At 40.8% G+C, this 72,089-nt stretch overlaps 1 protein-coding gene and 1 long non-coding RNA gene across 4 annotated transcripts in view; both read left to right on the top strand.

Moving 5' to 3' along the window:
* The first annotated feature begins 16,709 nt into the window (after nt 1-16,709).
* Slc25a46 (solute carrier family 25 member 46) lies at nt 16,710-50,639 on the top strand. 3 transcript variants are annotated; one of them, XM_036205011.1, is made up of 8 exons: nt 16,710-17,103; nt 19,363-19,405; nt 21,168-21,225; nt 23,786-23,863; nt 26,848-26,948; nt 30,326-30,382; nt 32,589-32,646; nt 48,493-50,639. In XM_036205011.1, the coding sequence occupies exons 1-8, from the start codon at nt 16,821-16,823 to the stop codon at nt 49,069-49,071; spliced, it is 1,257 nt and encodes a 418-aa protein (XP_036060904.1). In that variant the 5' UTR covers nt 16,710-16,820; the 3' UTR covers nt 49,072-50,639. The 3 variants fall into 3 exon arrangements, with proteins under 3 accessions (XP_036060904.1, XP_036060905.1, XP_036060906.1); XM_036205012.1 differs by having other exon boundaries at nt 16,963-17,103; nt 19,368-19,405; XM_036205013.1 differs by lacking the exon at nt 16,710-17,103 and adding an exon at nt 18,442-18,457.
* An 18,476-nt stretch (nt 50,640-69,115) lies between these two features.
* The window catches only part of LOC118594417, a 14,571-nt gene continuing 11,597 nt past the window's right edge, over nt 69,116-72,089 (top strand). Inside the window, exon 1 of the long non-coding RNA XR_004946381.1 lies at nt 69,116-69,208. This is a non-coding gene — a long non-coding RNA (uncharacterized LOC118594417). The remainder of the gene's footprint in view (nt 69,209-72,089) is intronic.

Raw genomic sequence — 72,089 nt, 5'->3', positions numbered from 1 at the left:
GCATGTTGTCTGTCATAAAGCAGCAAACATGTATGTCTGAGTATAGCCTTACATGTATGTATTATTATTGAAGTGTAAACGAATGTAATAATACAGCAGGACTCATGGATATATGATACCAGCACTCATGGAAACATTAGAAAGGAGCATACAGAAACATACCAATACATGATTACATTTGAATGTACTAGTTAGTAAGCAGCTCACAGGTATCTATTACAAAAGCACCACACAATGGTACCTTTGCAAATTCTGATGTACTTCAATTGCAGCATAAATGATGTGCATTTACACCAAAGCATATAAATGTATAGCTTTCCACATGTCTAAACCAGAGCAGCAAAGCACACCGTTTGAGGAGTAAAGGTGTGCACTGACGTGGACAAGTGCACAGGGCAATGGAAGTAAAGGCACAGCAGCAAGAATGCTTGTGCTACTATGGTAACACACACAGATGTGCTGGAACAGCAGTCATCACAGGTTCACTAGAAGTTGGCACACATGATGATATTATTATAGCAGTGCACCTAGATATTGAAGTACTAGTGCAAAAGAGGCACACTGTGTACTGTGTGTACACCCTTAGTGTTTTCATATAGATACTAGTATATCACAACACATGGATGATCATGAACAGTAGTTTACACAAGTGTATACACACATGGAAATACCAGTTAAAGACTTTCACCTGGACTCAATATTACAGGAGTAATGAGGGGAAGGAGGAAGGGGAAGAGAAGGAGTCCAGGAGGGAGAGAGAGATAGGGGGAGAGGGCAGAGAAATAAAGAGTGGGGGGGGAGAGATGGGGGAAGAAGACAAAGAAGATGACAACGACAAGGAAGACGGGGACAGAGATAAGGAGAGAGGGGGGAGGGGGAGGAGGAAGAGTCAAAGAGTGTGGGGAGCCGGAGAGGAGAAAGACAGACGAGAGACAGAGAGAGAAGAGGAAGAGAGAGGAGAAAGAGGGTAAATGGAGAGGAATGAGAGTGTGGTATAAGATACAGACAGGAGAGCTAGAGGGGAGAGAAAGAGATGGGAGAATGAGATAGGAGAGAGGGTGGACAGAGAGACAGAGAGAGGGGGATAGGGGGAGAGAGAAAAGGAAGATGAGTAGATGAGTAGAGAGTGAGAGAGAAAGTAGAGAGATAGAGAGACCACGACAAGAGGTTGATGATAGTCACAAGAACAAGATAAGAAAGGAGAGAGGAGAGAGATGGATCAGAGGACAGAGAAGTGAGAGGAAGATGGAGGAGAGAGGAAATAGAGTGGAGAGAGGGGAGAAAGAGGTAGGAGAGAGAGAGAGAGAGAGAGAGAGAGAGAGAGAGAGAGAGAGAGAGACAGACAGACAGACAGACACGGGGGAGATGGGAGAAAAGACAGCAAGAAAACAGACCAGGGTGAGAGAAGAGAGGAGAGAGGGAGAGAGAAACAGAGAGAAGGGTCAGGAAAGAGAGGAGAAGATAACAGGGAAGAAAGAGGGAGAAGACAGTAGGAAGAGGTACTAAGAGAGCCAGGAGAGAAAAAGACAGAGGAGATAGGGACAGGTAAGAGAGAGGAGAGAAGGGGATGAGAGGGAGAGAGAGAGAGAGAGAGAGAGAGAGAGAGAGAGAGAGAGAGAGAGAGAGAGAGAAATGCAGAAATGCAGAAATGCAGAAATGCAGTGGTGTCTGTGACCACCATGGCCAGCAAAATAATGACCCGCAGAGGCAAGAAGGCAATTCGATTCAACTCGATTAAGTAGCCAGTGTTGGTTCAAACTTCAGGAGTCTGACCCAGAGTGGTTTATTTGAGGCATACTTAAGCACAACACAATTTGGTAAAAATGTTTCTGGTGATAATTAATTCAATTTTGCATGCACAACAAAGCATACATTAATCTCCTTGAGGAACAAAGTAAGCTAAACAAATCAGAGAGACTGCCTCAAAACTGTTTGTAAAGTCCATGGACTGGTTCTATGGATTAGCTGAGACAAAATGCTTATGACAAGGGTATGGGGGAAGATCCAATGTGGTCTCCAGCCCCATAGATAACACAAATGACCAGGCTATTAACCAGGTCTGCTCCCTGCCTTCTGGGTCTATAACTGGTTATAATCTCTCTTCGGAGGGAGATGGGGAGAGACGGAGGATAGAGACAAAAGAGAAGGGGAGGTAAGATCGATGCCAGAGAGAGAATAGGGGAGAGAACAGAGATACAGGAAAGGGGGAAGGGAAAAATAGAGAGGGGAGGAAATAGGAGATAGAGGAGTGAGGGGGGAAGGGAGAGGAGCAAGATGGGAGATAGAGGAGGGGGAGAGAGTTGGGGGGGGAGACTGAGCAGTGAGAAAGGAGCGAGGAGAAAGAGGAGGGAGAGGGTGAGTGAGGAAGAGGAGGGGGAGGAGAGAAAGGAGAGATAAGGACAAACAATAGAGATTGGGAGTCAATGGAGCCAGCTCTCCAGGGAGATAGTTTAAATGTTAGAGCTCCATTTACTTCAGAAAGAAAGGGAGATATCAAGGCTGGGGACAGTGGCTGGGGCATCACCTAATTTGTATTAAACAGCAGGCTCCTATCATAAAGCTCCTAGAACAGGTCATAGTTACCATACGGGCAGCAGGAGAAGAGTTCTAGCAGGGAACTATGCCAAGGGTCACACTAGAAATAAATCAGGCGCCCAGGCTTAGGGACAGCTTTCAGACAAGGTCAGGCCTCTGGGCCTAGAGACCTTCTCCAAATAAGGGCAGGTAGATAGTCTCGCTGCAGAGCTTGGAGAAAGCTGCCAGGCCATGGTAGACCGACTGCAACCTCTGATCAGCAAGCCTCCCAACACTTATGGGGGCCAATTACATGCAAACTAACACACTCACAAAGTGATCTCTTCATCTCTGCCTGCCAGGCTAACTATGCTTCAGAAGGACACTAACATAAGGGGACCTAGTATCAAAGTGCCAGACTTAGAAAATGTGAGTCAGGAGGCTGAGAGGCAGGAGGCATTATGAGATGAGCTGAAGGCAACTCTGAGACACATACCCTTCTAGGCCCCACAATTCTCTGGAGTAGTGAAATTAAAGAAAATTGGAAATCAGATTGGGAAACCACAAAGAAAAGCTGAGCTACCCAGAGCTGGAAGTCTTCCTAACCAACGGAGCTGAGAATGTTTCTTTTAAGCATGACCAATGAAAATATGACTTCCCCAACACAGAGCAAAACCTTTTCTCAGGGTAAGGGACTCTCAGAGGTTGTACCTAGCTTCTGAAGACTCAGGTTCCATGGAGACATACTGGTTCCAAACTAGAGACGCAGATGACTTACAGACACCCTGAAGTGTTCACCAAACATGAAGTAGGCAGACGGCAGGAGGATCGCATGTCTGAAGGCTTTTCATGGCTGTCCTCCAGGAAACATGTCTGCCACAGAGGAGTCAGGAGGACCTCTGGCTGCTCAGATGATTCTCAAGGGAGACTGGCATAGAAGAGGACTTAGTTCACTCAAATCTCAATTTTGTAACTGCTTCCTATTACACAGATAACACACCACAGAAGTTATAGACTCTACATGCCATCTGCCTATCACTTGAGCAACTTGACACCCACATCCCACAATCACACAAAGTTTGAAGGAGCACCCACCTACCTAAGATACAGACATCTCTCAATCTATCTGAATAAAGAAGAGTCTAAACTTAACACAGAAGCGAACTCCTTGGCTTTAAAAAGCTCAGAATGAGCAGGGTTAATGTCCTGATGGACCAATAACAATTCACATAGACAGTCCAATACATGTCAACTCATTGTGCCTGAATGTTTTCCACAAAACATCTGGTCACATATATTTCACATGCGAATGCATGTACACACACACACACACACACACACACACACACACACGCACACAAAACTCTCAGTAAATATTAAGATATCCTACAGGGAAGAGAGGTGAGGTTTGATTTTTACATTATATAAAATGCCAGTGCCAGGCAGTGGTGGCGCACACCTGTAATCCCAGCACTCGGGAGGCAAAGGCAGGCGGATCTCTGTGAGTTTGAGGCCAGCCTAGGCTACCCAGTGAGTTCCAGGAAAGGTGCAAAGCTACACAGAGAAACCCTGTCTCGAAAAACCAAAAAAAAAAAAAAAAAAAAGCCATCAGGACCAATGTCAACCTACCAATCTGATGCAACTGGGAAGAGATGAGCATTATCTACTACCAAAAGCCAGCTCCTGCAAACCTACATCCTTCTATATAACTATGGTACACAATCTACCTGCTCCCCATGTGTGGTAGTTTGAAAGAAAATGGCCCCCCAAAATGGGAGTGGCACTATTAGGAGGTATGACTTCGCTGGAATTGGTGTGGCCTTGTTGGAGGAAGTACATCACTGTGGAGGTGGGCTTTGAGGTCTCCTATACTCAAGCTACTCCCAATGTCATAGACCACTTCCTGTTGCCTGCATATCAAGATGTAGCCAGCACCATGTCTGCCTGCACACTGCTATGCTCTTGCCATGATGATGAAGATGATAATGATGATGATGATGATGATGGATTTGAGCCTCTGAAACTGTAAACCACCCCAATTAAATGTTTTTCTTTATAAGAGTTGCTGTGGTCATGGCGTCTCTTCACAACCATAGAAACCCTAAGACATCATGTAAAAGTCTCTACTCCAAACCCCAAACCATAGCACATATTTTCAGAACATACGTCCATCATAGTTTGTGAATACATATGTATAAGTGCTACATGGACGTGAATACACATTCATAACACCTGCTACTAGCTAACTGTCACAGAGAGAAAAAAAAACCTACTTAGCTTGACTATTCACCTGTCACTGCTACAAGTATGCACACACAAGTCACATGTGTCTGCTACCAACATTTATAACATGATAGGCACAGGCTATAAAACCACCAGGTACCCTAAAACTCTCTCATGTACCACCTTGAACAAAACCTGGGCAAAAATTATTCAGCAGCAGCAGCCGCCCCTGCTGCCGCCGCCGCTGCCCCTGCCGCCCCTGTTGCTGCCCCTACGTCAAAGCCAAGCCTGGTGTTATGCTCAGTGAAGCTTTCTGGGTTATTAACCACTATCCCCATTTTACAGATGACAAAAAGCTGGTGCAAAGAAATTAAATAACTTGCCTAATCAGACAATAAATGTTTGAGGTGGCATTGCATTAATATGCCCATCTGCTGCCAGAATCCGTGCTACTCTCAATTACAACACTCAGCTTTTCTTACAGAGTGTGAATCTCTACAAAGAGCAGCAGTATACACATGTGGCAGGCAGCCTGCTCTCTCCACACTGCAGCAAGAAGAGGCAGACTTTCATTTGCCCAGTCACCCTGTTCCTACACTAAGGAGTCTGGCTCTGCCTGTGTATATGGTAAAGGGGGCCGCACCGCCACACTTCGACCACTTTGCATAGCCGGAGAAGCACAGATGGACAAGGCTCCTGCCTTTCTCCTTGGGCTCACCCTCTGTCTGTTGGAAGAACATAACACAGAAAGCTGCTCCCATTCTCCATACACAGGATCCCCAAATCAGACCTCAAAGTCCACAGTAAATACCAGCTCTGTGCCAGCACAGAAGCCAAAGGAGAGAGATGCTCTCATGTCCATGCTATGAAGTATAGCCACCACTCCAATCTACGATGCTCCACCAAAACTTTTTATCTATAAGTTTTCTTTTCTATGACATTCTGCTTTTCCAAAGAGCTCCTTGTTTTGTGTTTGCATAAGTGTCTAAGCCTCACTGTATGTCTGTGCACTGCATGCCTGGGTGTGCCCCTGAAGGCCAGAGCAGAGTCCCAGCCCCTTAATTCAAGTTAGAGGCAGTTGTGAGCCACCAGATGTGGGTGCTGGGGACCAAGCCTGGGTCCTGTACAAAAGCAGCAAGTGCTCTTAACAATAGGCGTATCTCTCCCACCCCCTAGAAGTGCCTTGGGGGCCACCAGCAATGTCCCTTGCAGTCATATCTATATCCTGTGTGACTTTTACAGCTGACTCAGGTCCCTCCAAGCCATTTCTAATGAATGAGTCTGGAGAGATGGCTCAGTATTTAAGAGCAGATACTGTTCTTTCACAGAACCCACATTTGATTTACAGCATCCACATTAGGTAGCTCACAACCCTCTGTCTTCTGCATCTACTTGCACTCATGTGCATATACCTACACACAAACACACAGTTAAATTATTTTATAAGACAATCATAAATGGGGAAACGTCAGGGTACTAGCAAGCAGAATAAAACACGTCCAGTGGCAATCGCCAGAGGAGAACAGAAAGTAGCAGAGAGGATATGTTATGTGAAGAAGTGCCTGAAAACTTGGAATTGTTAATAATATCTTTTATTAGTAGTATAGCTAATGAAAAACTCAAGGAATTCCAATGTAAACTCAGACCTATCCTGACACTCCTTAAAACCAAAATTTGAAAGCAGACAATAATGAAGAATCCCCTGTTGCGATCCTGGCTTAGGTTCCCCATTGTTTGAGAACAGGTTTGTGTCATCACAGCTAGGTCAAAAGTGAATCTTGAGCACAGCAGTGGAAGAGACGACAGCACAGGCAGAGATCAGCACTAAGATAATAAGGGTTTCTGCCACCAGTGCTTCCAGAGACCAGAAGATAGCGAGCTAATGGAGCCAAAGTGGTAAGCAGTTCCGGTGATTCCTGTCAACCATTTTTTGCTGTCATGCATCTGTTCAAAAGGGAACTGTGCTATTTGTTTGCACTCTGTTTATGTGGCTTCTGAAAAATGTGTGCTTTATATGGTTAGAGGAAATCACTCAAGCATGGTTTAACTCATGTTCTCTGCAGGCATTATTCCTGCATTATATTCTTTGGCATTTTTCCAAAATGGGCATTTATTTGACCTGTCTTAATACACTTCCTGGGGCTTCCAGGCATTCCCTCTTAACTGAAAAAAAGAAAGAAAATCCAAGTATACTGATCTTGGTAAACTGAACTTTACACTCAACAGTAATTTAAAGAATGCCCTAAAACAAAATCACTGTCACTAGATTCAAGGGAAATGGGACTAATGTTGCTAAACACATCCTGATCACCAGCCTCTAAAAGCTGGGTTTGACCTGTGACCCTCAGGCAGTGTATGCAGCACTGTTTATTAATAGCCAACTCCAATCTGTCAACTGCTTAACCCATTACAGAGAATTACAAAGGCAGCTACTTAGCCTCATATCTATATAAATAAAAGGATAAAACAGGGGTTGGGGTGTCAGGCGGTGGTGGCACACACCTTTAATCCCAGCACTTGGGAGGCAGAGGCAGGCGGATCTTTGTGAGTTTGCGGCCAGCTTGGTCTCCAAAGCGAGTTCCAGGAAAGGTGCAAAGCTACACAGAGAAACCCTGCCTCGAAAAACCAAAACCAAACCAAACCAAATCAAACCAAACCAAACCAAACAAAAACAACAACAACAACAACAAAAAACCAGGGGTTAGGGATTTAGCTCAGTGGTAGAGCGCTTGCCTAGCAAGCACAAGGCCCTGGGTTCTGGCCTCAGCCCTGGAAAAAAAAAAAGATAAAACATCACACTGCTACTATAACTCACACAAAATACAGAACATTGAATCACACATTGACACATACATGAACTTTAAATCCTGGATAGAGAGCACTAGGCAAATTCTTAATTCTGAAATCACATTCTCAACTTTTTTTTTTTTTTTTTACAGTAATTTCTGGTTTTATTGAAGAATCCAATAGGTTCCTCACTCACATCACAAAGCAATCAAGTCCCTCACATCATTTTGTCCTTTCCCATCAGCATGAAATATATCCAGACATCCTAGTTCCAGACAATTTGGAAGGAAAGGATGAACTGTCTTTCCAGAGACCCCTGCTGTAAAAAAGGCCTCAACACCGTAAAGCCTTTTCCTCTAATATTCCTTGACCACAGATCCACTTATCTTTCTGAAAATACAAATCTCAGCTCACACTCTATTAAGAGTGCAAAGTATAAACTAAAAATTCCTCTTATCCCTGATGGGCTGTTTCCACAATGTAGCATTGCTGCTGATTCCATCCAAATGTGAAGTTTAGCGGGCTGGAGAGATGGCTCACCAGTTAAGAGTACTGATTGCTCTTCCAGAGAACTGGGGTTCAGTTCCCAGCACCCACATGGAGGCTCACAATTGGCAGTAGCTCCAGTCCCAGGGTATGTGATGTTTTCTTCTGCCCCGCCCCCCAGTACTACAAGCAAGTGGTACACAGACCTACAAGCAATCCATACTTACATGAATTCAAAACATCCCTACACATAAAATAAATCAATTAGTAATTAAAAAAAACCATGATGCTTAGACCTGATGTATGTACCTCAGTGGCACACACAAAAACCAGCACATGAATTCAAATGGGTCTGGAGAAAAGGTGTACTGCTTCAGTTTATGTGGCTGCCCTGGCTTGTGGCTCAGCTTCAGGGTCCTAAACCCACCTTGTTAATGCAAGCCCCACCCTGTTCCAGTGAGCCTCACATCCCTGCAACACGGTACTTGAGGAGGAGCTGAGGAGGGCACAAAGCTACACAGAGAAACCCTGTCTCAAAGAAAAAAAAAGAGAGAGAGAGAGAAGGAGCTGAGGGTTCTACATCTTGATCTTTGGCAGTAGGAAGTGAACTGTGTGCCACACTGGATACAGCTTGAACATAGGAGACCTCAAGGCCCACCCCCACAGTGACACACTTCCTCCAACAAGGACACACCCACTCCAACAAAGCCTCACCTCCTAACAGTGCCACTCCCTATGGGGGGCATTTTCTTTCAAACCACCACAGATCATAAAAGACAGTGGTTTGTTGTTCCTATTCTTTGCCTGTTTTGAGCATTTGGCTTCGAAGAATGGGTGAGGAGGGATGCTGTCAGCTTCTGTGCCCTGAAATGACAGCAGGGAATTATGGGCAGGGGCTGAAGCACAGTGATAGCGCTCTCGACTTCCACGTGTGATGCCCTAGGGGCAATCCCTGACACTGCCCAAATGAAAAATGGGATTTAGTACAGTTTCTTCCCTAACTACCCAGAGGAATTTGCCATTGTTCCTGTACAGTACATCTGGCTGGGCATGGCAATACACACCTATAATCCCAGCACTCAGGAGGCATAGGCAGGTGGATGTCTGTGAGTTTTAGACCAGGCTATTCTACATGGAGAGTCTCAGGCAAGCCAGGGCTATTCAGTAAGGCCCTGGATAAAAACCAACCAACCAAACAAACAAACAAAAGGTGGGGCCAGATAATTGGCTCAGCATGTACAGGTGCTTGCTGCCCAGCATGATAATCTAAATTCAATCCCCTGGACCCACATGATGGAGGGAGAGAACTGACTTCCTTAAGTTATCTTCTGACCTCTACAGGCAAACAGTAGCACACACACTCTCATATATACATGCACACATATATATACATACATACATACATACATACATACATACATACATACACACATACACACACACACACACACACATCTAATTTTAATAATAAAAATGTCAAGGTGGTTGGCACCTGAAGAATGACACCCAAGGATGTCTTCTTACTTTCATAAGTACACACATGCACACAGACCTTCTCAAACATACTCCACTCCATTAGAGTCACTGCCCTGTGGTAGCATATACAGGTAGACATAAATGCAGAATGGTCATGAACCCCAATCCTCAAGAATATGCAGTGGGCACTCAGCTCTTAACCATCCCATCAGTCTTTAGCTTAGTGCTTAATTTATTTTGTTGTTTGTTTGGTTTTGATTTTATTACTTGCTTTGTTGGTGGATGTTTTCCCTGCATGTCTGTCTGTACATGCCTGGTACATGTAGGATCCTTAGAATTGGAGTTACAGATGACTGCCCTGTGGGTACTAGAACTTGAACTCATATCTCCAGGAAGGGAAGCTGAGCCAACTCTCCAGCTCCTTTATTTTCTAAATAATTTTTAATCTTTTTAAAGTTATAATTTCACTTTAATGACATCAATATAATATACTTACATCATTTCTCTCCCTTCCTTTTCCCCCACCAGCCCCTCCCGGATACCTTCCCCTTGCTGTCTCTCAATTCCTTGTTAGTTTGCTTTTGAGACAGAGTCACTCTCTAGACCAGGTAGACCTCCAACTCTCAGTCTGCCTCAACCACCTGGGAATACACGTGTGAGACATCACACTCGGCTTGTTGTTGTTTGTTTATTCTTTTGAGACAGGGTCTCCTCTGGCTGCACACACTAGCCTGTAATTCACAGTAACCCTCTTGTTTCAGTTTCCACATTACAGTTGTGTGTCCCCATGTGGGATGTGACTGGAAGTTTTAATGGGACAGTAAAGGCTCAAAAGATGGCTCTGAGGTTAAGATTGAGTTCTGAGTATCAGGTACAGAGGACGCAGTTCTGTTTTCTGTACCCAGGTCAAAATTACCTGTAATGCTCACTCCAAGAAACCAATGACTCAGGCCTCTCTGGGAACCTGCACTTACGAATACATATCCACACATATACACATACCCACAATTTAAAAATAACAAATATTTATTTAACAAATATTGCTGGTCCTGTGGCACAAGCCTTTAATCCCAGGACTTGGGAACCAGAGACAGGTGGATCTTTATGAGTTTGAGGCCAGCCTGGTCTATATAGAGTTCTAGGACAGCCAGGGCTACACAGAGAAACCCTGTCTCAAAATAAAACAAAAAGGCAAAACAAACAAAACAACAACAACAACAAAAATATTAAAAAGGAAAATAATGCCGGGTGGTGGTGGCGCACACCTTTAATCCCAGCACTCGGGAGGCAGAGACAAACACTTTTCAATAACAAGTTTACTATTAATAGTTTCAACCCCCAATCAAAAGACACTGGTTAGTTGAATGGATTGAGAAACAAAATCCACGTTTCTGTTGTTTCATCTTTAAGGATAGGCACCACCGAAAGGTGGAAGGATGGTAAAAAGTACTCCAAGCACATGGGATAGGGAAGTGAGCGGGCTTGCCATTTTAATAAATCTCAAAATGAAACTGATCAGAAGAGATAAAGTGAACATTTTATTCTAAGTAGGGAAACAATTACCCTAGAAGACACTACAATCACATATATGATTGTATTATATATATGTATATTTGTATTATATTACACATATGATTATATTATATATAATCATATTATATATTATTGTTTTATATATACAACCTGGTGGATCCAATTTCATAAAATGTACACTACTAAATTTTAAAATAGAGAGCCAGGACTACACAGAGAAATCCTGTCTTGAAAAACCAAATAAATAAATAAATAAAATTAAAAAGAAAGGAACATTATTTTGCCAGGCAGTGGTGGCAGTGGTGCCAGCACTTGGGAGGCAGAGGCAGGCAGAACTCTGTGAGTTCAAGGCCAGCCTGGGTTACAGAGTGAGTTCCAGGACAGGCTCCAAAGCTACACAGAGAAACCCTGGGGTTGGGGATTTAGCTCAGTGGTAGAGCGCTTGCCTAGCAAGCACAAGGCCCTGGGTTTGGCCCTCAGCTCCGACAAAAAACAAAAAATAAGAAAATAAAGATTAACATTGAAGAGGCCTAACTTAACATTAGTGCAGCCATAACAGGAGGCAGACTAACAGGCCTCACCCTTACAACAACCAGGAAAAACCACAAATTGTACCCTGCAGGGGACCGATCAGAATTGAGACAAACAAGTACTAAATGCTCCAGAACATTAAGGATAGCTTATGTAACTTGTATATAGATTGCCAATTTCCTGGCAGCAACACCAGTAGCAATCCCTGTTTGACAAGACTTCTGTGGCCCACTCCTGCCCAATTAGGAGTTCAGCCTCCATCTGAATCCAGAATTCCCCTACCTCCTCATTCTTTACTCCTTAAAAACTCTGCCATAAGTTCAGGGCTCTCCCTGACCCAACTGCTGTGTCAGAAGGAATGGGGAGCCCAAGCTCAAGCTTGCAATAAAGGCTCTTTGCTTGTGCATATGAACTCAGACTCCTGGTGGTCTCTGGGAGGCTCATGACATAAGTGTAACAACATCAACACATTAATAATTTGTGATTCCAATACCTCACATGCTCCAATAGACAGGTCATCTGTATAAAAATTTAGAGAAGCATCAGACATAAATGACATCACGCATCAAATGGAACTAACAGGTATCTACAGAACATTCAAATGGTAAAGAATATACCATCTACAAAGTCGCCCATTGAAGTTTCTCTTAAAAAACAATTCTGGGACACACATCTTAAAAGAAAATTTAAATAACTTCAGAAAAATTTAAATAACTCTGTGTATCCCATCTGACCATAATGGAATAAAACTTAAAATCAATAGCAAACCGAACTGTAGTGAGTACACAAACTCATGAAGATTAAATAACTCATTATGAAATGTTGACTGGGTCAAATAAGAAATCAAGAAAGAAATTTAAAAATTCCTGGAACTAAATGAAAATGAAACCATAACACAACAAAATTCTGGGACATATTAAAAGCAGTCCTAGGAGAAAAATTTGTAGGTTTAAGTGCTTACATTACAAAACCAGAAAAAGCACAATAAATACTTAATAATGTGATGATTTTTTTTTTTTTTTTTTTTGGTTTTTTGAGACAGAGTTTCTTCCTGTGTAGCTTTGCAGCTTTCCTGGAACTCACTTGGTAGCCCAGGCTGGCCTTGAACTCACAGAGATCCGCCTGCCTCTGCCTCCCGAGTGCTGGGATTAGAGGTGTGCCACGACCGCCCAGCTTAATAATGTGATTTTAAGAAATTAGAGACACAATAACAAACCAAACTAACACCAAGAAGACAGCAAGAGACAGTAAAAATCAGAACAGAAATTAATGAAATAAAACATATTGATGTTATATCTTCTTTGAAGGTCTGGTAGAATTCTAAACTGAATTCATCTAGCCCTGGGCTCTAGCTCCCACTTCATTTTTTTGTTTGTTTGTTTTGTTTTTTGAGACAGGGTTTCTCTATGTAGCTTTGGAGCCTCTCCTGGAACTCACTCTCTAGACCAGGCTGGCCTCGAACTCACAGAGATCTGCCTGGCTCCACCTCCTGAGTGCTGGGATTAAAGGTGTGCCTCACCACCGCCCGGCCCCACTTCATCTTGATTAACTTCTGTGGGTTAGATTTTCTAGATTGGCAGAATACAAATTTTTTAAAAATAATGATATGGAGACGTCTTATTAATTATGAATGCTTAGGTTTGTTTCTAATGCCTGTTAATGCCCATTTTAATATAATCTTTAAGCATGCTGAGTCTAGACTTTTCTTATATTGCCTTCATCACTGGAGATAAAGTTACGGGCATATTTTCACAGCAGCTTGGGCTGGCTTACTAAACTCAGGAAGCATTCACTTCTGCCCCATACAAACACTAGGTCCATCTTTTTAAAATAAGGCCACATCATTCCTCTACTCTCAAGAAAACCTCAGGGTAATCCAGCTTGCCTGTGAGACATGGCTCTACTCCCTTCAACTCTCATTTTTTTTTTTCCAATTAGTCTTTTACTTCTTAATGTATGTGTCAATACTTTAAAGAAATAAGGAAATAAAATGCCAACATACAATTACACATCTTCTGATTACTTTTAGAGCCGACCCTCATTTTTATCACTTTTAGCCTGCTCAGCTTGCTACCTAGCTTGTTGCCTGGACCACATTCTTACTTGGCCTGGAAATTTTTCTCCCAGGGAATGGGATGTGGCTCCCTCCTTTGCTTCATTCCATCCCCACTTCAAAGGCCTGTTCTTCAGAGGGCTATCTTCCAGGACAACTAATCTATAAAGGCTATGCTACCACTCAGTTTTTTCAAAGTATCATTTGACATTACCTTAGGCTTGCTCCATTATTTGACACTGTGTGTGGGCATGTGTACATCTGCTGTTTGTCTCCCTTAACTGTATGTCTGGCTTATTTAACATTGTATCCCTATTATTTAAATCAGCATGGGGGGCATGGAAGTAATGCCTCGGATAAAGCACTTGCTGGGTAAGTGTGAAGACAGGAGTTCAGATTGTCAGCAACCAAATAAAGGCCAAGTATATGTGGTGGCTGTCTGCAATCTCAATACTCAGAAGGTAGAGGCAGGCAGGATGGCTAGCTAGATTATCTGCAATTGGCAAGCTCCTGTTTAGTAAGAAGATATACTTCAATAAATAAAGTGGAGATCAATTGATTAAGATAGCAAATGTCCACTTTGGATCTCTACATGCATGTGCACTTATGTCCACACACATCAACATGCCCACGACATACACATGCAAAAAAAAAAAAAAATAACACACAAAAAAACCAAACAGTATCTATCCCAAGACAAATGATCTATATTTTAATTAATGATCTGTATTGATATTTCACTTAATTAGTAGGTTAGTGATTAAGTTATTAGTGATTAATAATTAATGATTAGTAAGTTAATAATGATTTGTTATTTAGAGCTCTGTAGTTTTTCTTGTTATTGGCAAGTATGTCATAAGCACATGCATATTACATAAGCTCTAAGCATGTGTAGGGAACAGATGTTATATTTACTTCCTAAAATTTAAGAGTTTAAAAGACAACAAATACCAAACTACTCTCCTCAAAAAAATTGTTATATTTTTATAATCACTTCTTATGTGAGATATACTTCTTTTCCCCTGGAACAACAATGTGCGTTTTTGTATAAAGACTGACATATATTGTCTTGTTTTGGTCTGAGATTGGGTTTCGACCTGCAGTCGAGGATGGCTGGGGACTCCGGGCATTCCTCCTGTTCAGCCTCCTGAGTGCCTGGCCAAGACTGCCATTTTATCTGATGAAAGGTGACTGTTCCTGTAAAATGATTCATTGCTGGAAGACATAATTTATGCAATTACTCACCTGTTTCATTTTTAAATAGCCTCTTCATATCCTTTGCTTATATTTATACTGATTCACTGTCATTCATTGGCAAAAGCTCTTTGTCTCAGCCATTCTAAAATGTCATTTTCCAGTTTGTCACTTATCTTTTATAAGTTAACTACAACTGTTTTTAATTTACCAAATTTAAAATTTACAGTAAAATTAATTATAATATTTCCCAATTATGTAAATGGTTTTTAGGTTTGCTGTAGGATTAGAAAGTCTTCCAATTTACTTCATAAAAATATCCACAGCCGGTCAGTGGTGCCGCACGCCTTTAATCCCAGCCCTTGGGAGGCAGAGGCAGGCAGATCTTTGTGAGTTCGAAGCCAGCCTGGTCTACAGAGAGAGAGAGAGATCCAGGAAAGGCACAAAGCTACACAGAGAAACCCTGTCTCGGAAAAACAAAACAAAAAACAAACAAACAAAAAAATCCACATATTTTCTTCCATTTTTTTTTAAACAAGGAAGATTATAGTGCGTTACAGCTGTTATTTGTGAGTAATGACTTTTATGTATTGGTGAAATTATAAAGGCCACTCCACGTAGTTAAAAGGGAGGTTTATTTTGTGGGGTAACTTACAAATGAAGGGATAGGTTGTAGGGTCTGGGAAAGGTATGGCACAGTCCCGGCGGTGTTCTCTGGAGAACTCTGCTCAGTCTACCTCCAGCGTCCAGGGTCCCAGAAACAAGAGAGACCTCTCCTCTCTATCCTGGGTCTTCAGCTTCCTCCCTCAGCCCCGCCTTGTGGGCGTGACCATTACCGAAGTCTCAATGGGGGTTCCAGGCCAATGCTGGGATGGCTACCCACTACATTTATGCTTTGTTTCCCCTCAGCTGGCTCCTGAGGTATAATTCATTCTCTCTCTACTTTCAAGGATGTGAAATTGTTATGTGCTACATTTCTGTATTAAAAACCACTCTCGTACGCCTTAAAACACACTATCAAACATACAGAAATCTCTAGGGCCTGAGAGCCAAGTTCTTCCCTTCAGCAAGTTGAGGAAAACAGATTCTTTTATTGTCATGTCTAATAGTTAGTTGATATTAGCACTCAAGGAATACTAGCTCAAGAGACTCACCACATTTTGCTAAGTCACAAGATAACCTATTTCAAGAAAAGCCAAATTGCCCAAAAAGTTGATTATCCCTTTAAACGAAGGTTCATGGCTTTTGAGGGCAATACGTCAGGGTTCTCTTCTGAACGCCCTCAGATTATTCTAGCGTTCAGTGGGGAAGAAGGCTCAGGAAGAAGCCATGCAAAACGCAATCAGATTTATTGAGAGCCACTCAGCCTCAAGACCCCAAGAGGCTAATGAAAACAGGTAGTGGGGGGAATCAACACAAGTCTTAATGGCGTGGTGGGGGAGTGTTCAGTGACATCGCTGTGATCTCAGTTCCCTAAGTTATTTAGATTCATCACAAGAAAGAAAACTGTTTACAGTTGCCTTGTGGCCTTAGAAAAGTTAAACACTTGATTCCTGTGCGTCGAGGGCAGTATGTATTCTTTCTTGACCTGTACTTTGCTAATGCCTGGTGGCCCATACAGCGGAAGACAAAGGGAGACTTAACGATACTCTTGCCCTCATGCGGGGTTCCCTTGGGAAGGGTGAGGCACCTGGGTGAGGGGAGACGGCATGTTGCAACAGGCCGAGGTCATCCGGGGCTGCGGCAGCGCGCGAAGCATCCCTCAAAGCAGAGGACGCCCATCGCATCTTCGGGGACCTGGCCCAGCATCCTTCTCCTTCCAGCCTAAGACCGCTGCCGCGTCTCCTTAGCAACCAAGTCGGGAAGCCGAGCGTAGAGGCGGAGTCACGTGCTCCCCGGACTTCCGGGTTCCAGTCGTGACTTCCGGTTGTCACTCTCCTGACGCGCGGCGACTGCGGCGGGGACGCGGTGGAGGCCTGGGCTCGGTGGGCCGGCCCCTCCTGTCCTCGTCCGCCCGTCCGAGATGCATCCGCGGCGCCCTGACGGCTTCGATGGCCTGGGCTACCGGGGAGGCGTGCGGGACGATCCGGCTTTCGGCGGCCCCTTCCATGCGCGCGCCTTCGGCTCCGGGACCGACCTGGGCCATTGGGTGACGACTCCCCCGGACATCCCGGGCAGCCGCAATCTGCACTGGGGCGAAAAGAGCCCTTCGTACGGTGTGCCGTCCGCGCCCACGACGCTCGAGGGCCCCGCGGAGGAGCCCTTTCCCGGCGGCGGCGACGGCCCGCGGCCCGGTCCCAGCAGCGGTGAGGGGTGCGGGGCCCCGCCGGGCGGGTGGGCCGGCGGACTCCGGAAGCGCGCGCAGGGCCCGCCTAGGTCCTTGCACACGCAACCACACCCTCTGCCCTCCTTTCGTCCTCTGCCCTGAAGCGAGCCGCTTGTGCACGTGATTTGTGCTCCGGGATCACCACACTAGGTGACATCAGCGTAGCCTAGGATGCAGGGGTAGGAGTGTTTAGGAGCCCAGGAACGTTACCCCCGGTGGCCTGAAGCAGGAAAGAAATATATATATGTACTGTTGTCTGATTCACTCTGGCAGGTGGATTTTCTTGATTTGGTTGATTGACTCATATCTTTGTGGTTTGGAAAGACGCCTTTTAGCCCAGGCAGATTTGGGTTTGGAGCCTGGCTCTACCAATCATAAATTTAACCATTTTTTTCTTCTGATCCCTCGTTAAGACTTGTCGAATGACATAATTTTTACAAGTGCTAAATAAAATGAACAGCAGTATAATATTGTAAACATGCATAGCAGGGTAATTATTTTCCTTCGCTTACCCTTTCAACATGGGAGTATGGTTTTAGATCGCGAAGCCATGACTCGCGGCAGTTTTCCCTTATGGTCTTCTGACCTAAAACCTCCACCTAGAGTTTAGAAACACTGGTATAACTTGGCTTTGTGAGCAGTCACTGTTTATGTCAGAGAGCTTCAATTGCAACACTGCATGAACAACATACGTTTAAAATCGGTTTTATTTTGATATGCAAATAGCTGACTCCATTCTCTGGGAATGACAGATTGTATCATTACATATTAAACATGCTATGCATAATCGTGATACTCATTCCCTAGTTTTTACTTGGAGTGCAGAAGTGCTGGACTGAACCGGAAGATTCTGGTTATTAGTAAGCACTTGAGGAGGTGAAGGAGGATGAATGACTTACTCATCCAGTGTCATACCATGAAGCTCTGGGCTGTTGCCTCATTTTCATTGTGTTGTACTGGTCCCAGAATAGTGCCGCAAAACCCTTTTTTGAATGAAGCGCTAAATGAAGTGATTCAAACCATAAGTATCACTGCTGTAAAGTTACTATCTTAAGGCAGGGAAGTTTTTAAATCTTGATACATCTTGATTACATCTTGATAGTTCCAATGAGGGGAAACTTGCTAACACAAACGAGTTTATTTTGAAGCTGTTACCAAGTGATTGAGTAAAACTTTGCAACAAGGAGAGCCTCACATAATTAACAGCATTAAGTCTTCCTAAAACCTTTCATACATGTCATTTTTTTCTTTAGTATTTGAGAATGTAAATAACCACATGAGAGAAAGTACTTCATTATGACCAAAGAAGCTTTCCAGCTTGTACATCTTTCAAGGTGAAGCGGGTAGTTTTACCCAGGAACATGCATGCTTACATGGACTAGTATAAGAGAGTATTCTCATCATAAAGGGTCATTGCTTTATATGAAATGACAGAAGAGAGAATGGTCTGTTATGAATGCTGCTAGTTAATGTCTTCTCCTCTGGCTAGATCACTCTTAGGATTTGGGATTCTTTATTCAGGAGAAAGACTTCAATTTTGACATGTGCATAGGAATTTTCAGCGGTTAGCTTTTCAGCAATGCCATAGACAGGAGCACATATGTACCTAGGGTCCTAGCACGTAGACTGGATTAAACAGCTATTCGAAAACTATTTGCAACTCAAGATCATAGGGAGTAGCTGCACTTAACCTATACTGATAACATTGAGTACTCTCAAATGAACACTTTGGTGGTGTTTTACATACAACTATTGTCCCTCAGTAGTAGTAGATGACTAATTGTACAGCACAGTCAGTTTCTTAGTGTATCAGTCATGGCCGTCCATAGCAAATTTTACAATGATTGTCTTCAGAAGTTAAAATGGGCAATGCTTAGGTTCCATCTGTATACCAATTTGACGTAGTCCTTACAGGCTTTTAGTACTTTTTTAGATAATTGACTTTGATAAAATTAAACTTTGGAAGGTTTTTTTTTTTTTTTCTTTTAAAACAGTCACAACTTAGAAATGTCCCAGCTTATAAGTCCTCGAGGCAGCAGTCCATGGGAGTGAAAGACAGTTGCTCCGCCAAGTCGCCCATTTGGTGGAACTTGCTCCAGCAGAGTCACTCACTGTTTGGATTGCCTCCCTATCCCACGTTAGAATTTGAGGTTTAAATGAACAGCATGTTCTTCTGAATCTTGGTTGTCACAGTAAATAGAAATATTGGTTATAAGTAATCTTATCCTTTTTATTTTAGAACAGTTGAATAGATTTGCTGGATTTGGTATTGGACTTGCAAGGTAATGTTCATTCTAAATATTTTTTAATTTAGAGTTTTTCCTTTAGTTATAATAGTAAATGATTAACATTTCTTCCTTTAGGTTTTATTAACAGATTATATACTTATTTTAGGATTTCATTAGTTAGAATCCATAACTAGCTGGGTGGTGGTGGCACATACCTCTAATCCCAGCATTCAGGAGGCAGTGGCAGATCTCTGAGCCCCAAGCTAGCCTGTTCTACAGAGTGAGTTCCAGGACAGCCAGGGCTACACAGAGAAACCCTGTCTCAAACAACCAAAAACTGCCAGGCGGTGGTGGCGCCTTTAATCCCAGCACTTGGGAGGCAGAGCCAGGCGGATCTCTGTGAGTTCGAGGCCAGCCTGAGCTACTAAGTGAGCTCCAGGAAAAGGCGCAAACCTACACAGGGAAACCCTGTCTCGAAAACCAAACCAAAACAAATAAACAAACAAACAAAAAAACAAAAAACCACAACAACAAAACCAAAACAAGACACCTCCCTCTCCCCTAAAAAGAATCCATAACTTGATTTTTCTCTAGTAAAGGTCAGAACCAGTCAGTCATTCCTGCATGAACAAAGTAATTTTGTAATGAATATGGTTTTAACTTTCATGAGACTATCAGAATAGAATAGAATGTAATCTTCCGTCTCAAAGTGATGTGATGAGCCTTCTCCCTGAACACTGCTGTGATACCCAGGTAGTTTTGCAGCATAGAGACTGGACTTTTTATTTTCAGTTCCTATTGGGTGGTCAACCTCCTTTTTTGGTTTTGTTACTGCTTATAATGGTCATAAAGCTATAGCTATATATAGCTTATAGCTAAGACCATTCATCAATCTTATTTATAGTATTATGAAGATTCCTAAGTATTGGACTTGTGCATTGCTTATCTTTCATACCAGAATGGGCTTCATCAATTTAAATAACCAATCAAATGACCTTATTTGCACATTAAAAACTGAGGGATATTAGTATCAGCATAGATAAAATTTGTATTTTCCATTCTGCTAATCTTTTTTTAGCCTAATTCTTTGTGTTTAAAGTTTAATGCCATTTTATATAATGTTTATATGTACATATGAATGCATGTGTCACTGTTAGAGCTTAAACCCACAACTCTAAGTATTTTGTGGGGAATATAGTCAAAAGAAATATTTGATACATAAAATAGTAATTAACAGGTCATTAAAAATCCTGTAGCTTGGGCTGGAGAGATTGCTCAGAGGTTAAGAGTGCTGACTCTTCTTCCAGAGGACCTGAGTTCAGTTCCCAGCAACCACATGACAGCTCACTCCTGTCTGAAACTTCAGTTTCAGGGGACCCCGACACCCATGGCAAAAACACAAATGCACATAAAAATAAAATAAAATATATTTAAAAAAATCCTGTAACTTAAGTACTAAGTACATCAAAATAAAAATTTCTAGAATGAGGGTCTTGAAAAGCAAATGGCTTTTTGTATAAGAATTTTGTTCATAGGATATTTTCTGAAAGAAAAGTTGAATGATGTGTTATTTTTCATGTCAAGCATACAGTTACCTATTTTAATCTTTGTACTATAGATAATATATATTTACAAGTTTGTGATCTAGATTTTATGTATGTTGAATTTACTGTTGGTATCATTTGCAGATGTGTAGGAATTAAATTTTCTTAATTGTGAAGATATAAGAATAACTTCAGGTATATGTATGTTACGTGTATAAAATTTTGTGTAAAGATATTTTATATATACGCACATATCAATTATTTCTGTATAGTCTCTTTACAGAGAACGTACTGGCCCATCCTTGTATTGTTTTACGCCGCCAATGTCAGGTAAATGTAATTTCTTGGACTTCTGAGACAAACCTAATCCTAATTAGAAGCACATAATTCTGATGAAATGACATGAAATCGTATGCCCACTATTCTATGTGAAATGTTCCAAAATCTATAATATTTCAGCTCTCCAACATTTTAGTCTTAAAACTCTTTGCAAATCTTAAAAGTTATTAGGACTTTGAAGATGTTTTACTTATTCAGGTCATGTCTGTCAGGATTCACCATTTCAGAAATTAAAACTGATGTAGTATCGATCTAACTCATTAAAATAATAATGCATTCATCAGATATTAACAAATAATCTTTACAAAAATTTATGTTTTGTTCCAAATGTCTGTTGAAATAGGAATGAGCTTCTTACATCTGCTCCTCCAGTCCTCTGTCATAGAGTATTGTTTTAAAAGAACAAGAATAATCAGCCTCCTACACATGATGTCCTTGAAAATAGGAGTATTTATATTCTTTTCTGATAATGCCCCTTCTGAAGTTACAGAGAAACTCACTAAGTGGTGATGTTTTATGTGCAGTGTTAAATCTGAAGCAACCTAGTTTTTTTTAAAAAAACTCCATTACATTAAAAAGTTCCTATTAAGCTGGGTGCACCTTTAATCCCAGAACTTGGGAGGAAAAGGCAGGTGGATCTCTGAGTTTGAGTGCAAATTCTAGGTCAGCCAAAGTTATACAGAGAAACTCTGTCTTAAAAAAAAACAAAAACAAAAACAACAAAACAACAAAAATTCCCATTGATTTATAATGCATCCAAGTACATTATAATTTATATCACACATGATTTTCTGTCACCCTGTATTGGTTATTTGAAAGATGCTGATTCACTGAGTTATATGTCCAGATTCTAAAATATTGAATTATAACATACCAAAATTCATCTTCATTAAAAGAACCAGTATCTCACAAGAAATATCTTAATGAGATATATGTTCCCCTAAGTTTTTTTATATTTTATAAAAATGTATTAATTATACAAAATTATGACATTTTCAGACATATTCATGTCCTTTGATTTTAAAGTGTAGTTCCTATGTGTTCCTTGGCCAGAATAACATTTTAAATCTTATTAAGGTGTTTCTGATTTATACTTGGAGAAAAGTTGAAAACAAACACTCTGAGGATATTCTTCTTCTTTTTAAAAAACAACAACAACAAAACAAAAACCACCACAAAAACCACCACCACCACCAACAACAACAACAACAACACTCAAGCTCACTTTGTTAATTTACAAGTACACATTTGGTCTGAGAATATAGTTGAGCCACTGAGCATATAATTGGCCCTACCTTCAAGTATCAGTACTGCAAGAGAAAGATGTATGTCCCAAGTGTGAAAGTAATAATTTGTATGAAAGTAAAAAAAGGAGAGAAAAATGATGCTCTGTGATAAAAAAGAAAAGTCCTAAGGTAGGCTGCAAATCCATCATGTAAGAATTTTCCTAGCCGGGAGGTGGTGGTGCATGCCTTTAATCCCAGCACTCGGAGGCAGGGCCAGGCAGATCTCTGTGAGTTCAAGGCCAGCCTGGGCTACAGAGTGAGTTCCAGGAAAAGGCGCAAAGCGACACAGAGAAACCCTGTCTGGAAAAACCAAAAAAAAAAAAAAAAAAAAAAAAAAAAAAAAAAAAAGAAAAAGATTTTTCCTTCATGACAGCTGTCTTCTTAATGTAACACACAAAATGTTATTTAGAAAGGTGGTATGCACTCATAGATCAGGGTTTCATATAACTATCCTTTGTACTTCTTCACCAAGGATACTAATAGATAAAGTTTGTTTTTCCTTCCTGTGAGTGTCTGTGGTGAAGAATATAATAGACAAATACAATTGATGCTACTGCCTCAATTCATGGTTAAGAATCAGCAGTTTTGTTCACCCTTGTTTTTATACTCACAGCATGTTAACAATGCATGAAAAAGGCAAATGGTGCCTGAGTAAACTAAGAAAATATTTTTCAACTTGTCAGGCCTCTGGTAAGATAATGGAGCCCCCAACAGTTAGTGGCCTGCATCGTAGCAGGTCCTATCATGTAATTTCAATTCTTCGCAAAATAATTTCCCCACATAACATTCAGACAGTATGTTTATACATGTCACTGAAAAACAAGAATGCATAGAGAAAAACTACCTGAATAACATTGGAAGTTGTAGAGGCCCCAGAACAGTAAAATTGATTTGTATATATTTAAATTGTGATGATACTACATCATGATCCAGTATCCATCATTTTGACACATTTGGCTGGTTTATGATTTTCCCATTGATTGTAAGCTATAGTTTAAAAAAATGCTTGGCCAAAAGGAGTATGAGATTTAATCCCAGATCTTAAAAACCTCACTTTTCAAACTGCAAGACACTCTGTAGTCTTCATCACTAGATTTGTTATGTACTAGTCTGCATACTGCATTTATATCACCATATGCATAACATGAATGGTTTATTTGAGGTGCTTATTATTTGACTTTAGAACTTAACTGTTGTTTATGTTTAGATTTTCATGGCCTTATTATTTCATGACAAGACAGAAAAGATATTATATATTTTTACAGGTTAATTACCATGCTCGACATTACCATCTTACTCCATTTACAATCATCAACATTATGTACAGCTTCAACAAAACTCAGGTGAGAATCTGTTCTATTAAAGCTGTATATTTAAACTTGTTAAGCATTGAAGTAAGAATTCTCCTTTGAGCCGGACGGTGGTGGTATGTGTCTCTAATCCTAGTACTTGGGAGGCAGAAGCAGGTGGATCTCTTGAGTTCAAGGCTAGCCTGATCTACAGAATGAGTTCCAGGATATCCAGGACTATCCAGAGAAACCCTGTCTTGGGGGAAAAAAAAAGAATTCTCCTTTGAGTTTTTCAGAATTTTAACTTAATTCAACAAAATTGCAAAGAATTTTGCTAAGTTCTAAGAATTTAACAGCAGGTAAGGTAATGTCTATACATACAATCCAGAGAGTTTCAGTTTAGTCATAGAGACAGAAATTTCAGCAGAAGATTGTGGTACAGTATGAGAATGATAAAGTACTAATTATTCCATAGTTGAGAGATGATGCATCATCAAAACTGATATACTCATGCATTTTCTCAATGCTGTATCAAAATGCCTGACAGAAATATCTAAGGAAGGAGGGGTTATTTTGACTCAAAATTTAAAACAATGTCATCTATCATGACAGTGACGACATGGAAGCCTGAACCACATTCAGTCCATAGTCTGGAAGCAGAGAAACATAAATGCTGTCTGGCACTTAGCTTTTTGCTTTTTTGGCCGTTCTTTAGCTCTTGATGGTAACGAAATGATGCTGCCAATCTTACGGGTGGGTCTTTTCCTCAGTTCAACCTTTCTTTTTTCTTTTCTTTTTTTTGAGCTGAGGATCGAACCCCGGGCCTTGTGCTTGCTAGGCAAGTGCTCTATCACTGAGCTAAATCCCCAACCCCTCTTTTCTTTTTCTTTTTTTCTTTTCTTTGGTTTTTTGAGACAGGGTTTCTCTGTGTAGCTTTTGGAGCCTATCCTGGAACTCACTCTGTAGACCAGGCTGGCCTTGAATTCACAGAAATCCTCCTGCCTCTGTCTCCCGAGTGCTAGAATTAAAGGCGTGCACTGCCACCGCCCGGCTGAGTTAAACATTTCTTATCTGTTTACGTGAAGATTGACTACCACAACTGGGATTGATCATAGGGTATGTCGTGAGAAAGCTGTTGAGAAAGAGACACTGACTTGCATATCTGTATATTGACTTGTCAGGAAGTCTGCTTCTTAATGCTGAGGGTAAAGGTTTCACGTGTTGGTGTTCAAAGGCAAAAGGAAAAGAGAGGTTATCACGTTGGGATGTAGGTATTATGCAGTTAATAGTACCTTGTAGCAGAGGTTGAGGGTAAGAGGAAGAAGACAAAAGAGCCAGAGAAGTGAGCAGCATGATAAAGGGCCTTCTACGGTTTGCACACTTTATCCTAAAAACTACAAGGACCATTGAAGATGCTTTAGAGTGACAAGGGCATTGCGAGGCAATGGATTATTTGCATCAAAATTTAAAATGTGTGTATTTGACTTCTAAGAACTTTTCTACACAAATCTTTATGTAAATGTGTAAAAATGTGTATCAAGGATATCATATTGTGGTATTGCACATAATAATGAGCCAAGAAATTATAATATCTAGCAAGAGGATATCACTAAAACAACAATGATCCATTTATGTGGTAAAACACCAGGTGGCCTTTATAAATATGCTACCTCTGTGTGTACTGATTTGGAATGATCTCTGGGTTGTTTTTTATGGTTCAAGATACATCTGTTAAAAATGAACAAACCAAAAAATTGTACATCTTTGCATGCACACAGATGTTCTGTTATGTGCTGAGCTGTATCTGGAGAATGGAAGATAAAGGCCTCTGCTAAGGGACTAGGGAGAAAAAGAAACACCTTCTCCTGATACTATATTGCTGCTTCTAATTTTACAGTATTGATATTTTATTTTCTTATTCACTAATAACATAGGTAAATAACGATGGTAGTAACACTGCTGCTGTTATTGTAGTAGAAACAGTGAACTCTTGTGGCGTTAGATGTATATAAGTAATATGTAAGGATAGAGAAAAGAACAGATTTATCAGAGGCTGAGATAACTTACACAACTTTGGTTGATTAGATAGGAAGAATGAGAAGCACATGACTTGGAAACCAGTATCATGAAGCAGCTATTAAGAGAAGTAAGAACCACAAGAAGGAAAAGAAATGGTGCTAATGGGTATGACTGAGTGAAGCTGTGGAAATATAAAATTTGAGATACCTGTAGGTCACAGTAGTAGGGAATTGAAGACAGAGATACCTGAGGTTTTTGATAAGTCATTTTGGAGTACTTAAGTGAATGGAGTATTCCTCTTGGTCTAAACCATGAAACATTAACAATTGAGGCTACCATAATGGCACTGGCCTATGATCCTGGGGCTTTGGAGGTTGAGGAAGGAGGATCAAGAGTTCAAGGCAAGCCTCAGGTACTACATGAGAATTTGAGCTGGGTGGTGGTGGCGGATGCCTTTAATCCCAGCACTCGGGAGGCAGAGCTAGGTGGATCTCTGTGAGTTTGAGTCCAGCCTGGTCTCCAGAGTGAGATCCAGATGTAGATCAGGAAGCAAAACTACATGGAGAAACCCTGTCTCGAAAAATCAAAAAAAAAAAAAAAAAAAAAAAAAAAGAATTTGAGGCTATCCTGTGTTATGTGAGAGTGTGCCTCAATGGAACAAGAACAAAGTGGTAGAAATCTACCACTGTTAGATTTAGTTACAGTTTTGTAAGATTTGTATTAGATAGAGTTAATACCTTATTAGGAAATGTCAGCAAACTTTTTTTTTTTTTTTTTGGTTTTTTGAGACAGGGTTTCTCTGTGTAGCTTTGGAGCCTGTCCTGGACTAGCTCTGTAGCCCAGGCTGGCCTCGAACTCACAGAGATCCACCTGCCTCTGCCTCCCGAGTGCTGGGATTACAGGCGTGTGCCACCATTGCTTGGCTAGCAAACTTTTAATGACAAGTTTTATTAAGAAGTTTAATGTTTTATATTTAGGCATTAACAGAACTATTTTTATTGTTTTTGTTTTGATTTTAGGGACCAAGAGCCCTATGGAAAGGAATGGGAAGTACATTTATTGTTCAGGGAGTCACACTTGGAGCAGAAGGCATAATTAGTGAATTCACACCTTTACCGAGGTACATGTGTGGCCTTTTCCCCATATTAGTGTTATATTAAATTTGTATCAAGTATCTTGATAAAAAATATCTTGCATCTGAAGACTTGTCTGAAATGGCACCGAGGGGGACAGTAGAGCTCCTCCATTAGTTACACCTTGCTGCCTGGGTGTGTGACAGGGACTTCCATGTCCCAGTGTCTGTTGAAGTGTACCTTTCATTCCTACTGCTGGGTGCCAGCAGCTGCCAGCTAAGTAACATGCAGGAGCATGTGAAGAACCTCTTTAAGCAGCTCATTTGATTATCGTGCATTGTGTGATTTGTGCTGTCATTAAATCAGATACCAGTGATACCTACGTGGAATTACTGGCACATATTTAAAAACAACTGAGAATTGAGATAGAGTCTGAATTATGAGTAAGAATTGACCTGGTAGGAAAGGAGCTCCTTTCAAGAAAAGATGACAGCTTACCCACTCTCACAGAATTAGACAGTCAGTGACAAAAAGAAGCAGCTGTGCTTGGGAATGACAAGAAGCCAAGACGCTAAAATGTGGGCATGTCTTTTTAAACATGTCTTTTTATTTATTCTTTGATAATTTTGTATATGCATACAAGTATCTAGGTCATAGCCAACTCAAATCCTCTCCCTCCCTCCATGATTGTGTCTTTTTGTAATGGCGTATTCTCTGCTGGCCTGCAATCAAACGTTTTATCTGTTTCCTGATGGGTTTTGATCAAGGGTGTTCCTAAGAGGTAGTGTGAAAGTATTGCTTCAGTCTGGCTTGTAGAAAGCTAATAGATTAACCACACTGGGGCCATTCTGAGTTCTGGAGCGGAACACAAAGTGCTGAGTTAGGAAGACATGCTAGGTGTGATCGATGGCAGCTGCTCTTAGGTTGAAGTGGGAGTATTAGGAAGTGAGTTGCCAGCGGTAGCTGAGATTTTGTTTTTAAATAGAAATGCTAACCAAAGTGGAGAATTCAGTAAGAATAAGTTAGAAAGGAAATAAGGAATTTAACTTTCTTCTTCTTTCCTTTTTTTTTTTTTTAAAGATTTATTTATTTATTACATATATAGTATTCTACTTGCATGTATGCTTTCAGGCCAGAAGAGGGCACCAGATCTCATTATAGATAGATGGTTGTGAGCCACCATGTGGTTGCTGGGAATTGAACTCAGGACCTCTGGAAGAGCAGCCAGTGCTCTTAACCTCTGGGCCATCTCTCCAGCCCCAGGAATTTAGCCTTCAATAAATGGAATTTGAAATTTTTGTCAGACCTGTAGGAGTTGTTTTAGTTACTTTTATATTACTGTGAAGAGACAACATGACCAAGGCAATTTAGAAAGCATTTAGTTTGGGACTCATAGCTCCAGAGGGTAGTAGAGTCTATGACCATCATGACAAGAACATTGCTGGAGTCAGGCAGACACAGTGCCTGTAGCTGAGAGAGGGGGGAGGGGGAAGGGAAGGGGGAAGGAGAGAGAGAGGATGAGCACAATAGAGAGAGTGAGAGGTAGATCAAGCTAACTAGAAATGGTTAGAGCTTTTGAAACCTCAAAACCCACACCCAGTGACACACCTTCCAAAAGTCCACTCTTCTTGAACCTCAAATATTTCAGCCTGTGGGGTTCATTCTCATTCAAATGACCCCAGTGGGACATGACTAAAAGGTGGTTGGAACTGTGGATCAGGACTACAGAAATTATTTAAGCATAAACATAGCTTTGAGTATTGTGGCATAAAACATTATTCAGAATATGAGACTCAGTGAAATTCGGCTAGTGGAGAATTGTAGACCACAGGTTATGAAACCTGACAAGGAAAGAGTCCTGGACAACTTGTACGTCTACGTATCGATGCCATATGTGGGATTGTGGGGTGGTGAGAGCGGGAATTTCAGGGTATAGTTGTGATACCCTGGAAACAAAATTAGTGGTAAGCTTCATGACAGAGTTCCTAGAAGCCAAAGGTTGTAAACTTTAATTACAGATACACTGGGAGAGAGAAGGTAGATGCATTTAGGGAACTAGGCAGAGTTTCTTCTCGGTGGATGGAATTCAACCATTACTTTTGCAGGAAAGATAGCCCTGGACTTGTAGAAAACTCCGAGGATCGAATTCAACCATTACTTTTGCAGGAAAGATAGCCCTGAACTTGTAGAAAACTCTGAGAGTCCGATACTAGAAGTGCCTTACAGTTATGGCAGTTGGCAACAAGGCACACCTATAACAAAGAAATGATAGTCAGCAGTGAGAGGTTGTAATTTGTTGGCTACTCTTTGGATGGTCAACTTTCTGTTTTCAGTACTATATTCTTGTGCATGAACTCATGGATAGTGCTAAAGCCTATGAATAGTTCGTGTTTATTTATCTAAAGTTAGCCCTTAGGACACATTATTTTGCCCTGTTGAGAAAGGGAGTCAGCTGAAGGTCTAACCATTAGTATTGCACATGACCTCAGTGCTGGGATACCTTTGTAAGGGAAGGAAACGAAGGTAGGAAGCTAAGAGTAAACTGTTTCCAATGCATTTGCTTTCAAGGAACTGTGTATTCTCAGAACTCCTTCAATACAGCTTTGCTAAAGGTTTCATGACTCATACTTTAAAAACTGAGTTTCAATGCTTGGCCAACTTTATATGTTACTGCTCTTTATGTCACAGGGTGCGTTTGAAAGTACAGATGTGCCAGACCTTTTGTTTTTGAGGCTTCCCCCAAAACACAGAGATCTATAAAAAATTAACAAAGTGCAGGACATTCAGTTTAGTAGTGTGGTAAAAATTCAGTACCTGCAATGATATTTGTGGTTTGGTTTCTGAAACTTAAGTTTCAGAGCTGTTGGCAAAGAACTGAAAGTGTAGAAAGTTGACTACAGGAGAGAGAGAAGGGGGAATTGGAATAGACAAGCCTGTTCCCTAGGCCCGTGGCCACGTGATCAGTTATCAAAGCAATGGCCCCACTTCTCAGAGAGAAATGGCTATCTATCTGAAGCACACCTGATCCTAAGCATTTCTGATAAAGAACACTCCCCTGTGCTTTATCAGTAAGCAGAGGTATGCATGCTGGTGCTCAGCTAGCTTCCTCTTTGTTGTTCAGTCCAGGATCCTAGCCCATGGGTCCACCCAGGCTTGAAACTTCTCACAGACACGCCTGCAGGTGTCTCCTGGGTCTTCTCCTCTGTCACACAGTGGTAGTCATCCTGCAGTCCCCTCTGCCTGCAGATACACAATTGTGTTGTTTCTTCATTTAAACACCACAGGTGTCAGAAGTATGTCAGCAAGGAAAATCCTTTCTACAGATTAAAACAAAACCAGGAATTTATTACTGTTTAAAAAACTAATTAAAAAATACTTAAAATAACACAGTTTTGTTTTATTTACATTTATTTTTACATTTTAGGGAGGTTTCACACAAATGGAATCCTAAACTAATAGGCGAACACCTTCTCCTGAAATGGTAAGTTTTACATAGTTACCAGAAAGTTCTATTAGTTTTCTTAGTGTTGGAACTGAAAAACAAATCTTATGCATAGTATAGTGAAAGAAGCTAGAGTCATAGGAATAGACAGTCATAGAACAAGTAACAAGGCTTAGGGCTGAGGTCCTGAGACACACACACCGTTTAAAAGGACTCTTAGGCAATGTGAAAGGCAAAAGTCGCGGTTCAACTTTTCCTTTTGTTTATGTTACTTTTTCTTTCGTCATTTTTGGGGGTGGGATGGGGTGGGCATGTGTGCGTGTTTGAGTGTTTGGGTCACTTGTGTGAGCACAGAGGCCAGTCTCCTCAGGAGCCATCAACCTTGTTTTTGTTTTCGTTGGAGATGGTTCTTTCTTTTTGGAGATTATAATATATCATTCCCCCCTTCTTTTTCAACAGCTTTCCCCATGTAACCCTCACCTTGCTCTCATTCAAATTCATGGCCTTTTCCCTTTAATTGTTGTTGTTTGGTGTATGTGTGTATTTCTAAATACACAAATAAAGCCTTCTCAATCTACATAATGTTACTTATATGTATATGTTTGTAGGGATGATCATTTGGTATTGGATAATCATAGTGCAGTCTGGGGTTACTTATTAAGCTGGGCAGCAAGCAAGCCTCAGGGATATACCTGTTTCTGCCTACCTAGTTCTGATGTTGCAAGTGCATGCCACTATGCCTAACTTTATACATGGATGCTTGGGATCAAACTCGGGTCGGCATGCTTGCATGGCAAGCACTGTACCAGCTGAGATCTCCCCATCCCTTGACCCAGCTTAAAGATAGCTAGATAGCTAGACAAATACAATTACTACTATGTGTTGAACATCCCTAAGCCAAACAGCAGAAATCCAAAATACATCAGAGTCTGAAGAATTTGAACACCAACACGACATGTCAAATGTTTTGAATATCTCTAACCTGATCCTATGTAATTAGGGGTGGAGTGTCGGGATACAGCCACATAGAAAATACTATGTAAAAGCCCTGTCAGCTTTGTGGGTAAAATGAGTATAACACATAAATTAATTTTTTTTTTTTTTAAAATGTGGAGCTGAGGATTGAACCCAGGGCCTTGCGCTTGCCACTGAGCTAAATCCCCAATCCCCATAAATTAATTTTGTATCTCGACTTGGGTCCCATCCCCAAGATATCTAGTTAGTTATATGCAAATATTCCCAAATCTGAAATACATCTGATCTAAGCATTTCTGGTAGAAGGGATGCTAAACATTTGTCTTGTTCTTAGTCAGAGATAGGGATGTATGTATTTGGTGAAGAGAAAGCTCAAAACGAGTCACATTACAGTCTAGTCTAAAGGCACCTAGTGATTTACATCAGTAACTAGTTTTATAGAGTGGAAGTTATTGTTTTTAAGATTGTGAATTGGAAATTCCTCTAGCTTGCTGGCTCCTCCTGTGGGACAGTCTAGCACATAGTTACTGATGTTCCATTCTCCGTGGAGGCCCCTAAGGGTGTTGGTGAGGTTAGCCCTACCCTTGGAATGATTTTTTTTTTTTTTTGAAGCTGAGGATCGAACCCAGGGCTAGGCAAGCACTCTACCACTGAGCTAAATCCCCAACCCCTGCTTGGAATGATTTTAAGTAACTATACTTTGCAGGCTTGCAGTTGTAATGTTACTGTAGGGATGAGGAAACGACTTTGGAAAGCTGTACAATATTAGTTTTCATAATAAAGGACTTTGCTCTCAGTTGAAGCTGGCCTAGTTCTGCTGATGAGAAATGGAGAAGTAGAACGTAAGAATAAGATAGTAGCACAAATCATTCTTGTACAGATATTACTGAACACCAGACTGTGGAACAGCTGTTCATCCAAAAGGTTCAGAAGAAGGTTTCAGGCAGCATTAGTCATGTGCAAGTAGATGTCCAAGCAGATAATCCTAGACGAGCCTGTATTCTGCTGAAGGTATCATCTAGATTTTCATATTTTTGGGCAAATTGTCTTTATATTGTTATTACTTTTAAATTTCCTCTTTGTTCAATAAAGTACTCTGTGTTTTAACATTCTGAGTTAATATCACTAGTTTAAAAGTACGGTTGAAACATTTAAAAAGATCATTTTGGGTTTGAATGTAAATTAGGTGAATACATTAAAACAGATCTTAAAATTTTATTATAATCATCTGATTTTGTTGTACTGATAAAGTTTGGTTTTATTTCTGCAGCCTAACATATATGGTGGCCATGCCTTTTTATTCAGCAAGTCTGATTGAAACAGTACAGGTGAGTTGTTCTTTTCTTGTAACTTTTTTGTTAAGTACTTTTAGAATATTCAGTGTACTGCATATGTCTGATTTTAAATTTTTACTTCACAGATACATGTATTTATTATACATTACCACTGGTGTAATATTTCCATTGCAAATTTGGGTCACACAGTTTTAATTATTTTTCTCTGTTCCATACAAACTATACTCTTCGTTCAGGTATCCTAGAATCCAAACTATGACTTGTTTTGAATACATAGCTCTCTTTGATAAGGAATCATCATTTGACAGTCAGTAGGTGGTACCCATAGGTAATTTACTAGCAGCTTTTATTTATTTACTTTTTTACTATTTTATTTTATTTTTTTCTTTTCTTTTCTTTTGGTTTTTCCAGACAGGGTGTCTCTATAGCTTTGGAGTCTGTCCTGGACTCGCTCTGTAGACCAGGCTGGCCTCGAACTCACAGAGATCCACCTGCCTCTGCCTCCCGAGTGCTGGGATTACAGGCGTGCGCCACCACCGCCCGGCCTTATTTTTTTTATTATCTTCTTGATCCAGTACAAATTCTTATCCTAATAGTGAAATGTTTCACCGAAGCTTGCCCAGTGATTGAGTAAAACCAAAACTTATTATAAGCCACAGTCATCCTAGGGTTCCCCCTGCTATGTAGCCTCCCTGGTTCTATGGGTTACAGTCTGATTGTTCTTAGCATTATTATTATTATTATTATTATTATTATTATTATTATTATTATTATTTCCTGAGCTGAGGACTGAACCCAGGGCCTTGCACTTGCTAGGCAAGCGCTCTACCACTGAGTTAAATCCCCAACCCCTGGAGCATTATTTTTAAACATCCCTCTGATGGAACATTGTTGACCAATAAATACAAAGCTTAAGCAGTTTCCTGTTAGCATTTAAATTCTGCTTGCTTGTTTTACTATTTCTAACCACACGGTGGCACTTCAAGCCCATTGAATTGACTTTGGAGCTGCACCATCTTTTACAGGTAAAGCTGTAGCTGAAGGTGCTTATACAGCTTGTGTTCTGTTGCCAGCCCCCAACTTCAAGGATCCTTTTTCTGTCTGGGTCAGTGCCTGCTCTATAGATTGCTTGCTGGGCCAGCCTTGCCTTTCTGGGTTTTTTTTTTTTTTTTTTTTTGTTTGTTTTTTGTTGTTTTGTTTTTTGTTTTTTGTTTTCTCTTAATTTGCTGTCCCCACTACATCATTAATTTCTGATTTTGCTGTTGCTGTTAGAACTAACTTTGGTTAACTGAAATTAACATCTTATGACCCAAACCTGCTTGCCTGTCTTCTTGCATTTGGGTGGTACTGTGTATTCTACAGGGTTAGAAGTCTGTGTGGTAGTCTCATTTTAAAGATAAGAAAAACTATCAGAAAGATAATAATTTAGGGCAAAATAACTAAGCAACATGCTATATCAGGAAAAAGGTTTTAGCATGAGACCGACTTGCCACAGCCACATTTGTCTACTTAAATTAGAACTGTGACTTTAGACATGATTTTTTTTTTTTTTTTTTTTTTTTTGATTTTTGTTTTTTCGAGACAGGGTTTCTCTGTAGCTTTGGAGCCTGTCCTGGACTAGTTCTGTAGACTAGGCTGACCTCGAACTCACAGAGATCCACCTGCCTCTGCCTCCCGAGTGCTGGGATTACAGGCGTGTGCCACAAGCGCCCAGCTCTTAGACAGTATTTTAAAAATCATTTTAAATTGTAATTTTATTTCCATAAAATAGGACTAGTATTTTAATAACTCAGTTTGTGTGTTTATGTAAGTATCCAGATTGCAGCAATAGGTTTTCCTGTGTCCTTTTTTCTTGTCTCTGTTTTAACTGTACTTGCCTGTGTCCTCTGTGTCTCACTTGTTAGTGCGCCGCTTCCCTTTCCACTCCCTTGTCTGCAGTGACAGCCTTTCTTTCTTTTCTCAGGTTTCTGCCTAGTTTCTGTCGGTAGCCTCATTTCTTCTGTCACTTCTTGTCCTACACCTGTCTCAGGCCTGGGCCCTCTCTGTTTTTCATCTGTGCTCTGCTCTTTACTGCTGTGGATCTTGTCTGTTCTCGCCTTCCTCTCAGACCCAGCTTCTTCAGGCAGCCTCCTCACCTGACAGGGAGCTCCCCGCTTTCTATCAGTCCTAACTTGCTGTTGTCATCATGATTCAGACTCTAGTTTTAGGGCTTTGCATTTTGGCTTTGATTCTGCGTAACTAATAGGCTGTCATGCATTTGGAGCATCAATAAGCATCTAAGACTGTCCCTTCTCCTAAGCAGAAGACCTCCCTCTTCCCTCCTCTCTTGCTCATTACCATATCATCTGGTACTGTGCCCTTTAGGGAGCCCTTGACCTCTTAGAGAACATTTTTTTTTTCCTTGAAGATATGCAGATCACCAGAAGAACCACTGTTTGAAGTACTTGAGTAGGAGCTACTTCCCAGTGATCAATCCATTATCCTGAATCCTTGTGTTCTGTCTATATGCACTTGAAAGTTTAGTGTTTAAGTTACAGTCATTCTGTCCCTTTACTAAAATAAGGGTCCATATTGAATCCCAAAATCAATTTCAGACTTCTCAGAATACTGTTGTATCAAAGTTTTTATTGACTTGCCTTTTCATCTTCTTTAAATTTTATTTTTTTAATTCATTCAACATTTATTGAGAAATGACCTGTATCAGAGAGGGTCAAGGCTTGTGTACTACATTAGCAAACAGTCCTGACAAAACCCTCCACTTCTGTAGCATGTAGAAACTTGTGGGGAGGATAGACACCAGTAAGCCATAGCTGAATCTGTGAGAAAAATCGTCAGTGTTAAAGAGAGCGAAGCAAGGGTGATGTGTTGTGGGTAGGAGGGGCAATGAATGGTTTTGAAAGACGATCAGGTGAGGCCTCAATGAGAAGGTGATACTTGAGCAAAGGTCTAAGGCTGAGAAAGACATGATTATGTGAAGAACATTCTGAGTAGAGGGAAAGTAAATGCAAAGACCCTTAAGTGGGATTGTATCACCTGGTTTTGATGAGTTGCAAGGATTGACTAGGCCAATGGGAAACTAGTTGATTATGTTAGAGGAGTAAGCGAGGCCCCGGTGTGATGCACGCTGTAGTGCCTTGTAAGCATTTAGCCTTCCATTGATGAGATGTGGATTTGAGCAGTGATATAATCTGGTTCTTACCTTTATTAGAATCACTTTGGCTATTGACATTGAAAAGAAAGTTGGGTAGGAAGGGGCCATAGTCAGGGGCAGCAAACTGGGCTAATGAGTCAGGTGAACTTCCTTCAGTCTCAAGCTTTCAAATAATAGCTGTTTCTTGCGGACTACTAGTTTGTGTCTAGCTTGGATCTTTTTCTTGTAATTTGGTTTGGCATCTTACTAATGTCAAGATTCATGAGCCTTTGGTCTTTTCTCTCAGACTGCCATTCTCCCAGTGTCCCTCAGCTCAGTAAAGCGATGCCTTTTCCTTACCTTTCTCATCCTCTCACCAACAGCCTTGCTGATCCTTTTTCAGAGACAGTTGTTTGTGTATCCCAGGCTGGCCTAAAACTTGCTAGATAGTCAACCTTGAACTTCTGGACCTCCAAGTGCTGAGGTTACAGGGATATGCTACCACACTTGGGTTTATGTAGTACTGGAGATCTAACTGAGGCCCTTAAGTGTGCTAGATAAGCACTTCACCAGCTGAGCTACGTCTCCAGCCCCTTGGCCATTTGACTGTTTCTTTGATGACACTTAAGGTAGTCCAGCAGTAATCCTTGTAACTTTGCTCTTAAAAGCACACTGAGTTGTTGACTTCTGCTGCTGCCCCCAGGCCAGACCACATTGTCTCTTCGCTGGAGACTTACAGTAACTTATAACCACTGCTCTTAACTTCCGATTTTGTCATTCTTGGCAATAGACAGTATTATTTTAAAGCATAAACTGCATCAGTTTGATCTTTTGCTTAAAATGAAGCAGTATTTCCCACATGACTAGAAGTCAATATTTATACACCGATCTGAAAGTGTAATGTAGCCATTGCCATTTTTAACTTCATATTCCACTCTTCTGTTTTTGACTCTATAGCTCTATTATTTGTATCATAAATGTTCTATTCTTAACTAAAATGATGAAAAGGCTGACATTTCAGGTGATGTTAGTCTTAACATTTATTGAGTACATACTGAGTACCAGGCCACTTTTATTTATTATGATAAAGCTTTTCTTGGAGAGATGTAACATCCATCTGCTTCCTGATCTAGGAAGCCCATGCAGACCAGACTACAGACACCACCGGTCTGCCTTGGTGAGACCACTAAGTTTTATTGGGTTACTTACTTACAGGAATGTAGGTGAGGGGTCACTCACAGGAGCAGAAATGACATAGACAGCTGCATCACCAAAGTCTACAGCAGCATGGGTGACAGCTCACAAAGCTGGGAACCTGGAGCACACTGCACAGCCTGCAGGCAGCTTAACAGACTGGAGAGTGTCCCTTCCAAGTGACTGGCCTAAACCTCTTCCAGGCAGCTGGCTGGTTTCTGTTTCTTCCAGGCAGCAGGTCTGGGTTCAGAGCCTTCTTTGCAGCTTATTTTATGTGAGAATCTTCCTTGCAGCTTAGCATGTCTGAGAGTCTTCTGTGCAGCTCAATTCTACTCCTCTGAGAATGATTCTTAGCTTTTATTGCTTACTCTGGCAGGAAGGGGGTCTAATGAATCTGGTCAGTTTCAGGGACTTCCTGAAGCTATTTTGAGTTGTTTACCTTCCTATTTTTAGGATCTTTCATAGGATGGAATGTTTGAATCTTGGAGGAAGCTATTATAGAACAGCTGTATAAGTGATAGATTTTACTATCTTTCATTTTTATAGAATGCTCAACTGATGCTTAGGAGATGTTTAGTATAGTAAAGTTATTACACAGGCAGTACGAAGACAGTATTTAAATTCATGCATCAAGGATCTTTCAATATCCTCCACAGGCTCCTCACATAGTGTTGCTTCTGAGTGTTTTAAGGAGTTTGCTTAAAACAGCTGAGTCAGGCTTTCTACTCCCTCTCCCATCATATCTCAGTTCCCCACTAAGAATGGCTCTTCACTTCATTGCTTTTCTTTCTCTGTTATTTTTGAGAATATAATATAATCACATCATTTTCCTCTTCCCTTTCCTCCCTCTTTGCTCCTTTTCTTTTTTTCATGTGTTTAATTTAATTTATCTATCTATCTATCTATCTATCTATCTATCTATCTATCTATCTATCTATCTATCTATCTATCTATCTTTTGGTCATTTGCCTCAGCAGAATGCTGAATGCTGTTTATTGAAGGAGGGAGGAGGTCTTAAATACAGGCTTACAGCACAATGGGAGAACCCCGGAGGGCAGAAGTTTGCTACCGATGTATTTGCTGTTACATTATAGACATATATACATGTATAGACATATATATATATTCCTAAATATAACCTGCTCAGTCTACATAATGATACTCATATGTATGTTTTCAGGGCTGACCGTTTGGTATTGGATAACCAATTGGTGTGCTCTTCCCTGGGAAGACTATTTCGCCCACTCTCAGCGATTCTTAGTTGCCTGTAGTTTTTTGTGTAGGGTTAAGGCCTCATGAGCTCTTCCCCATCCACTTTGGCATTTCTGTTGGTATTGTACTTGTTCAGCTCAGGTTTAGTCATGTTGGTTAGACTTTATGGGTGTAGCTTCTGACATTACTAGGAGTCACCATTTTACAGCAAAGTCTTTGGTCCTCTGGCTTTTACATTCTTTTACCCCTTCTTCGCAATATTTATTTGCTGAACCTTAGGTGTAGGAGTGGTTTGTAAATGTATCCATCCTCTGGGACTGCGATCCATAATTCTTGCATTTTGATTTGTTACAGTTTTCTGTAATGGTTTCCATCTGATGCAAAAAGTAGTTTCTTTGATAAGGATTGACTTATCTGTGGGTAAGGACAAATGTTTAGATTGTTTTTAGATTATGCTGGTTTAGTAAAGTGATGGTTGTAGGTTCTGCTCCAAGATCCATGACTTCCTAACACTAAGTAGTTGGCTAGGTTTCTGGCACCAGGCATGGTTTCCCTCTTGGCAGCGGGTCTTAAGTCCCATTAGAGAGCTGTTGGTTACTACCAAGATATGTGTGCCACTACTTCACCCTTAAGGTTATCTTGCCATACTTGTGGTTGTAGTTCGTAGGCATCACAGCTGGACTGTTGGACTGTTGGTTGCCTCCCTCCTTTGGCAGTTTGTATGGTAACTTCTAGTACCATGAAAGGTACTCTTCCAGGAGGAGGCATTCAGGCCAATTCCAGATCAGGGGTCTTTGGGCTCTGTTTCTGAAGTACATGAGGTCTTCAGCAATAGGGACTACCTTCCCACTTTGGGAGGGAAGTAAGGGCAATAGCAATAGGCTGTATGTTTTGAGAGTCTCTTCGATAATCATGGCCAACAAGTCAAAAGAGAACGTCTCATGACTGGTATTGGGGTTTCTGCTAGATGTTCTTTGGCTATTGGGGGTAGTATTGTCAGGGAAGATGAGAAAAGTTTATTTAAACTATATATGTATACTATATGCAGAATTCTGTGTATTATAGGTTTTTTGTTTTTAATAATTTATTTATTTTTATTTTATGTGCATTGATGTTTTGCCTACATATATGTCTGTGTGAGGGCATTGGATCTCCTGGAGCTGGAACTATAGACAGTTGTGAGCTGCCATGTAGGTACTCCTCTGGAAGAGCAGCCAACTCTCCAACCTCTGAGCCGTCTCTCCAGCCCCAGATTTTAAAGAAAGATAATTAATAATATGGTTCCTTTTATCTTCCTCCCTCCCTTCTCTGTATGTACTTCCCTCCCCTCCCTAAATAGCCCCCTTTCCTATTTCTGTGATCAGACTACTTGTACCCAGCTATTTCTCTTTCCCTTCCTCCCTTCTTCTGAATTCACCTCCCTCCCCTTCCCTGTTGAGCCCCACTCCCTGATTAGATCACTGTGCTCTGCTTTCCCTGATTAGATCACCGTGCTCTGCTTTCCCTGATTAGATCACTGTGCTCTGCTTCCCTGCCCTCCCTGATTAGATCACTGTGCTCTGCTTCCCTGCCCTCCCTGATTAGATCACTTGTGCTCTGCTTCCCTGCCCTCCCTGATTAGATCACTTGTGCTCTGCTTCCCTGCCCTCCCTGATCAGATCACTTGTGCTCTGCTTCCCTCCCCTCCCTGATTAGACAACTGTGCTCTGCTTCCCTCCCCTTTCCCTGATCAGATCACTGTGCTCTGCTTCCCTCCCCCCTGATCAGATCACTGTGCTCTGCTTCCCTCCCCCTTGATCAGATCACTTGTGCTCTGCTTCCCTCCCCCTGATCAGATCACTGCTCTGCTTCCCTCCCCCTGATCAGATCACTGTGCTCTGCTTCCCTCCCCCCTGATTAGATCACTGTGCTCTGCTTCCCTCCCCCCTGATTAGATCACTGTGCTCTGTTTCCCTCCCCCCTGATTAGATCACTGTGCTCTGCTTCCCTCCCTCTGTCTTTCCCCAGCCCCCTTACCCTGGCAGTGGTCCCTTTTTCCTTTCTTGCTTTCTGCATTTACTACAGCATGTGTGCTTATATCTGAAGATTTGGAGCTAGGACCTACGGTGTGAGAGAACATGTGATATTTGTCTTTCTAGGTTTGAGTTCCCTCATGCAATAAGGTCTTTTTTAGTTTTAATGATTTACCTACAAAGTTCATGATTTCATTTTTCTTTCTTTTTAAAAATTTTTAAAAATTTATTCAATGTGTCTTTCATATCAAATATCTTTTTTTTTTTTTTTTTAAATGGAGCCGAAGACCAAACCCAGGGCCTTGCGCTTGCTAGGCAAGCACTCTACCACTGAGCTAAATCCCCAACCCCCAAATCATATATCTTGATCCCATTCATTCCCTGTCCCTTCACATCTGCCCTCCACCCCCAATAAAACAAAATTTAGGAGAAAAAAAAGGAGAAAAATAAAAAAGGGAAAGAATTAAAAATCTCGTTGTGGAAGCTGCAGTGTGACCCAACAAGTCACACCATATACCCTCTGTCCATACATCTCTACTTGCAAGTGTTCATTGCAAAGAGTCTGTGGTCTGGTTTGAGGCCCCTGGTCTTCACTACATTTTTTTTTTTAAGCTGAGGATTGAACCCAGGGCCTTGTGCTTGCTAGGCAAGTGCTCTACCACTGAGCTAAATCCTCAACCCCTCCACTACACTTTTGATGCTAGGTCCCCACTAGGCTTCTTCCTGAGCACCCTGTGTTGTGGAGATCTTGCAGCTTTGAGTCTGCGGGTCAGGTCCCTTCACATGCTCCAGCAGATCATAAATGGGGTGGATGTTGGAGCAGGCCAGGTTGTAATCCTGGGTCTGGGGCTGAGTGCCTGTAGGGTTGGTCCACCAGATGGGAAATGAGGACAGTTCTCCCATGCTCACAGTTTTGGGGCTGGCTCCCCTACACCTGCGCTAACAGTGTTGACTCTACTGTTCTGCCCTGGTGAGGTCCAGGGCCTGCTTTCTGAGTGTTGGCAGCTGGTGGGACTATTTCATTGTGTGTGTATCACATTTCATTACCTGTTCATCAGTTGTAGGACATTTAGGTTGTTTTGGTTTCCTAGCTATTGTGAATAGAGCAGCAGTGAACTTGGCTAGGCAAGTATCTGTGGAATGTGATGTTGAATCTTTGGGTGTATGCCAAGGAGTGGTACCCCTTGGTCATATGGTAGTTTTATTTTTAGCTTCTTGAGAATTCTCCATACTGATCTCCATACTGGCTGCTCCGGTTTGCAATTCCACCACTGGCAAATGAGGGTTCCCTTTTCCACACTCCCTCCAGCATTTGTGTAGGTTGTTTTGTCGTGTTGATCTTTGCCAAAGTTGTTTTGATTTTCATTTCCCTAATAGCTAGGGACAATGAGCAGTGCACATTTTTTGAGCTATTTCTTAGCTGTTTGTTTGTTTTTCTTTTTTTTCTCTTCTTCTCTTGAGAACTATCTGTCCAGGTCCTAGGCTCATTTTTCAAAATGGGTTATGTTTTTGTTTTTTGGGTTTTTTTTTAACTCTTTATTTTTGAGTTCTTTTTGAAGATTAATCTTCTGTCAGATGTGTAGCTGGCAAAGATTCTCCCGCCTTCTGTATGCTTCCTCTTTACCTGATTGTTTCTTTAGTTGTTCAGAACATTATTGGTTTTATCACGTTCCACTTGTCAATTGTGGGGCTTAATTCGGGGGTAAGTGGAGTTCTATTCAGGAGTCCTTTCCTACATCTATATCCTGTAGGATACTGCCTGTGTTATCTTCTAGAAGTTTCAGGTTTCGTGTTTATGTCTTTGATCCATTTGGAGTTAGTTTTTGTGCAATGGTGGTAGTCTAGTGCAGGTCTAACTTAATTTTTCCATGTGTGGACATTGAGTTCTCTCAGCACCATTTGTTGAAGATACTTTTTTCCCTTTTCTAGCTTATATTTTTGGCATCTTTGTCCAATATCAGGTGCCTGAAGTTACATGTATTCATGTTTGGATCTTCAATTTTTTCCCCATGTTTGTTTTTGTGCCAGAATCATACTCTTTCTGTTACTATGGCTCTGTAATCTATCTTAAGATCTTGTATAACAATACTATTCCTCCGTCGGTTTCTGTTCAGAGTTGTTTTGGCTATTTGGACTCTTTTGTGGTTCTATATGAATTTTTGTTCTATTTCTGTGAAGAATGAGATGGGGATTTTGATTGGGATTATATAAATAGCTTTTGGTAAGATGGTAATTTTCACAATATTAATTTCACCAATCCATGAACATGATGTCTTTTGTTTTCTAGTGTCTTTCTCTATCTCTTTCTTCAGAGGTTTAAAGTTTTCATTGTAGAGGTCCTTCACTTCCTTGGTTAGGTTATTCCTAGATATTTTATTTTCTGTGAATGGGGGTGTGTCCATGATCTCCTTCTTTGTTTGTTTGCTATGTGGAAAAACAATTGATTGGTGCAAGTTGATTCTGTATCCTGCAGCATTGCTGAATTTATTTATCATTTCTAGGAATTTTCTGGTAGGATTTTTGGGATCCCTAATGTATAGGGAAATAGGAAGAGCTGTCTTCTTTCCCCATTTGTATTCCTTTAACTCCCTTACCTTGCCTTATTGCTCCAGCTAGTACTTGAAGCACAGCATTGAAAAGGAGTGGGGATAGTGGATGTCCTTTCTAGTTCTTGAACTCAATGGGATTGCTCAGGTGTTTCTCAATTTAGGAAGATATTCAATGTGCATTTCTTGTAAATAACTTTATTATGTTGAGGTATGTTTTTTCCAGGCCACATTCTCTAGGACTTTTATAATGAAGGCATGTTGGATATTTTTTGAAGTCTTTTTCTGAATCTTTGATCATGTGATTTTTGTCCATAAGCCCATTTATATGGTTTATTACATTGTTTACCTGCTTATGTTGAACCTTCTCTGTGTTTGAGGGATAAAGTCAACTTGGTCATAGGGTAATCTTTTGGATGCGTGTCTGTGTTCTGTGAGGAGATATTTTATTGGGTATTTTTGAGTCTAAATTCATCAGGGAGATTGACTTGGAGTTTTCTTTTTGTTGTGTCTTTATCTGCTCTTGGTAGTAGAGTGATGGTGGCTTTGTGGGATAGTTTGGAGTGCTCTTTTTATTGTTGTTGTTGTTGTTTGTTTTTTTAATAGTTTGAGAAGGACTGGCTGTGGATTTTCTTTGCATATCTGGTAGAATTCTGCTTAAGTCCATCTGGTCCTGGACTATTTTTAGCTGGAAGGTTCTTTATTACAATTTTAGTCTCATTTGTTAGGGTCTGTTGAGGTTGCTGACTTCTTAGTTTAATTTTAGGGGTTTGGCTAAATCTAGAAAGTCATCCATTTTTTTAAAAAAATCCTCCAACATAATGGAGTACAGATTTTTAAAACATTCCTTTATAATATTCTGAATTTTCTGTGTGTCTGTTTTAATGTTTCCCTGTTCATTTCTGATTCTGTTAATTTGAGTCCTCTCGTTTTTTCAGTTAGTTGGGTCAAGGATCTGTCAATTTTGTTTATTTCTCAAAGAACCAGCTCTTAGGTTCTTTGAGTTTTTTTTCTTTTCTTTTTCTGTTTCTATTTCACTGATTTCTGTTCTGATTTTATTATTTCTTGCTATCAGCTGGGTTTGGATTTGGTTTGCTTCTGTTTTTCCAAGTTTTTGAGTTGTATCATTAAGCCACTTTCTTTCTGATTTTTTTTTTTTTTTTTTTTTTTTTTTTGAGACAAGGTTTCTCTGTGTAGTCGTGGCTGTCCAGGAACTTGCTTTGTAGACCAGGCTGTTTTGGAATTCACAGAGATCCACCTGCCTTTGCCTCCCAAGTGCTGGGATTAAAGGCGTGTGCCACCACCTGACTCCTGATTTTTTAATGTATGCACTTAGAACTATAAATTTACTCATAGAACTGCTTTCAGTGCACTGCACAAGTTTTGTTGTGTTATATTTTCATTTAGTTCCTGGAAATTTTTTATTTCTTCCTTGATTTTGTCATTGACCCATTCATCATTCACTAATGAGTTGTTTAATCGCCATGAGTGTGTATTTACTATAAATTTATTTGATGTCCAGAAGCGAACTCCTGCCCTCCGGGGTTCTCCCATGTGCTATAAGCCTGTATTTAAGACCTCTTCCCTCCTTCAATAAATGGCAAAAAAAAAAAGTAAAACAATAAAAAAATTTATTTGATGTCAATTTTTAAATTGAATGCAAGGAATGATTTCAGTCTTTTTGAATTTGTAGAGATTTGTTTTGTGTGTCTCAGGATATGGTCTGTTTTAGAAAAGCTTCCCTATGTTGCTGAGTAGAATGTGTATTGTTTGGAGTTTGGGTAGACTAAGACATCAGTTAAGCCATTTGATGTATGATATCAATCGAGGCTGATATTTCTCTGTTATTTTTGTTCAGATGACCTATCTTAGAGAAAGTGAGGTATTGAAATCGCCTACTATTAATGGATGGATGTTAATCTGTTTTTATTTTATTTTATTTTTATTATTATTATTATTTTTTGAATGCCGTTTATTGAAGAAGGGCGGAGGTCTTACATACAGGCTTACAGCACAATGGGAGAACCCCTGGATGGCAGAAGTTCGCTTCAGATGTTTTACAATCTTGCATCTAAGCTGTTAATGCCCAATATGCAGGATACACAGACAAGAAACTTCCCTTAAGTATTCAGGAGGGTGGAATCTCGCAGGGAATTAGCATAGGGAGGACATCAAGATCAAGGTCAGCAAGCAAGGCAACAGTTACCCAGTTAATCTATTTTTAAATTCAGTTGTATATTTTTTGTGCAGTTGGGTTCTCCAGAGTTTGGTGCATTAGGGTAGTAATGCAGTCTTTGTTAACTGTTTTCTTGAATAGAATGAAGTTTCCCTCTTTTTCTCTTCAGGTTTTAATCTGAAGTCTACTTTGCTAGATATTAGGATAGCAACTCTTGCTTGTTTCCTGGCCCCATTTGCTTGGAGTGTTTTTGTCCATCATTTATTCTAAAATGGTGCTTATCTTTAAAGCTGTGTTTCCTGTAGACGAGATAATGGATTTCGTTTCTTGCTCTATTCAGTCATTCTTTTGATTGGAGAATTGAGGCTATGATATTTAAAGTTAATATTAACTTGGTGTGTTAATTGTGGTCGCTGTGTTGTTGATTTTTGGTGTTGTTGTTTATGTTCTCAGTATTATGTATTTTAATAATTATGGTTTTGTATTTCTTTCTACATCTGCTGTGCTCATTTTTCTCTTCAGCCTGAAATCTTGTGTCTCAGTTATTGTTCCATTACTGTGAGGAGACACTATGACCAAGGCAACTTTTAGAAGAAAGCATTTAATTGAGGCTGGCTTACAGTTTTAGAGGACTAGTCCATGATCAGCACGGCAGGAAGCAGACAGGTGTGTTGCTGGTGCAGTAGCTGAGAGCTTTGCATTCTGGTTTGTAGGCAGTAGGCAGAGAGGGAGACACTGGACTTAGCCTGGGCTTTTGAAACCTCAAAACCTATACCAAGTAACATACCTATTCCAACAAGGCCATACATCCTAATCCTTCCCTAAAAGTTCCACCAACTGGGGACCAAGCATTCACACATAGGAGCTTTATGGGAACCATTCTCATTCAAATCAAAGATATGGCTTCCTGTATTTTTTTAGGTTTGGTTTGTTGGATATAAATTTTTAAGATATTTTTATCGTGGAAAGTTTTCCTTTCTTCAATTATGGTGGATAGTTTTGCTGGGTATATTAGTGTAGGTTGGCTATCATAGTCTTTGAAGACTGAGAATGCATTGCTCCAGAGTCTTCTGGCTTTCAGTTTTCATTGAGCTGTTATTCTGATGGGTTTTTCTTGCAGCTTTCAATACATTTTCTTTGTAATGTATCATCTCTTTTAACTAATTTTCTTTTCTCCTCCTGTCTATATGGTATTCTATGTGCTTCTTGTATATATGTGAGTTTGGGGAAGTTTTCTTCTGTGATTTTGTTGAAGATCAGATCTATGCCTTTGACTTGGGATTCCTCACTCATCTATGCCTATAATTTGTTGGTTTGTTTTGTCCCATGGTGTTCCATATTTCTGGTATGATCATTCCCTGTATTTTAAAATACTTTTTTTTTTTTTTTAAGATATATTTATTATACATAGTGTTCTGACTGCATGTGTCCTTGCAGGCCAGAAGAGGGTGCCAGATCTCATTACAGGTGGCTGTGAGCCACCATGTGGTTGCTGGGAATTGAACTCAGGACCTCTGGAAGAGCAGTTGGTGCTCTTAACCACTGAGCCATCTCTCCAGCCCTTAAAAAAACTTTTCATGTTCTTTGCTTACTTGGCCTAGATCCTGTACATTATCTTCAAGTCCTGATATGCTGTGTTCTGTTTGATTTGTTCTGCTCATAAGACTTTCCTGTGAGTTTTCTAGCTGGGAAATTGGGTTTTTCAGTTCCATCTTCTTTTCAGCTTGCGTCCTCTTCAGTGTTTCTATCTCCCTTTTGAATTCCATCATTATGTCCTGGATTGTATAATCTTCATCATTTCTGTCAGCCTTATGCTTGTGTTCCTTGGGCATAACTTGGACACTTTATTCTTTTCAAGCTCTTTCTCCTTCATTCCGTTGAGCTGTTTCTTTGTGTCTTCTTCAAACTCTGAAGTCTTTGATGAATTTTATGATTGTTCTTTTAAATTTTGTATCCTTGGGTTTATCTAGGTAATTTGTATTGTCAAACATTTCTGCAGGACTGCTGGGCTTTGGAGAGAAGAAACTGGCTTGATCTGTCATATTTTTTGAATGAGATCTGGTCATGTGGACTTCTTTTGTTCTAAGTCTGATACAGATGAGTAGGTTGGGGTAAAAGAGAGGATATAGGGGCAGGTTTGGATGAAAAGTTGGAAATAGCTGGGGTGGAATAGAGTCAGGTGAACAGAGGGACAGGGCTGGTGTGCAAAATGTACTTCCTGGTCCAAGCCTGGAGTGTGGAGGTTGAAAAGGTTGTGTATGGCATTGAAAGGTCCTGTGGGTGGGTGGGGGGAATAAGTAAAGAGGGCCGTGGCCAAAGCCCGGAGATATTTTGTTGTGCAGGCACTAGATGTGCCACCCAGGCTAGCTCTGGTCTGGTCAGCTGGGGAAAAGGTGTTGTAGATGTAATTCTGAACGGTCTTATTAAATAGGAAACACAGAGTCAAATGCAAGGTTAAAAGCCCAGAGATCAGAGAGCAGTAGCCAAGAGCTGAGACCACCTTCTTACCACCAGCTGCCGCTGTTGTCCTTTCCCTGAGAAAGAGACCTACTTCCTGTATGTCTGTATTTTTTATTGATTTTCTGTTCTGTCTTCTCATTGATTCTAAACCCAACCACATGACCTCCTCATCATTGCCTGTCTATACAGACCTCCAGGTCTCTATGGTTGGTATTGAGATTAAAGGTGTGTGTCACCAAGCTGCCTATGTCCTTGAACATACAGACTCTGCCTGCCATGTGATTGGATTAAGGGTGTGTGCTACCACTGCCAGACTTCTGCTCAATGGCTTGCTATTAGCTCTGACCCCCAGGCAACTTTATTTATTACCATACAAATAAAATCACATTTCAGCACAAATAAAATATCACCATAAGGTTTGCATGGGGAGGTCAGGGAGACTCCAATGAGTAGACTTCTGGCTGAGTGGGGAAGGTTGGCATGACACAGAAGGGGCCCGTAGGTGCTTGCAGGTAGGGCGGGTACTGGCGGAAGCCTAGAGGCTGGTTACATTTCAGGCAGGGGTGGCCAGCCTAGGCCAGGTTTTGGGAACCAGGCTAAATATGGCAAGTTGTGGAGAAGGCCTCACTGGGGAGATGAGGGAGACTCATTGGGTTAGACATTGGGAAAGGAAGTGGGAAGTGGCTGGGTTGGTGGTTCGATGAGGAGCTGAAGGGCCTTGTAGGTGACTGCAGGTAGAACATGTCCTGCTCATTGCTGTCTCTTTATGATATTTCCTTTTAAGAATGAATCTAATGCTAATCTAATCTCATAGCCGAAGTCTGCAAATCATAGATATTTTCTTCTTTTGTCAATACATTTATCTCAAAGGGACCTACTAACTATCCTTGATGGCAATTTTTAAAAAATGTTAAGTTGATGGGCCTGGAGAGAGAGCTCAGTGGTAAAGAGCATTGACTGCTGCTCTTCCAGAGAATCAGGGTTCAGTACTGAGCACTCCAGTTCCAGGAGATCTGATGACCTCTTCTGGATTCTGCAGGCAGTGCATGCACATGGATACACATGCAGGCAAAACTACCACACACATGAAACAAACACATTTTTAAAAAAAAAAATAAAACTGTACCTTTTTCATCACTTCTGTTTCAGAGTGAGATAATCCGAGATAATACTGGCATCCTGGAATGTATTAGAGAAGGGATTGGCAGAGTGATAGGCCTGGGCGTGCCTCACAGCAAACGCCTCCTTCCACTGTTCTCCTTGATCTTCCCGACAGTGCTGCATGGAGTTCTTCATTACATCATCAGCTCCATCATCCAGAAGATTGTCCTCCTAATTCTGAAGAGAAAGACCTATAATAGCCACCTAGCTGAGAGTACTAGCCCTGTGCAGAATATGTTGGATGCTTATTTTCCAGAACTTATTGCTAACTTTGCTGCCAGCCTTTGCTCTGACGTTATACTTTACCCATTGGAAACCGTCCTGCATCGCCTTCATATTCAAGGAACACGCACAATAATCGACAATACAGACCTTGGCTATGAAGTCCTTCCAATTAATACACAGTATGAGGGAATGAGAGACTGTATAAATACCATTAAGCAGGAGGAAGGAATGTTTGGTTTTTATAAAGGGTTTGGTGCTGTTATAATACAGTATACACTGCATGCAGCCATCTTACAGATTACCAAAATTATTTACTCCACACTTCTTCAGAATAGCATTTGAGATTTAGGTTCTATCATTGGCTGATGCAGAAGATGTGGTCTAGATAATTTGCTCAGAAATTGCAAGTAATAAAAGTAAAATGCTGGGTGGAGAGAAATAGGCTGGGAATTGAGACTGGTGGGAAAGCTCATGCTGATGATACGACTTCTCATTTTTCTTAAGGTATAAATATATAGACATATAGCTATATAAGTAATACTGGATCAAAACCTTTCCAAAATTGAAAACTCAATAAAAGTAATACTTTAAATTTAAAATGTAAAATTACATTTTGGTATAGTACTCAGGCTGAAGTAAAATTGATCCTGGGTAGAAGCAAACATGTATCAAGTATAAAATGAAATTGCAATGACTTGAATCTATTTTATTGACCTTAACATTTGTTATATGTTTGCGTAACCTGGATTCAGGTCAGTGTGTTAATTCTTAATGCAATGTATAGTATCAGGAGTTTTTACCTTTAAGCAAATAGATTACATCATCATTGAAAAAAACTAATGATTAGATTTGGCAGTCTGTAAGCAGGGATTGCAGGGTTTTTAATTGTATGTATCCCTTTTATTTGCTGTATATATTTATTATGTGGATCCATTTGTGTGTGTACATGTAACTTGGGATTTTCTTCATCCCTGCAAGTTCTCATAGACCAGCTTATTGCACCAAATGAAGGTAGACACCTTCTGCTTGAACATCAAGAGTAAGACATCAAAATGCCAGGAAATAGTTTTCTTATCTGCATCACATCCAGCATTGCAGTGCCAGAAACCTGAAATTTTCCATATGCTTGTGACGCTTGGATCATCAGATGATTTTAGAGCCACTTTTAAAGATACCTTACAATCATGGCAGCCATTGCCATTCCCACCTTTACCTAAAGGAGCCTCACTTGTGTTTCATTTGTAAAAGAACTTACGTTAGAGGGGACAAAACTAAAGTTCACCTGGGAATTTGTGCTTCTTGCTCACACCATAAATAATGACTGCAATGTTTCTTTCTGTGTGTGTGTGTGTGTGTCTGTATGTGTGTGTATGTGTGTATGTGTGTGTGTGTGTGTAAAGTTTTATTCTACAAATGAGCTGCCCTGAAGATAAAAATGAGACATCCTTGTTACTTTTTATTTAAAGTTGCTTGGATAAGTACTGAAGAAAAATACAAACCTCATAGGAAATTTGCCCTTATGTTTTATGGAGAGGGAGAGTCAATATATTCCAACAAATGAAACTTGTTAATTAGTTTAATTAAACAAAGTTGATATGTTCTATGATGGATTAGACTTTGTAATAAAGTGATATATAGTTCACTGATCATTCATGCAACATTCAATGTTTCATTTCTTCATGAAGTGCAGTACCTGCAGATGTTGCCCAACCTAGAATGCATGCAAACTAAAACTGGTGTTTCATGTTAAATGTCACCGAGAGTTTTATTGCAACTGATGAGAGCTTAATGTGGACAAGGGAAAGCATGAAGTAATGTGTAAGTAAGCAGCCGTCCCTACCCTGTGTTACTGAAGTAATGTTGTCCATTGTTCAGCTCCTCAAAAGGGAAAATAAATGCTGTCGATCACATTTTGCATTTTATGGTTAATCTCTTAAAATGTGTTTCTCTCTGTCTAAAAATGGGGCTAACATTGTTTTTATTGACTTTAAGCAGCTAAGTTTGTAGATGTTTATAGCCCCTTCCTCAGAATCTCCATTTTATATACAAGTCAAGGTTGTTTCAGAGAAGAACCCAGAAGGTTATGGTTCCAGAAAATGACAACAACAGTATAAATGGAATCAAGTATTTACCAAGTGAATTCTGTGGAATTTTCCATGTAGATGTTTAAGGATTATTTATTTGCAGTTGCCATAAATTTGGTAGTATAAATTTATTGCATCTGGAGTCAAAATACTTGTAGCTAAACTAAATACAAGATGGGTCTCACTGTTTCTTTGCAGAGCTCACTACAAATTACCTTAAAAACTGAAGTTGGAGAAAGTTAAATAAAGCTTTATTTTTTAAACTGCTTTTCCAAATTGGCTAAAATACAACCTTTGAAAGTAAAATACATTTTAGCTAGCCAGATGTTTCTCAGTGAATTGAGAAAATAATAAGCCGCAAGATTCACTCTTTCCTTCTCAAAAATTTGTTATCTTATAGAAATTTCTGTTATCTAGCATCCATATGGTACATTTTATTTTATTTTTAAAGATTTTTATTTATTATGTGTACAATGTTCTGTGTGTATGCTTGCATACTAGAAGAGGGTGCCAGATCTCATTACGGATGGTTGTGAGCCACCATGTGGGTGCTGGGAATTGAATTCAGGACCTCTGGAAGAGCAGCCAGTGCTCTTAACCTCTGAGCCATGTCTCCAGCCCTATATGGTACATTTTAAAAGACAATAATAGTAAATCAATACCTTTTACATGTAGTATGACAAGTAGCCTCATAGATGTGATTCTATTAATTAGTTCAAAGGCTCAGATTTTGGCCAAGAAACTTGGAAAGTTTTAATATGTTTTAGGCTATCTTAATTTAGGTAAGTCATTGAGTTAAAACAAGGTAAAATTAACCTACTATTTAAATTTATTAGTTTATTTACTAAACTATGTGTAGATTCCCTGAGATATCCTTCTCAAATTTACTATGGGCCCCTTAAAGTCCTTGGTAATAAAGTTACTCAATCCTCTAGATTCCCAACACTAGATGTTATCAAATGCTAAAAGCAAGCTAGTTTGTGGATCCAAGGTTGGAATTTTTGGTATCTCAGCCTGTATTCTTAACTGGCAATTAGACAGGTGGGACATAGTGCTCACTCTGCAAAGGTGGCTGACTCTTCACAGATGGCTTTGTTTCTGTGTTTTCTTCAAGTAGTTGGCATGGTAGTTTCTCTTCCCCCTCCTTAAATTTTGCCTCACTACCATTTTTTTTTTTTTCCAAGACAGGGTTTCCCTGTGTAGCTTTGTGCCTTTCCTGGAACTGGCTTGGAGACCAGGCTGGCCGCGAACTCACAGAGATCCGCCTGCCTCTGCCTCCCGAGTGCTGGGATTAAAGGCGTGTGCCACCAACGCCCGGCAATTTTTTTTTTTTGTGAGCTGAGGATTGAACCCAGGGCCTTGTGCTTGCTAGGCAAGCGCTCTACCACTGAGCTAAATCCCCAGCCCATCTATTTTAAATGTTTTAGATAATAAATTGTAATATGAAAGGTTTGATAAAATGTTGAAATCAAGCCAATATTTCTGTTACTACTCAGGTTGGGAATAAAAGGTGATTTTTTTTTTCTAGATAGAAATGTAGATCAACAATAACAGCAACAAAATCTAATAAAACCAAACCAAACCAAAACAACAACAAAAATCCAAAACGCAAAGCGAAAGAAAACAAAAATGAAATGAAGATCAAGAGAAATATACATATATATGTATATATGTAAAGTTGAACATTTGCTACCACCTATTTAAAAAAATTCCCTTGCATCATAAAACTAGGATAACCGATATAGCACACACAGCAGTGTATTTACTAAGGTAAATTTCTGAATTGTTATCTTAACATTTTTTACCTTCATAACAGCCCTGTAGCATTTTTGGAGTAGTCCTGTTTGGGTGCTATTCAAGGAAATAATTATAGAAAATTATTGGATAAGCTACATGAAATGGGCAAATCCCTATAGTCAAACTGTAACAACAGGCCCAAGAAGAAATAGAAAATCTTAGATTATGCCAAATGTGAACCAATTGAAAACTCAACAACAAAATCTATGCTGAGTTTCACTGGTTAAGTCTACTAAACAAAGAACTTGAACCAGTGTTTCATTCATTGGCTTTCCAATACCCTGTGAAGCCAGAATTAAACCAATACAGGATTAAGTCCTAGACAAGAGCTACTGACTGACGCTTCTTATGAGTAGTATATATGCAAAAATTACCCCCCACCCCCCAAAGCCTAGTGAACTGGGGGCTGCAGAGATGGCTCAGCAGGTAAGAGCACTTTCAGAGGACACAGGTTCAGTTCCTAACACCCACACGGTAGCTCACAACATCCCATAATTCCAGTTCCAAAGGCTCTAACACTTTCTTCTAACCTCTTTGGGCACCCTACTTACCATGGGTACACACACATGCAGGTAAAGCATTCATACACATAAATAGTAAAAATTTATTAATTACATTTTAATTATAATTACATCAATTCCCCTTCCCTTTTCTCCTAGCCCTTCCCATGTTCCTTCCCTCTAATCTCAAATTGATAGCCTCTTTTTAGTATATATTAGTGAATATAGATCTATAGCTCTCTATATATCCTGTTGAGTCCACTTTTGTTAATGTATATGTGGTTTCATGACTGACTGTTGTGTATTGGATAACCAGTCCAGGAACTCATTTCTGGGCGTGGTGACTTTCCCTCTCTCAAGTTATTAGCCGTCCATAGATTTTTTGTCTAGGGAAGGAAACCCTTGAGATGTTTTTCCCTTCCTCAACTGCATGCCTATTGATTGCTATTACTGTTTGGATCTTATTTGTGTAGCCTTTTGTAAGAGAAGCAACCACACAGCAGACTTCTTGGTATTCTGTCTCTTAAAATCTTTCTGTCCTTTTTGTGTGATGTTTCTTGAGCCACAAATGCCAGAGCTGTGCTTCAGATGTACCCAGTGGGGCTGGGCTCCCCCAAACTGGTGCTTGCATTGTTGTGGTTTTTGTAATGGTCTCCACTTGCTCTAGAGGGAAGCTTATTTGATAAGGGGGTGAGCTACACTTACCAGTGGGTATGAGGATAAAATTTGGAATGTAGCTAAGGAGTTATGCTGGTATAGTGAAGTGATGGTAGATTCTTTTCTGAGATCCGTGCCCTCACTACCCTAGGAAGCTGTCTAGGTTTTTAGTACCAGGCATGACTTTCCTTCTGCTGAGTAGTCTTTAAGTCCACTTAGACAGATGTTGGTTACCACCAATGTGTGAGTGAGTACTACCAACTATGTCTTTACTGGTATCTTGCCATGCTGGTCGTTGTGGTTTATAGGTGTCATAGCTTGGTAGGAATATTGCTTCCCTCCTTGGACAGATTGCACAGTGCTTTCTTGAACCATGGAAATGAGGTGACATGAAAGAGGCTTTTAGGTCAGATTCAGCTTGAGACATTCAAGTCCTGTGTCCTAAGCATGTGGTGTATTCAGCAATTGGAGCTTACTGTCAACTTCTGAGAGGCATTCAAGGGCAACGTTATTAGCCTTTATTGTGTTGGGCATCATTTGGACTACCCTGACCGACTACTTGAAAGGATGCACTGGTCTTTTGTTAGTTTATGCTTCTTGTGAAGAGTGTTGTCAGCTGAAGTGGCATAACTTTAATATATAGATAACACGTGCATGCACTTATGTGTATTATATATGTTCTGTGAGATATGTGTTGTCTTCAGCAATAGGACCTTACCATCAGTTTGTGGAGAGCAACCAATAGGGTTGTCAGTAGTCTGAGTTGTTTGGGGATTTCCAGAGGGACCTTTTGGCCAATAGCTCAGTTAGTTTGGTAACCCATACACAGTTTATTTATTTATTTATTTATTTATTTATTTATTTATTTATCTATCTATTTATTTTTTATTTTATTTTTTGGATTTTTATTTCACATACATTGGTGTTTTGCCATGGGTGTTGGGTCTCAGGAACTAGAGTTACAGACAGTTGTGAGCTGCCATGTGGGTGCTGGGAATTGAACCAGAATCCTCTGGAAGAGCGTCAATGCTCTTAACTACTAAGCCATCTCTCCAGCCCTATATATTTGTTTTTTTGAGACAAGGTTTCTCTGTGTATCCCTGGTTGTCCTGGAACATGCCCTGTAGACCAGGCTGGCTTCAAACTCAGAGATCTGCCTGCCTCTGCCTTTTGAATGCTAGGATTAGAGGTATGCACTACCACTATTTGACTTCATCTATGTATATATTTTAAGAAACTTAAACAGTAGTAGGTTTCCATATGAACATTCATATGGCCATAGGTGTTGGGTTCCCTCCTTCACTCCTGTTCTCTTCCCTTCTCCATTTAATTCGTCAGCTCCAGTATCCTTGCTGTCTCTCCCTAACTCTGTATTCTATTTCCCCTCTCTTGAGAGAGCCCCCCAACAGACCCTTTTATTAGTAATTGTTATTGCATGAATATATGTATGCAGTGGCTATTTTTCTGTCAACTTGACACAAGCTAGAATCATCAGAGGGAAGGGAGCTTTGACTGAGAAAATGCCTCCCTAAAATGGGCTGTAGGCAGAACTGTAGAGCATTTTCTTAATTAGTGACTGATGGGGGAAGATCCAGCTCATTGTGGGTGCTGCCATTACTGGGATGTGGTCCTGGGTTCTATAAGAAAGCAGGCTGAGCAAGCCATGAGGAGCAAGATAGTAAGCCATACCCCTCCATGGCCTCTGCATTAGCTCTTGCTTCCTGGTCACTGCCCTGTTTGAATTCCTGTCCTGACTTCCTTCAATAATGAACAGTGACTTGAAAGTGTAAGCCAAATAAACTCTTTCCTTTCCAACTTGCTGTTGGTCATGGTATTTTATCACAGCACTAGTAATCCTAACTAAGTCATGTATGGACATAAATATTCTGAAATATACCTATGCAGTCATAATGATACCTGTATGTATGTTTTCATGGCTGGCTGTTTGGTACTGGACAGCCTAGAGGCCACATGAATTTGAAGGAAAACAGGGGATGGGTCTGTGGGAGGGATTGGAAGGGAAAGGAGAAATGTAATCAAATTATTATTTCAAAAAATAATTTAAAAATTTGAGTAAAATAAAAATTTCCAACAAATATAATGTTCTTGAGTGTGTGTGGCTGTACTGGTAGTGTGTGCACTGCTTTCTTAGTATACCAACATGCACCGCTGTATGATTACAATCCTGTGTGCTGTGAGCTAGCAGACCCTCATGATCTTCCCATCTAGTCGATCCAGTTACATTGCAATAGTAGTACTTCCCTTCTCCCAGTGCTAATACTCACGTGTGTGCTGCTGTATTAGTACTTCCTCGTGCAAGGCTGTATCTGTACATCCATATTCAGTGTGGTATTGCTGTCTCCATGTATGCCGCTCTAGCACACTCGTGTGTGCTGCTCTTGTAATATATCTGTGTTGGAGGATGTACTTCTACATCTGTGTGCACTGCTCTGCTAGTGAATCCTACATTGGTGCCCACTGCTATACTTTTACATCCATGTGTGTGTACGCTATACTAGTGTATCCACCTGCACTGCTGTACCGGTACATCTGTGTGCCCTACTGTTTTGGTATGTCCATGTGTGCTGTGGAAGTAGTACATCTGTGTATGCTGCCGTTCCAGTGAGTCCAGGTGTACTGCTGTAGTAGCATCTCCCTATTTATGCCTATACTCGTCTGTTGATGTGCTCCTGTCTGTGCTACTTCCCTAATACACTGAGGCTCACTGTTGTAGTTAGATCCAGCTCCACTTCCATACTCTTACCTCTGCACATAGCGTTTTACTAACACATCCATATTCCACGTTTCCCAGTAGGCCTGTGTGCACTGCTGCCCTGGTACATCTGTGTGTCCTGCTGCACAAGTACATTGATGTGCACTGATGTGGTAGTTCATGTGTGTGTGCTGCTGTGGTTGTACCACCCTGTAAGACCTGGGAGGAGTCCATGGGGAGTCTTGGTCAGTGGGGTGGATATAGGAATAGTAGAAGGCACCTGTGAGTAGTTGTAGGTAGGCATGTATGGTGGAAGCCTAGAGATTCACAGAGGCACAGACTTGCATAGTCAGACTAGGCTGGGATGCTGGATAAAGAGCCTGGGTTAAATATGGTGGTTGGAGAAAGGTGCAGATGGGGAGGCCGGGAGACACACCAGCGGGGAGATGTGGGGAGTTTGGGTGTGGTTATTTTGAATATTATAGAAATGGAATTCAAAGTGAAATCAGGACAGCCTTTAAGTGTGGTCTCTAGGAGGGAAAGTAAGCACAGATTTAAGAGTGCAAGGACTCTAACCAGAGGGTTCTGGAACATGAATGTGATCGTCAGTGGCACATAGATCAGAGAATACTTTGGATATGACAAATATAGAAAAAGAAAATTGCAAGAAGATAGAGGAGACTGGATAAATATGTAAAATGAAAATGGACCTAACTAGGCAGAAGAGATATGTCTTCCCTTTGATTCCTTGTTGTAGTGTGCTAGATTTGGACAATATGAAAATCACAATATTCCATTTTCTAATTATTGCACAGTGATCCATCTTTATTTATTTTTCCTGAATGGCTATCCAGACAAAAGTTCTTTTTTATGTTTACTTTTCTAAATAAGTAAATGTCTTTAATTGACTATGACTTCTAAACTAACTTTATAATTCTCAGACTATTTCAAGAGAAATTTCCATCACATATTTCTCACTATGAAAATCAGTTAGAATGCTAATTAGTATATGAATGGTTTTAAAAATCTTATTTACAAGAAAAAAATAATTTGCTATTTCAATTAAATTTTCTGTGCTGCATTAATATGTAAGTATTATATATAATAATACAATCTGCTTAGTTTGTATAATGTTACTTGCAGTATGACTTCAGGGCTGAGCATTTGGTGTTGGATAACCAATTAGTGTGCTTCCCCAGGGAAGACTATTTCTTCTTCTCAGCCTTCCTTAGTTGCCTGTAGTTCTTTGTGTAGAGTTAAGGCCTCAAGGGGATTTCCTCCATCTTTGCTAGAATGTCTACTGTTGACCTTGCTCAGCTCATGTTTAGGCTTTTTAATCTACATTCTGCCATGTGGCTCGTTACCTCTTCTTAATACAGGATGTTCTACTTGCTCTGAGTCTGCTGGCTAAATCCATGTGCCTAGATTCCTCCTCCTCTTTTTCTTTCTCTCTTCAGAAATCCTGCCTAGCCTTTCCTGCCTAGCCATTGATCATTCAGCTCTTTTATTAAACTAATCAGAAGGTACCTTGGCAAAGACACATCTTTACACTGTAAACAAATATTCTGTAACATCTACGCTAGCAAGATGTGGTGAATTGAACGAGAATCGCCTTCATAGGCTTATATATTTCAATTCTTAGTCCCTAGTTGGTAGAACTGTTTTGGAAGATTAGGAGGTGTAGCCTTTTTAGAGGAAGTGTGTCACTGAGGTTCAAAAGCACATGCCAAGTGAGGTCACGCTTTCTCACTTCCTCTAATTTGGGGATCAGATATAAGCTCTCAGCTACTTCTTCAGCACCATGCCTGTTTGACTGCTGCCATGCTTCCCACCATGATGGTTAGAGACTAGAATTTTCTCTGAAACTGTGAACAAGTCCCCAATTAAACACCTTCTTTTATATGTTGTCTTGGTTGTGGTTGTTGCCTTTTCACAGTAAAAGAACAGTAACTAAGACACTAGGAAATGTGTGTTTGCTCAGTTTGTTTTGTTGCTTTTGAGACAGACTTTCTCAACTATTCCCCTTTATGCTCTAATGATCAAACAAACAAACAAACAAACAAACAAACAAAAAGACCTGACTATTTAGTGATTCCCCTCCATAACCAAGTATGCATGTCTCTTAAGAAAGTTAAATAGAGGCCGGGCAGTGGTGGCATACGCCTTTAATCCCAGTACTTGGGAGGCAGAGCCAGGAGGATCTCTGTGAGTTCGAGGCCAGCCTGGTCTATGAAGCGAGATCTAGGACAGGCACCAAAGCTACACAGAGAAACCCTGTCTCAAAAAAACCAAAAAAAGAAAAAAAAAAGAGGTAAATGGATAAAAATATGGAAAGGTTTTTAATAAAAAAGAGTTTATGTTTGAAGGTTAAAATGGATGAAAAAGAAAAAAAATATCATGCCAGTTGTGTCTCAGTAAGGTATTTAAGGTATATAAATGATGAGACCTAAAGATGATACTTGTAGACAAGTTTCTAAACAGTCTTATTAAATAAGAAACACAGAGCCAAATACAGAGGTACAAGCCATAGAGACCAGAGCAATAGCCACCAACTAACCTTAGCTTACCACCTCCTTGTAGCTTCCCAAGAGAGCTTCTTCCTGTCTAACCTACACCTTTATTGCCTTCCTATTCTGCCTTCTCATTGGCTCTAAACACAGCCACATCACTTCCTCAACACTGCATGTCTATACAGACCTCCAGGTCTCTATGGTTGGTACTGAGATTAAAGGAGTGTGTCACTGCAGCTTGGCTGTGTCCTTAAACACACAGAGACTCTGCCTGCCATGTGATCAGATTAAGGGTGTGTGCCACCACCACCTGACTCCTGTTTATGGCTCGCTGAGACCTCTGATCTCTACACAAACTTTATTTATTAACATACAAATGAAATATCACATTTCAGCACAAATATCACATATCACCACAGATACTGAAACTTCAAATCTGACACATTGATGTTAAACCTCCAGTTAAATCAATGGAGATCTTAGAAGTTACTAGTCTACTCTTGGTAGCAAGTACTGGCTCCTAAAGCTTTATAAAAATTAAAGTTATCATAAAAAGAGGCTAATAATGAAATGTTCTCTAGTCATTTAAGCTTTTTTCATGTTTGTATTGATAACTTTCCTTTTTTTTTCCCTTCTGTTGATCAAACACATGAGCCTGCGTTCTGGGTTCCTTGCCATGTCTGTAGCCAAGCCTAGGTCTGTTGGAGGTCTTAGCTTGGTGTATCCATGAGTCTTGGCATCTGGGGGCAGTCAGCTGACTGGTTGTCTTTCTAGGAGGCACCTTTAGCAAGGCTGTTGATGGCCTGGCAGGGCATTCACTAGCCCATGGCCTTTTTCCTCACTTAAAACAGGGACCCAATAGCTTTTGGGAGTCAGCTAGTGCCAGGACTTGGCAATTTTGTTTTTGGACTTTTATTTTTTCCCTGGCACACCTTAAATGCCACAGATGACTCTTTTGCCCATGGGATCAGGAACCTTGCTCTCCAGATGCTTAAGTTTTAGTCGGGGAGGTCTGGGGATCAAGTGTCCTGAATTTTTTCCTCTGATGATTGGTGGCTTAAGGACAGCTTTTGGAAGATCTGCCAGGAGGCAGACTATAAACTGATCCTTTTGGAAGACTTGTCTGAGGCTATAAGCTTAATTTTTGGCTTAGGAGCCATCCTTACTATTGTAAACTTACTTGTATGGATCTCAGCCGCTTTCAGACCCGACTGTGCTTCTCAAGGCAGTTTGAGAATGAGTGAGTGGAGTTAAGGTGAGTTAGGGTGAATCTTAGAAACCGCCCAAGCCCACTTTGAGCCCGTCCACTGCCAGTAGAAGTCAGACAGAAAAGGTTGCACATGACAGATGCAGAAGTGGGGAAGGAGAAGGGTTTAGAGCTTTAGCAGAAAGCTTGGGGATAAAGTAACTTTTTTAATTTTTTTTTTTCGAGACAGGGTTTCCCTGTGTAGCTTTGCACCTTTTCCTGGAGCTCACTTGGTAGCCCAGGCTGGCCTCGAACTCACAGAGATCCGCCTGCCTCTGCCTCCCGAGTGCTGGGATTAAAGGCATGCGCCACCACCGCCCAGCTGATATAAAGTAACTTTTTATTTGCCCATTCCTGTGACTCTGTTATGTGGCCAGGTTTACTGGTGCCTGCCCCTATCCACCAATGTAGGTCGTAAATGTATCCGCCCCTTTGTCCCATGGCTGTAGCCAAGAGAAAAATAAAAAATTAAAATAACAAACTGGGATCAGACTCCTATCTCGGGTGTCCCCAAAGAGTGGAGAGAGATCTAAGAATCAGCTCATGTTCCCGTCCTCTTCATCAAGGGATGGGAAGGACTGCAGATGCACTGGGATTGGTCTACCGTTGAACCCTAGACAACATTGACCCCCCACCTTGTCAGGAGTGAAAATGTGCCTGCCATTGCCAGCACAGCCTGAGGACAACCCCCGGGGTGTCCGTCACAAAGAATATAGCTCAGACGACAGCCGTGAGAACGGTGGACTCGCTGTGGTAGTGGCAGCGGTAGCTGTGTGGGGGTCCAGTGAAAATGAGGGATGCATGTGCTCGTGGTCTTGTGGTCTCGCTGGACGTGGGAGGAGGCGGCAAGCGGCAGCGGTCACAGCAGGTCTCACTGGTGTATCTGAGTCTCAATGGCACCAATGTTGGTTAAGGCGGTGGTGCTTGTGGCTGGCCACCGCCCGAGGTGGCCATGCCCAGGGAGGAGAGTGCTAGAGGAAAGTCACAAGCCATGGTTACCTTTCTAGAGCTTTATTGGGAGAGAGAGGGAGAGAGGGAGAGAGGGAGAGGGAGAGGACAGACGGAAGGAGAGAGTGGAAAAGGGAAAAAGCTCTCTTGAAGCTTTTAATACAACTTTTTATTCTGTATACTTAGTCTTCTATCTATGATACGCAGTCAGGATTTTCTTTTCTGCTCTTGACTATTTGGTGTTCTGTGTGCTTCTTGTGGGTGTCTGGGTATGACTTCCCTTACTTTGGGGGAAGTTCCTTCTTTGTCTTGTTGAAGATCTGGTCTACGTCATCGATTTGGGAGTCTCTCTCTCTCATCTATGTCTATAATTAGAAAGTTTGGTCTTTTTATGGTGTCCCACATTTCTTGTATGTTTCTTTCCTGTGTTTTAATTTTTTCATGATCCTTGCTTATTTGATCTGGTTCCTCTATTTTATCTTCAAGTCCTGATAGTCCGTTATACTTGATTGATTCTTCTTGTGAGTTTTCTAGTTGTATAATTGTATTACTGTGAGTCTTCTAGTTGTATTACCGTGAGTCTTCTAGTTGTATTACCGTGAGTCTTCTAGTGTATTACCGTGAGTCTTCTAGTGTATTACCGTGAGTCTTCTAGTGTATTACCGTGAGTCTTCTAGTGTATTACCGTGAGTCTTCTAGTGTATTACCGTGAGTCTTCTAGTGTATTACCGTGAGTCTTCTAGTGTATTACCGTGAGTCTTCTAGTGTATTACCGTGAGTCTTCTAGTGTATTACCGTGAGTCTTCTAGTGTATTACCGTGAGTCTTCTAGTGTATTACCGTGAGTCTTCTAGTGTATTACCGTGAGTTTTCTAGTGTATTATCGTGAGTCTTCTAGTTATATAACTGGGCTTTTTGATTCTATCTTCATATTATCTTGAGTGTTTTCTGTTTCTATCTCTTTATTGAATTCTGTTCCAAAGACTTGGATTATCTTCATCATGTCTGCCTTATGTTTTTGTTTTCTTGAGCATCATTTAGGTTTTTATTTTCCTTAATGTTCTTTCTCCTTAATTTTATTAAGCTGTTTCTTTCTGTCTTCTTTATACTCCTTAAATTCTTTAACATAATTTATTATTTTTTAAAAAATTTATGTGTCCTGATATTTACCTAAATGACTCCAATTCCCAAATTTTATCAGGACTGATAGGTTTAGAGGGGAGATGTTGGCTTGAGCTTTCATACTATTTGCATTTTTTGCAATGAGATTTAGCCAGTGTTGACTTCTTTTGTTTGTGTCTGGCTTGAACAGAGCAGGTTGGGGTAAAAAGGGGATGTGTGGATGCTTGGGCCTATAGGTTGGAAATGGCCCGGCTAGAGTGGAGTCACATGACAGGGAGCCTGGGTTGGTGAGCACATGTGCATTCTGTCCTAAGCCTGGTGTGTGGGTAGATTGGGGGGCCGGAGATGGTGTGTGGAGGAGAGAATCAGACAGTTGTTAGTCTAGACTCTTGAGAAGGATGTACAGAATGTGGCTGGACAGAAAGATTTGATATGATGTACAAGCAGTCTATGGGTCAAAGGGCAGGCAGGGCAGGTCCTGGAAAAAGCAAAATGTTAGCTATATGATGCAGTCAAGTGTAGGCAGACTAGGCTAGGGCACTGATGTGGGATCTAGACCAGATCTGGTGGGTTATGGAGAATGACTAAAGGAAAGGGTCAGGCAGAATCATTGGGCTAGCCCCTGGAGTAGGATGTGAACATCTGACTGGCTGGAGAGACTGGGTATGGTTTAGGAGGAGCATGTGAGCCAGGGCCAGGCAGGGCAGGTTCTGGCAGAGTCCTAGTGATTGGTTATGGTGCAAAGCATATCTTCTTAAGTGCTAAGGGTATTCGGTCATCAAACTCAAAGATTTGGGGACATTATTTGGGAAATTATTCAGGATGCAATGGTGTCCTTGGTGCATCAATGGACAATTCTACAAAAGGAAAGGAACCAGTGGGATTCCATGTCTATTCTACATTGACCATTAGGTGCTGACTTTAACTGATTTCTCTCACAAAGCTCATAGGCATTTGTTCATTATACAGGAATCTGATGTAGCAAAGAGGCCATTACAGTTCTCTTATCCATTTATAGAAGTCTAGTATGAAAAAATTTACCAGTCTTGCTAACTTGCCTGACAAAACCTGTCTAGGGTTCTTCAGATAGTCTTCTTGGCAGTCTTCTTCCTCTAATGAGGACAGTGCTGCCTCAACATTTTTTTAAACTAAGCTCCCAATGAGAATAATAATAGTACTAACAACCTCACCTTTTGTATATTACAGAGGCTACCTAGCTTGCATAGTACGCTCCAAAGATGCACATTGTTATCATGTGGCCGTCTTATGTTCTGGATTTCGGACGTCTGCTAAGTTTGTCATAGCCCCTTAGGTCGATCCTCTTCTGAGGATCTGCAACTGCTCCCTTTTCTGCACACCCTTTATCAGCTAGGAAGCAGAGTGGTCTTTGCCCCAAACCCCTAAAAGCAGATAGGGTGATCTCTGAGAGGGAGAAATAGTGGACTAGTAGTTAGAAAGATTCCCTGGCTTCATAAAACTTGCTCCTCCAATGATCTGCTCAAGGGACCTTATCAGTCAAGAATAATGCAATAATATAATAGGCCAAGGGCCCTATAGATGTTCATAGACTCCCATTTCCCTATTCCATTGGTTCCATTGAGCCTTACTAATGCAACATCATCATCACCACCTTTGCTCCACAAGACTAGATAGTGCCCTTCCTGAATTTTCCATTTCACTATCCTACCCACTTTCACTGTTTCTGACTTGTCTTCTGATTCTCAATATTTCCAGGGACCTAACTTCCTTGCTCTAATTCAACCTAACTCTGCTAATTCAACCTAACTCTTCGCCAACTGTTAGTTCTAACTTCCCCTCTACATCTTACCAGTTTGTCTTTGACACCAGCGCCATTTACCTAGCTAATGAGCTATCAGCTCAGTCTGCTTCCTACCACTCTGGGTGTTCTTTCAGGACACAGGACTGAAACAGCTGGACTGAGGGGTTCTTTGCATTGATTTGCCTCTCTCTTTCCACTTCTCAGAAACCCTTAATGAAATTTCAGATAAGCTTGACACCTTTCAGGATGAACTGGAATCTTTGGTCACCGTGATACTCTAAAATCAAAGAGACCTTATGACAACTGCCAAAGGAAGGATTTCGGCCTCCTCCCAGAATGACGATGATGCATCCATAATGCAGACTGTGTTGAGGTGGAAGCCAAAGATTCAGAGACCAGACACAGAGAATTTAGTCCCAAGCCTCCTCCTGTGGACGGGCTCTGATTCTCTCCCATCCTGGCTTCTTCCTCTGCTCATCCCTTTCCTCCATGTTATCCTCATTTTTACCCTTGTCTTTTAAACTTTTACAAAAGCTACTTCTAGACTGAATCCTCACCAACACTTGGTGGTTATTATCACAGAGGATGGAGTAAAAGCAAGGTTAGATTTACTCCAGTCACACAAACTTCCAAACAACCCCTCCCCCTGTTGGTAGGAAGCAGCGTGACAGTAAAGGACACCTCCTATTATGTTTATATATGAAGAGTTTGGAATAAAGGAAATCCCTCACTCCCAAACCAGGACTGTAAACCAGAGCCAAGGCTACAAAAAAAATCCTTACTATTTGTGGAATTCCAGAAAACAGCCAACTTCTACCACATCCCCTGGAACCTGGAGGCTACAGAGAAAAGCAATCTGCCATCACCACCCTGCACTACCTACTCTTGATAGAATATGACTCCTCAGACTCCACCTGTCAAGTTTTCCCAGGTCGCAGTGTTTGTGGGTGCCAAGCTCAGAGCAGTCAAAGTCTGCTCTCACCACGTTGAAGTCAAACTAAGCCTATTCTTCTTCTTCCTCCACTGACTTCTTTTTTTTTCTTTCATTTTTTCTTTTTCTTTTTTCTTTGAGCTGAGGATCGAACCCAGGGCCTTGTGCTTGCCAGGCAAAGCGCTCTACCAACCCGCTTATTTTATATATATGTATATATGTTTTTAAAGGTGGAATTGAGACACAGTAAAAAAACTAACCCTGATGGATCTGTTTTTCTAAAAAAACTCAGATGCCTGAAATAGATGAGTGGGCAGGAAGGAAGGTTAAGCACACGCAAGCACACCCGAGGCACCTCAGGCCTCAAAGGAATTGCACATGGGGAAACAATCACTACAATGTAAGAGATTAACATAACAATGGGAGGGGAACCTCTCAAGAAGCAAAAAGAAAAGAAGAATCATTTTTAATGCTTTCATTGGACATATGAATAAACAGGAAGCATGATAAAGAACTCTGTCAGGCAAGTTGCTCTTCTCCACTTGCAGATTTACCATCAGTGGGTGGGTCAAATTCTCTCTGGCGGCACCTCACTTGTGGAGAGCGGATGAAGGTGTGCCTGGAACTACAGAGAGAAAGCAGAATTACAGGATACAAGTAAAGAGAGAGAGAGGAGTAACAGGAGAAAGGAAAAGCAGGAAGAAAGATGGAAAAAGAAAAACCACCACAGCAGGTGGACCTTGGGAAACTGCCTAGCAGCCGTGCCTTATCTGTATTTGGATAAAGAGTTAGCTGTGTGTGCTGAATGCTTGGAGGACCTTGGCATTGTCAGCCACCATTTGGGAAATTTTGGAGATGCTCACTTTATTTTTCACTTCCAGTAATGAAGTACAAAAGCCGCCAAGATCTGGAAATAAATATCTCTGTTCTTCCCCAGGAAACACTTCAATTAGCAAATAACTGTAACTGCATCATTACCATTTAATTTTCCGGGCAGTTCCAGTGGCACCTGGAAGATAATAAAAAGATGTTGATATTATTCATATCTTTAATTGCTCCTATTAGCATGTTTTTTGCAATCCTGTGGGCAAAATTTTTAACACTTGGCTGGGCATACAGTAGAAAGAGTGGTCATAATAATCCAGACTGAAATACTCTTCTAAGTACCCATTACATTGGATAGCTATAAGCAACAATATACCTTTGTAATAAAACCTATTTACTGATAAAAATTAAAATTGCTTTAATGGCTTTATAGCAGTCACACAATTAAAATAATTATCCTACATTGCAGCTGTTCTGATGAGTCTGGCTACAAAATAAAGAAAAAGAGAAAGGAAAACAAAGAAAGCCTGCATTCCCAAAGCTAACACAAGAACCCTGAAGCAGATACTCCAGAGACCAGAACTGCCCTCACCTCTCCAAAGCCATTTCTTGGTCTTCTGAGTACAGAGCTGTCCTTCTGTATATGTGCACGAAGAAAGAATCATCACCCCACACTATTTATAAGGCTTTCTAGAATATTTTTTTTGAAAATATACTCTTTTTTTTTAAAAGAAAGATTTATTTATTTATTATGTATATAGTGTTCTGCCTACATGTATGCCTGCACAAGGTCATTGTAAGCTACCATGTGGTTGCTGGGAATTGAACTCAGGACCTTTGGAAGAGCAGCCATTGCTCTTAACCACTGAGCCATCTCTCCAGCCCTCTAGAAAATTTTTTATGTGCTATGTCTTCTTTTAGAATCCCTTGGCAATCTCTTTGTCTTGGCTTAGCATGCTTTGTCAACAAGGTAGACATTTCCTGACCATGATCAAAAATCACTTATATGAAACCCAGAAAACTGAAATTCTCACAATCCCCATAGATTTTATTTGATTGTAGACTTTTGAATTAGTTTCAGATAAATAATTTTGTTTTCCAAGAATTTATTATGAACTTGTCAGTGGCATGTATGGACTTAGAATTTTGTGACAGTCTCTGGGAGAAAAATAAACAGTATGCATATCTATATATTGGGCCACTTAGATCAAGTGAATTCTTATTCCATTTTTATTTACACACATAATTGAATAACTTGAGTTGGAAAGGAGATAAGATAAATATAAAATCAAATGTGATTTCCAAACTGGTACTAGCTAGGTGATCCTCAAGTGTAAGAGCATTTATTTCTTTATCACATGCATTCCAAGTCCCTCTAATAAGCTGACAATCTGATACGTGTAAAATGAAAAGTGAATAAGGCATAATCCTCAGCATTGAGAAACCAATTGTGCATTCTTGGAAAAACTGGAACACGAGGAAGTTATTCTGTTTGAACTCCCTTAAGGTACAGTGTGTTCATTTCTGATGCTCTATTCATAATATCTAGGAAATGGAAACAATCTAAACGGATAATGAAAGTGTGATACACAAACACTATGGAATACTATTTAGCTAGAAAGAAAAATGAAATTATGAATTTTTCAGGTAAATGAATAGAACTAGAAAAGATCATATTCAGTGAGATAACCCAGAGGAAGAGGGAAAGCTGTGTCCTAAAAGATTCTGCGGAGTCTCCAGGGAGTTGGAAAAATGTGGCAATATTTTAGAGATGATTGGCTCTTACGAAGACTTCAGATGCAATTAATTAATAGTAGGGCTGAGGCTTTGAATATGAAATATTGATGTCTTTAGCCATCCGGGTGAAAATAACTACGTTGGTGGTTTGATGGTTTGAATAGCACCACCCCCTCCCTGCAGCCACAGAGGCTCACAGTTTTGCACACTTGGTCCCCAACTGGTGATGCTGTTTGATGAGGTTATGAGGAGGTGCTGCCTTGCCTTTGGGAGTGGAGTTTAAGAGTTTCTAGCCTTCTGCGACTTCTTGTTTGCAGTCTTCAATTTATGTCTGAGCTTGAAGAATGTTGTCTCTGTTTCTTGCTTTGGCTGACTGCCTCCACAACCGTTGTGGACTCGTTCCCTAGAACTTTAGGATGCAGATAAACTCTTCCTTCTTCAAGTTGTATTTGGCCATGGTATTTTATCAGAGCAACACCAAAGTAACTAATGCAACTACTGACAATACAAAAGAGAAACAAAATACTTGATGCAATAAATGTCAACACACGCATGTGGAAAAGGAGCAAAACATGATAAGCAAATATGTTATGGTAACCTTAAGAGTGGTGCATCTATCTCGTGGTTTATACTCTCAAACAATTCAGAGGAAACAATGTGGTCGGGGGTAAGAACATACGAAGATGAAATGGTGAAGTAAGCAAGTAAGGCTGAATGTTAACAATAGATGACACTGGATAAAAGGAGATGGATGGTCCTCTTCTTACCTTCCCCCCACCCCATTATGTAAGCTAAGAAACCAGTTATTTAAAACAGTTCAGAATTTAATGGCATAACGAATCCATGATGGATGGGGTGGCACAATAAAATACATACTTGTTCATCATCTCCCCTGGGGAATTCCTGGTGCAGAAGTTCTAAAACCTGAAGTTCTCTGGGTGGGAAGGACACACTTTGTGCTAATAACATGACAAAAGAGAAAAGAGGCATCTAATAGCTTCAGGCTGACAGCTGGTCACCAGAAAGACATACTATGTGATTGAAAGTTTGGAAATTTAGTACTGTTGATAGAGAAGAAAGTCAGTCCAGTTGAAGACAATGAAAACTTCATGAATCTGAGCTGCATAGTCTAAAAACAAACAAACAAACAAACAAACAAACAAACACTCCACAGATTCAAATAATCTTGAAAATGTGTTGTAAGGTTTTTATGAAATGGCAGTTGCTGGAAAAGGAGTTCACAGTGGCATCATTTACTGTGGATTATGATGAAGGCTGTGGGTGTTAAATGGTTCTCTAGCCAAGTATTAGGTGCTGTTTCAATACCTAGGTTGTTTGTGGGAAATGGAGTTCTGCATAGTAAAAGTTGGCAAAAGTCAATGATGTCTAAGGTCACTTTGCATTTATCTGTCTAGGCAGAGGTTTAGCTACACATCTGTCTGAGACCTGATTCCCAATAGCTCCCACTTCCACTTTAAGTGTCCTAATCCACTGCTATATCATCTTAATTTATTCTTTTATTTCCTGGCAGAGCAGTCAAATTTCCAGAGTGAAGATGTGATGGCTGAAGATGGATGAAGTCCAGTAAGAATCATGACATCCATGTTTGGTGGTACCTCACAGTTATTTGGTAAATACACTAATGTACTGGAAATTCAGTGTGTGCTGGCTCTTCAGAACAAGAATGAAATCTGTGTGTTTTGAAACGTTCTAGATCTTGCCCTATACTTAAGAGTTCTATAAGTTATTCTACAAAATTGTCAAGCCTAAGAAGGTCATGGAGCTCTCAAATGCTTGGTCAGAAGTGCAGGTCACTATGGAGACATGTGACACATATCTGAAGTGAGATCAGCAAAGTACCTATCATCAGAACAGAATTAAGTTGTAGCTCACCCAGTTAATATCAGCAAATAATTGACAAAGCGTTTCCAGAACTGTGGTATGAATAAGTATGACTGTCCCAAACACTCTTACTCAGTTGCTCTAGAATTTGGCATCACTTCTCATTGTGGGGACTCTATTGTCTGCATCTGTGGCCCGTAATTCAAGAAGTCACCATGGAATTCTGAAATCCTGAATTCCATACACTACATGTTCTTACTGATACACTATGACTCATCTCCTTATAGGGACATCTTTGTCTTCTTTGCAACATGAGACCTCTTAGGAACTAAACATAGCATATGGTTATATGTAGACACTTACTTTGAGTGTGTGACAGTCCCAGGGATGGTAGAAGATGGAGGTGGAAGAGCATACGTGTACCCATGAAGAAGTCCAGGCAGCGCGTTCCCATTTTCCACTTCAGAATGCAAGTTCTTCCTTCCTTCCTTCCTTCCTTCCTTCCTTCCTTCCTTCCTTCCTTCCTTCCTCCCTCCCTCTCTCCCTCCCTCCCTCCTCCCTCTCTCTCTTTTCTTTTCTTTTCTTTTTTTAAAAAAGATTTATTTATTATGTATACAGTGTTCTGTTGGCACACCAGAAGAGGGCACCAGATCTTTTTTTTTTTTTTTTTAATAGATGGTTGTGAACTACCATGTGGTTGCTGGGAATTGAACTTAGGACCTCTGGAAGAGCAGACAGTGCTCTTAACCTCTGAGCCATCTCTCCAGCCCCTGCAAATTATTTCATACCGGGGGCATTTGGTGAGTAGCCAATGCAGGAAAACATTTCCTTTGAACATTTTGTCTGCCTTTAGAAAGGCTAACAAATTATATGTCATAAATCTATTCATAAGAATCTCAGCAACCAAGAAAGATTTAATTCTCTTATAGGAGAAAGACCGGAGGGTGGCATTATACTGGGGTAGATATTGTGACAGGCTGTCCGTTCTTCTTCTGATAGTCATTTTTCTTTCTTAAAACTCTCTCTCTCTCTCTCTCTCTCTCTCTCTCTCTTTTGACTAGGATGGCCTTTGACTTAGAGAGATCTTCCTGACTGCCTCCTGAGTGCTGGGATTAAAGGTGTGCACCACCACCTCCCAGCTTCATTTTTTATTTAAAAATTTTTATTGTATTTATTTTTAAAATATGCCCAAGAGTGGTATAGCTGGGTCTTGAGGTAGATCGATTCCTAATTTTTTGAGAAACTGCCATACCAATTCCCAACGTACCACCTAGCTTCTTTTTTTTTGTAATTAAAAAATTTTTTTAATTAAGAAATTTTCCATTCATCCTACATATACTTCCTCCTCCCATCCCCCAGCCCTCCCCCAACCCACCCCCTATTCCCACCTCCTCCAAGGCAAGGTCTCCAATGGGGAGACAGCAGAGCCTGGCACATTCAGCTGAGGCAGGTCCAAGCCCCTCCTCCCTGCACCAGGGCTGTCTGTGCAAAGTGTCTCACCATAGGCACTAGGTTCCAAAAATCCTGCTCATGCACTAGGGACAGGTCCCAGACCCACTGCCTGGGGCCCCCCCCAAACAGTTCAAGCTGAACAACTGTCTCGCTTATCCAGAGGACCTAGTCCAGTTCCATGGGGGCTCCTCAGCTATCGGTCCACAGCTCATGTGTTGCCACTACTTTGGCTAGTTGTCTCTGTACTTTTTCCAATCATGGTCTTTTGCTCATGGAATCCCTCCTCTCTCTCATCAATGGGACTCCTGAAGCTCTGCCTGGGATACGGACATGGATCTCTGCATCTGCTTCCATCAGTCACTGGATGAGGGTTCTATAAATGACAGTTAGGGTATTTAGCCATCTGATCACCAGAGAGTAGGTCAGCTCAGGTACCCTCTCGACCATAGCCAGTAGTCTATGATGGAGTCATCATTGTGGATTCCAGCCTAGCTGCTGCTCCTGCTGCTCCTGCTTCTCCTTCTTCTCCTTCCTCCTGCTCCTCCTTCTCCTCCTCCTCCTCCTCCTCCTCCTTCTCCTCCTCCTCCTCCTCCTCCTCCTCCTCTTCTTCTTTTGAGCTGAGGATTGAACTCAGGGCCTTGTGCTTGCTAGGCAAGCGCTCTACCACTGAGCTAAATCCCCAACCCTTTTTTTTTTTTTTTCTGAGACAGGGTTTCTCTGTGTAGCTTTGCACCTTTCCTGGGTCTCTCTCTGTAGACCAGGCTGGCCTCGAACTCACAGGGATCCGCCTGGCTCTGCCTCCTGAGTGCTGGGATTAAAGGCGTGCGCCACCACCGCCCTGCCTAGCTTCTTAAAACTCACTCAATGCCTCCCAAACTCTACACACATCCTCTTCCTTTTTCCTTGTGAGTAGGGTGCAAAGTCTGTAGATGACTCAAGTTTGAGATGCTCACTTCTGCTTCCTAGCCTGACCCCACACACAGAGCAAGCACCTTACCTTGTCAATTTGCTTACATTGAGTCACTGAACTCAGAGGGAAGCCAGAAAGTTTCCCCTCTGACGTTTATATAATCCTCTTATAGACGATCGTTTATTCGATCCGTTCATCTGGTGTTAACTCATCCCCCTGTGGTCAGGAGTGTGTTGTGTGTTGTGATCACTTTGTGATTTGTTCAAGTTTTGGACACTAGAAAGGCCCACATTTTAGAACATATGTT

Source organism: Onychomys torridus, chromosome 13, assembly GCF_903995425.1.
Source record: "Onychomys torridus chromosome 13, mOncTor1.1, whole genome shotgun sequence".
In the NCBI taxonomy this organism is placed as follows: domain Eukaryota; kingdom Metazoa; phylum Chordata; class Mammalia; order Rodentia; family Cricetidae; genus Onychomys; species Onychomys torridus.
This window is presented reverse-complemented; position numbering and strand designations above follow the sequence as displayed.

Coding starts and splice junctions, on each gene's coding strand:
- Slc25a46 (XM_036205011.1), top strand. CDS start 16,821: ATGCATCCGCGGCGCCCTGACGGCTTCGATGGCCTGGGCTACCGGGGA. Junction 17,104..19,362: donor GCGGCCCGGTCCCAGCAGCG/GTGAGGGGTGCG, acceptor TTTTTATTTTAG/AACAGTTGAATAGATTTGCT. Junction 30,383..32,588: donor GAACACCTTCTCCTGAAATG/GTAAGTTTTACA, acceptor TTATTTCTGCAG/CCTAACATATATGGTGGCCA.